At 34.2% G+C, this 72,089-nt stretch overlaps 4 protein-coding genes across 12 annotated transcripts in view; 3 read left to right on the top strand and 1 right to left on the bottom strand.

Annotated features, from left to right (window-relative positions):
• Positions 1-16,906: 16,906 nt before the first annotated feature.
• LOC115991522 (chaperone protein DnaJ) lies at positions 16,907-39,620 on the top strand. Of its 2 annotated transcripts, none has more exons than XM_031115272.1 (11): positions 16,907-17,435; positions 18,321-18,389; positions 20,772-20,864; positions 21,391-21,512; positions 22,520-22,715; positions 26,008-26,183; positions 26,483-26,615; positions 29,319-29,479; positions 33,681-33,772; positions 33,896-33,992; positions 39,186-39,620. In XM_031115272.1, the coding sequence occupies exons 1-11, from the start codon at positions 17,139-17,141 to the stop codon at positions 39,229-39,231; spliced, it is 1,482 nt and encodes a 493-aa protein (XP_030971132.1). In that variant the 5' UTR covers positions 16,907-17,138; the 3' UTR covers positions 39,232-39,620. The 2 variants fall into 2 exon arrangements, with proteins under 2 accessions (XP_030971132.1, XP_030971133.1); XM_031115273.1 differs by having other exon boundaries at positions 16,908-17,435; positions 26,486-26,615.
• A 2,541-nt stretch (positions 39,621-42,161) lies between these two features.
• Positions 42,162-45,462, bottom strand: LOC115993057. Of its 7 annotated transcripts, none has more exons than XM_031117338.1 (4): positions 45,173-45,262; positions 43,564-43,706; positions 43,289-43,412; positions 42,850-43,198 (listed from the first exon to the last, which is right to left on the bottom strand). In XM_031117338.1, the coding sequence occupies exons 2-4, from the start codon at positions 43,635-43,637 to the stop codon at positions 43,007-43,009; spliced, it is 390 nt and encodes a 129-aa protein (XP_030973198.1). In that variant the 5' UTR covers positions 43,638-43,706; positions 45,173-45,262; the 3' UTR covers positions 42,850-43,006. The 7 variants fall into 7 exon arrangements, with proteins under 7 accessions (XP_030973200.1, XP_030973196.1, XP_030973197.1 ...); XM_031117339.1 differs by having other exon boundaries at positions 43,564-43,721; positions 45,173-45,257; XM_031117336.1 differs by lacking the exons at positions 43,289-43,412; positions 43,564-43,706 and adding an exon at positions 42,192-42,490 and having other exon boundaries at positions 42,995-43,198; positions 45,173-45,462.
• A 16,580-nt stretch (positions 45,463-62,042) lies between these two features.
• LOC115989263 (G-type lectin S-receptor-like serine/threonine-protein kinase CES101) lies at positions 62,043-65,944 on the top strand. Of its 2 annotated transcripts, XM_031112932.1 has the most exons (7): positions 62,043-63,200; positions 63,859-64,014; positions 64,110-64,321; positions 64,540-64,750; positions 64,851-65,088; positions 65,202-65,352; positions 65,441-65,944. In XM_031112932.1, exons 1-7 carry the CDS (start codon positions 62,084-62,086, stop codon positions 65,750-65,752), a joined length of 2,397 nt encoding a protein of 798 aa, XP_030968792.1. In that variant the 5' UTR covers positions 62,043-62,083; the 3' UTR covers positions 65,753-65,944. The 2 variants fall into 2 exon arrangements, with proteins under 2 accessions (XP_030968792.1, XP_030968793.1); XM_031112933.1 differs by lacking the exon at positions 65,441-65,944 and having other exon boundaries at positions 65,219-65,311.
• Positions 65,945-67,300: 1,356 nt separating this feature from the next.
• LOC115992304 (signal recognition particle 54 kDa protein 2) overlaps positions 67,301-72,089 on the top strand; it is a 7,867-nt gene continuing 3,078 nt past the window's right edge. The window contains exons 1-7 of the mRNA XM_031116457.1: positions 67,301-67,682; positions 68,521-68,620; positions 68,845-68,998; positions 69,917-70,067; positions 70,150-70,298; positions 71,755-71,855; positions 71,950-72,089. The exon at positions 71,950-72,089 is cut by the window's right edge and continues 18 nt beyond it. Coding sequence (XP_030972317.1) covers positions 67,452-67,682; positions 68,521-68,620; positions 68,845-68,998; positions 69,917-70,067; positions 70,150-70,298; positions 71,755-71,855; positions 71,950-72,089 — 1,026 coding nt within the window. The 5' untranslated portion in view covers positions 67,301-67,451. The remainder of the gene's footprint in view (positions 67,683-68,520; positions 68,621-68,844; positions 68,999-69,916; positions 70,068-70,149; positions 70,299-71,754; positions 71,856-71,949) is intronic.

Here is a 72,089-nt window from a genome sequence, read left to right as displayed (position 1 = left end):
AGTTAGTTACTTTCCTTACTTGCTTAGATTGTATATATAGGAGTAGTTATCTATTTCTCAATTCATTGTATTCATTTTTTCTCAATCAATAAGATCAAAATTTCTATTTAGAGATAGGGTTCTAGAATTTTACACAAACACATCAAAACTCATATCAATAACAGTCAAATAGATAACATTTTATTAACCATTTTCTTGGCAACCAAACACAACACCACCACCTGCAAACCCAAAAAACCCAACCACTTGCGAACCCAGAAAACCCAACCAACACCACCAATGGACCTAGTCGATCCAGACCTAGAAAACTTAGATCTATCCACCACCTACGACCCAGAAAACCCAACCAACACCACTAATGAACCCAGCCGATCCAGCCCCAGAAACCCAGATCTACCCACCACCTGCGACCCAAAAAAACCCAACCAACACCACCAATCTAACCCAGCCACCATGATCTCCACCTCCAGCGATCTAGCACAACCATCAAACCCAACCAACCTAACCCTCTCTCTCCACCTTCATCGTCGATCTCCACTGATATGAGCCCTTCTCTCCACTTCCACCACCGATCTCCACTGAGACTACCTGCACCACCGATTTGAGCCCCTCTATCCAATTCCATTACCAATCTAAGCTCCTCGACTACCTCCACCACCTCCACTACCGATCTGCAACCACCACCTCCACCACCACCAATCTAAGCCCTTCTCTCTCTCTCTCTCTCTCTCTAACCAAAATCAAACCCATATGGAAAATGAGAGAGAGAGAGAGAGAGAGAGAGAGAGAGAGGAAAAAAAGCAAAAAATGAAAATGAAAACTAAATTCATGGATCTAAAAGGAAAGAAGTAAAAGAAGAGAAAGATACAAACACAAACACACATGAGAGAGTGAGGGAAAGATAATAAGTTTTTTTTTTTTTTTGGGGGTTTATTTTAAAAGAAAAAAGAAAAAGAATGGAAAAATGATTTTTTTTAAAAGGAGTTATTTTAATTTTAATTTTTTAATTAAAATGTTGCATGGCATTTAAAAGATATAAAATTATTTTTAATATATATTTTTAATAATCATGTGTCATAGTGCACTCAGTTTGCCACATAAGCAATTTTCGTTAGTGGGCTAACAGTAAGGACCAAAATAATCCGCGTTTTTCATTTTGAGGACTAAAAATGATAAAATAGAAAAGTATGAACCAAAATAGAAATGAGGCCAAAATGTAGGGACCAAAAGTACATTTACGCCTATATTGAGACGCACCATAACTTGAAACATTACGCTAATCGAATACAAAAATTATGTTGTCTCATACTTTGTGTTCCACTTTATACTTAACCAAATATGGTAAATTATGTATTTGATTTTTTCCTATTTTGAATTTTGCTTATTTTATAAGGAAAGTAAAAATATAAAAATAAAAATTACATGATAAGTTATGGTTGGGAGAACATAAAACATCACAAGCAATTTATAGAATTATAGCCAGCTTATATCCAACTCAAATAAACTAGTGGTTGACTGGTATTTTTTTTACTGTAAAGTTAGAGTGGTTGACTGGTATTGGAAATTTAAAGAATCTGAATCTACCACCTAATATGGTTATGGAATTTTAGTGTGCGTTTGGCTTCAAATTACAAAGTCAGCTTATTTAACTATTTAGTTTATTTTTGCTACTATTCATGTCCCCAATGCATTTTTTGGTACTATTCATAGGTCTCATTGTACTATTTCAGCTAATTTTTACTTTTATTTATAGTACTTTCAATAAAAAAAATTTCAGTTTCAACAAAATAAGCAGATCTCAAACGAAACCTTAGCCAAAAAAAAAAAAAAAAACATTTATGAGAGATTTGGCAATGTTCATTCATTTTGATTTGTTTTACCATATACATATATATATATATATGGTACCTAACTACCCAAACAAAAACCATTTCCCTACAAATCCCAAAACCAAAATCTATCCAACAATGCGACCAATTAACCCTAAAGAATCAAATCTTGTCAACGACGTTGAGGTTTTGTTGGGTTGCAAAGTTAGAGTTAATTTTTAATAGATTTATTCGGCCTTTTTCTAGGGCAGCTTTTGATGCTGGTGAGGTTATGGTGGTGGTCTTTGTCAGTGCCGATGATGGAGGTTGATCGTGGTAACGGTGGTGGCCTTGGTGGGGAAAGGAAGCGTTTGTCATTTTTGTTGCTATTTTTTTTTTTTATTTTAGGTAAGAGAAATTATATGCATAAATTTAGGAATTAATGCACACATGGCAGAATTTTATTAATGGTACATAGAGTTGTGCAGAGAAAATGATACAGAAGATTTTGATTCATACCAAATACCCATCAATTTAGTAGTTTTTTTTGTAAAATTTTATAATTAGGCATCTAAGACTCCAAGTATTGTGTATTTTTTTTTTTTTTTGCACATATATTATCAATTAAAGGATTTTCAATAAAATACTTGAATAGTCTTTGGAGTCTTTGGAAAGGAAATGGTTGGTAAAATTAAAAGGTGGATGACAATTTAAGAATTAATGGTAATAAATATGAATAAAAACATGAACATAAATATCATATTAAAAAAAATGTATTTACCTCATTCAAAATTTTTGTTATGACCACCATATTGACATGTACAAATAATCTTTTGACATGTGACGTATTTTTTTTTCCATATAATGTAAGAAGTTGTCACATATCATTATAGTATATATGCTTAAAAAAAAAAACACATGGTATTATAGTGTACATCCACCAATTTTAGGATCCAATTTTTATATTATATTATAGATAAATAGTGAAATGATTTTCATAGTTTCCACACGTCTGATGGGAACCCAAGCATGCGTCCCAATGAATTATTTATAACGTCCAATTAAATTAAAGAGAGGCATCTCTCACCGACATGGCAGTCAGATTGGACCAATCTAATTCTCTGTTCAATGGTTGCATGCTATAAAGCCCAAAATGACTTTGTTTAATTAACATTTGGTTTTCTGATTTAAAAAAATATATATAATTCTAACTTCTAAGTAACAAAAATGATCTGTTTTCCTCTCAAAGAAAAAGAAATTTTAGCAGATCCGTATATGTTCTAATCATACATATTGAGATGGATGAACCCCTATGATCTTTTAACTGTTTTATATTAAAGGAATGCTGCATTGCTAAAATAAATACTGAAAAAAAAAAAAAAAAACGAAAGAAGAGCAAGATTTTGTACACCATTTGATATCTATTTCCCATATGGAAAAAGTATTAAAAAAAAAAAAAAAAAACTTGATTCTATCATCTATAATATAAAGTATATAGTAACACATCAAATGGCATAATAACTATAATATGGGAGAGTATTTATTTAGAGTTCTTCTTATTAATTAAATTCATACTGGAATTTAATTATCATTCAAATAAGAGTAGAGATTAGAGAATATCACATCTTTGTACTATAGGGTACTTATAGTTTAGCTATATAAGTAAAACATAAAAATATATACATTACGTTTTATTGCTTAATAATAATTAATACCCAATTACAAGACAGATAATTTTTTTTTTAAAATTATAAGAGAATTAATATGGGGTTTGGGCTTTTGGTTTTGGACTCAATTGTTGTGCAAATTGAAATGGTTTTTTGGGGATTTTTTTTTAAGAAATATTTTTGGGATATCAAAACTTACAAACTGGAAATGTCTCCACCTTAAACCTAGACAATGGAAATTTTAAGACAAAACATGCCCAAAATCTAAGATTATAAAACCCAGGTTGTCTCCGTCCATTACGATTTCTCCAGAGTCCAAACTAACATAAACTAATAACATACAAAAAAATATAAACGACAAAAGAAATTATGCCAAGCCAATATAAGCCTTTATTATTATAACACATGGAATCGCACATCTACGAACGAAAGTACAAAACACAAACAAATAGAGGAGATTTTATGTTTTAAAATTACAAGATACGAATTATTAAATGTTGAAGTCGCTTCTCGGTGATATACCAAGAACAACCACCTTCAAGCTTGTTACCCATAAATGCAGAATTCCTTGTAAAAGTACACCTTCCAAAGCCACTGACCACCCATGAATGTGAATAAAAGTTCCAGAAATGGTTTATCAATGATCATTTTTTTCTTCTTTGTTAGATGCAAAAGCGGGCTGCACAAATTGGACTTCTTTTCTTTATGAGCTAGGCAAGGTGGGTTGGAGGCTTGGAGCTAGTATTTGTACCGTTGTAGTACTTATATAGGCTTGAGGGAGAGTGACAAACTAAGTCTCCTTAATTTCTCAATATCTCATCAGATTTCCTTCTTAGATTCAGATACCATAATTGGCTAAAGGCTCATTAATATTCTAAGACGCCTTTCCCACGCTAGGAAAATTCATGGAATGTATATGCATTTTTCAGCATTCCAATCAATTTTCCATAACTTCTAATTTTCCAATTAAGTTTCCAAGTTTGAGGGAAAATTTTATCCGAGTCACTTGTTAAACTAAGCTGGGTCTTAATTATGATAATGATGATTAGTATTTCAAATTTGGGTTTGGCTTACCTTCAATACTTTTTTAATTAGAATTTCTTTTTGTTTTAATGAAAAACTGTCACATCACCTATTAACTAAATAAAATGTGAAGATTAAAAACCATTACCACTTGTCATTATATATTTAAAACAAAAGGACATCTCCAGTTAAAAATGTATTAGAGGTAAGTCAAACCCTTCAAATTTCAATTAATATTTCTATTCAATGACCAACAACGTAAGTGCCTTTCCTTATTTAGGGAGATTTTTTGCCCATTTTATTCCATTTATTTCATATTGGGCAAATTCATACTAACCAGGACACGTGATTTAAGAAAAAGAAAAAATTGGAAGAGAAATAAGATTTTATTGAATAATAATCATGTAATGTCAAAATTTCAAACTGTTGTATAAGTCTAGAACCCATGCAGTCATGTTATCCAAGCCAACACATTATCATTATCCACTGTTTTAGCATGTTTAGCCAAACTATGAGATTCTTTATATCTATACTATAGCCTTCCCTCTTCACATGGTACTTGCCATCACATGAAACTCCTTAGCACGATTCTCGCATCCTCTATTGTTTGATTCAAGCTAACTAATAGCACACATTACAGGAAGGGAATGGCCCTCCATAAGGGTTTTTTTTTTTTTAATTATTATTATTTTTAACTTAAAAGAATCTTTTTTTTTTAATTATTATTATTTTTAACTTAAAAGAATCTTTTCCAACTTATTATGTAATAATTTATAAGACTATTTATGTATATTATTTAAATAAGTTATATGACCCATTAAAAAAGTCATGTAATTAAAAGTATATATGAATAGACTTTTCAACTCGGACTGAATCACTTTTTAGACTTGCAATCTAAAATTTTGTTATATGGGAAAATGTAAAAATTTAGACTTTAATTTTAGAAATATTTTCTATTTTACCTCTTTGTTTTAAACCTATGTTTCCCTAAACCCTATACACTAAAACTCAACCCATTAGCCCTAAACCGTAACCCTTGAACAATCAGGAACTACAATTTTTTTTAACTTATTTTACTGGCATGATATATATTGCTTACATAAATATAGATACTAGGAGGGCTTTCTTTCGTAATTTTTCCTTCTACTTCCCTTATTTTTACTATTTGATCCTAGAATTAGACCTTAAACCCTCAATCTTTTATTGTAAACTGTAAATTGCTTTAAAAAAAAGAAATGTGTGGCTCCTATATTAATTAGCTTAGTATAATTTCTCTACATACATACATACATACACACACACACACACACACACATATATATATATATATAGAGAGAGAGAGAGAGAGATTTATTTTAAAAGGCATGTTGGACAATGAGTTTTTTTGTTTTTTGGAAGGGATGATCATGACTCAATATGTTTAGGTTATATGTAAGATCAAAATTTTAAATTAGCAAAGTATTTCATGAAAATAAAAAATATTTATAAAGTAATAGTCTAAATCTTTATATATATACCAGCCTCATCACATGCGCTTTGCATGTGTAATGAGACTCTTTTTTTATTTTGAGTTTAATATAATTTTTCAATTTGAATTTATCTATTGTTAGTGAGTTTACACAGAAAGAAATTTTTATAAAACTAAAATTTATGATTTAAAATGGAGTAAACTGGTGGGTTTAGTGTGTGCTAATTTTTAGAAAAAAAGTTTCTCAGGTAGTTTTTTTTTTTTTTTTTTAATTTTGTTGAATTACAATTTTAACCCTATTTTTTTATTTATTTTTTAAGAATAAAGATTATCTAATTAGATTATAAGTATTTTTAACATTTTTTGAAATCATAACTAATTTTCTGAATCATCTTAATAATAATAATAATAATAATAATAATAATAATAATAATAATAATAATATTATACCATCCAATAACTGGTGTAACTCTAAATCAAGGGTGGACCTAGGATTTCAAGCTAAGGAGGTCGAAGTATAAGAAACAAAAAACCAAAGAGGTATCCATATTGTATTAATAAACTATCAACCAAGATAAATACACAAAATCATTATTTATTAATACATTAAGATGTAATCATCTACCAATAACGAGAAAAAAATACAAAATGATATCATTTCTTAAGAGCATCAGCTATTGCAAAAAAAATTATTTTCACAAACCAAAAATGACTTTTGCTAATATAGCACTTGAAATGTCTCGTACAATAGTGTTTTTGGTTTTTGGTGTTCTAAATACTTAATATTTAGCATTTATTAGAACACCTGATGCTACTACTCTAATACAGGCTGACTAGGATTTTTTATTTTAAAATTTTGTTTTTGTTAAGTTTTTGAGTTGAGTAGTTGCTAGTTAGGTTAGACTAATTAAAAAGGAGGGGATCTAAGTAAGCAACTCTAGAGATAAAAATATATAACCAATAAAAAAATATCTTTTTTTTTCCTTTGGGTGGGGGGACCCAATTTTTTTTTTCTTTTTTTTTTTTTTTGTGGGGGGGGGGGGGGGGGGGGGGGGGGCCTGGCCCCCTTTGGTCCATCCTTGCTCTAAAACTTTATAAAGTAATTGATCAAGTTACACTTGATGTAATTCTAAGCAATATTACACCATCCAATAAGTTGCTATTGAATTCATATTTTAAAAACTTAACCATTGGATTACATGTTTTATATGTTCATAACATGTGTATCAATATTCATGTCAATTAGTTGTTATTTACCATTCAATCCATAAATTATCTTTTATACATTGTTTTAAACTACAAAAACTTGAATTTAAACAATTGATTGATAACATGACTATTAATATTTAATTATCTTCAAATTTTGCAAGTATGGAGAATGCATGAAGATAATATAATCCAATGGTTAATTTGTTAAAATTCACATTCAATTAAAAAATATTGAGTGGTGTAACATTGCTTAACATTACAATCAATGTTACACCACTCAATATTTTTTAATTGAATGCGAATTTTGACAAATCCATTGTTAGATTACATTTTTTCATATATTCTCTATACTTACAAAATTTCAAGGTTATCAAAAATTAATAATTATGTCATCAACAAATTGTTTAAATTCAAGTTTTTGTAGTTTAAAATAAGGGGTAATTACACATAACCCATCTGTGGTTTAGGCAAAAATCACTTTGCCTACCCGTGGTTTGGAAAGTGTCACTTAACCCATCTATGGTATGTTTCCGTCAATCTACGTAACCCACCTCAAGTCCAGCTGTTACAAAAACACATCTTAACCCCAAAATACAACATATTGCGAATCAAAACACCCAAAACTCATAAACTTTTTGAGAGAGAGACCTATGATGAGATCAACGTGTTTTTCGTGGTTTGGAGTGTCTGTAGGGGGAGAAAACACAAGTTTTACAACATCAAAGCTAGGGCAAATATGTGTGACTGCTGTTGATCTGCATTTGGGTTCTTGATGGCATTTTTTTATCGCTACCCACCCACGTAGCTAGGGTTTGTAAAATTTTCTCAAAATTGGTGTATGTTAAATGTGCATTTTGCTATTTATATGTAGAATCGCTTAGGATGTAGCTAATGTACTGCTATGGTTATTTAAATAATGCGTATACCTGAAAGAATCAAGTTTATTTGTCAATGATTACACTTGTTTGTGAACTGTGGGTAGTGTGGTCCCTATGAATTTGTTGGGAATCTAGTTTTGTATGTGCTATATGTGGTTCTTTGTTTGTGTGTTGTCTCTCAACAACAAAACAAATTTTATATGAAAACAAAACGGCACTATGTTTGGCTTGTTGTCTCTTTTGGCTTGTTGTCATTTTCTGCATGTCAGTATGTAAACAAACTACTTATTTTAATTGCAGATAGTTAACTTCACATTTGATATTAAAATTCATGTTGGGAGATGTTTTGTGGAGGACCCAACCTTATGATATGTGGGTGGGCCTGTACATACATTGACAGAGATTGACCTTGACAAGTTGAGTTTCTTTGAAATTCGAGATTTATGCCATCTAGTTGGTGCTCCTAAAGAACACAGTAGATTATGTATTTACTTCCTGAAGGTGATTTAGATGATGATTTAAGGGTCATAGAAACAAATCTAGATGTGATGAACATGACTACCCTTCATATGGCATGGCCAGTTAACAAAATCATAATCTATACTGACATAGATGTGAAGCCACTGGCAGTTGAGCATTTTGATGGAGGGGAAGTGGCAGATGATGGTTTAGGTGGTGATGGAGGGAGAGTGGCTGAAATAGGTAGTGATGTAGGTGGTGATGGAATGGTGGATGAAATAGATTTGGAGAGTGATTATGATGAAGAAGAAGATGTTGAGAATATTGAGGATGTTGAGGTTGGTGCAAGAGTTGAAAAACATGATGCAAGGGTTGAAGAACAGAATGTTGAAGGAGATGATAATGATAATGATTGGCTATATGAAGGCCTAGAAGGTGAGGCTTTGGTAATGACATATTTGCTGCTCCAAACTCAGCTCCATAAGGTTCTACTCTAAAATCAAGTGATGCTCCAAATACAACCCCAAAATTAAGTAATGCACCCCATGCAGTCCCAGAGTCTAGTGGCATGACTGGTTTAAATGGTAGGGATGGAACTGAGTGGGCTGAGCCAGCTCTTGAGGATGACCTGGTAAGCATGGATGGGTCTGATGATGAGCAGGTACCTGAGCAGCTAGAGTTTAATGCTAAGAGTGACATAAGAAATGTTGTACTGAAGAAGGAGATGAAGTTTCCTAATGCAAAGGTGTTTAGAGCTGCTTTAAGGGAGTATGCAGTAAAAAAACCTGTTGACATCAAATTCAAGCTGAATGAGAGGACCAAGATATCAGTTCACTATAAGAATGAGTGTGGGTGGAGATGTTATGCATCTCAAATAAGTGGAGAGCTAACATTTTAGATTAAGACCTTGATTGATGAGTGTACTTGCCCCAAATTTTTTAAAAATAGCCTAGCAACATCAGCTTATGTTGCTAAAAGGTTCATTGAGAATTTTAGCAAAAATCCAAATTGGGAGGTGAGTGGTGTACATAACCATGTGATGCAAAATTTATCTGTTAACCTAAGTGTAAACCAAATGTATAGGTCAAAGAGAAAGGCAAAGGATTTGATCAATGGAGATGAGCAATTGCAATATGGTGTTCTTAGGGACTATGCACAAATGATAAACACTGTAGACAAGGGGAGTAGGGTTATATGGCAGACAAAAATGGCTGATGAGACTTTTCAGCCAAAATTTAAGAGGATATATGTTAGGTTCAATGCTCAGAAGGTAGGATTTTTAGATGAATGTAGGCCATTTATAGGTTTAGATGGTTGTCACATAAAGCACAGATTTGGTGGGCAAATCTTATCTGCCATTGTCAAGGATGCAAATGACAGCATTTTTCCAGTAGCCATGGCTATTATGGAATAAGAAAATAAAGGAGTCTTAGATATGGTTCTTGGAAATATTTGCTGGAAAATAAAGGAGTCTTGGATATGGTTCTTGGAAATATTTGCTGATGATATAGGGAGGCCAGAGGAGTTTCAGTTGGTTTTCATTTCTGATAGGTAGAATGTATGAAAGTTTTGTTCAATTATACTTGAATGGTTTACTTTATTTGTTGAACTAACATGTTTTATTTGTTTGTTTGGTTATTTGTAGGGGCTTATACCTACAATAGAGACACTATTCCCTACTGTAGAGTATAGATACTATATGAAACACATCTACAACAATTTCAAAGTCGATCACAAGGGATTGGAGTTGAAGGATGCACGGTGGAGGTGTGCTGCTGCCACAACAGTAAGGGAGTTTGAGAGAGGCATGCAGTACATAAAGGATTTGGATGAAAGGCATATCAGTATCTTACAAACATTGCACCTGTACAGTGGACAAGGTCACATTTCACTCTTAGGGCCTTAACAGATTGTTTAGTAAATAAATTGAGTGAGTTTTTTAACTCAATGATATTGAAGTCTAGGGACAAGCCTATCTTGGCAATGTTGGAGTGGATTAGGGTTAGACTTATGATTAGGCTTTACACAAAAAGAAAAGGGATAGAGAAGTATGCTGGAAAGTTGTGTCCAAGTATGCAAGATAAGTTGGAGAAATTGAAGCTTGAAAGCAAGCCATTTAGTGCTACCCCAGCTGGCAATTTCCTTTATGAGGTAGTCAGTTAGTATGAGAGGCATGTAGTTGATCTTAGGAACAAGACATGCAGCTGTAGGTCTTGGGATTTAAATGGCATTCCATACAAACATGCCATAACAACCATTTATACAAACATTGAGACACCATAAGACTACACCCACCCATACTACCACAAAGAAACTTACATGGAGATATACAAGGAGGTACTTCCTCCCATGCCTGACCAGTCAGAATGGGCTGAGATTAGACAGCCTGCTCCCCTAGCACTTCATATATACAAACCACCAAGCAGACCACCCAAGCAAAGAAAGAGGGCTCCTGATGAGCCTAGGAACCCTTACAAAGCAAGTAGGCTGTACAGATCTGTAAGGTGTGGGAAATGCAAAAAGGAAGGGCATAACTCAAGAGGATGCAAGGTTGGCATCACTGGAGAGATACAATGGCAGAGGAGACAGAGGCTTCAAAGAGAAAAAGCTGTAAGTAATTGGGATTTAAATGGGGAAAAAAAAAACTTGTTTTTAAACTTACAAAGGTATTCATGTACTAAAAATGGGTTTTGTTGTAGGCAAGAGGAGGGGTGCCTGCACCTAGTACCAAATCTGGATCTGCACCTCAGCTTGCACCCCAGCCACCATCCTAGCAGCCTACCCAGACTTACAACATGAGGTTTGCCACTTAACCTTCATCCTCACAATAAGGAAATCAAGCTAGGCCATCTCACAGGAGAGCAGGATGGTTCTCTTCCTGATAACCAGAGTTTCACACACCTAGGGAGATTTGGGATACCTTACCAAGTTCTTCACAGGTAACTTAGTTGAGTTGCTTCTTTCCTGGATGGTTGTGTAGATTGGGATATTTTTTAACAAGTGGATTTATTTTTTATTTTGTAGCCTTCACATGCAAATAGGAGCACTAGTGGTGTGAGGACTAGAGGACAGCTTGCTGCACAAAGGCCACAAAAAATGAATTCAGTGGGTGGAAAGAGTAAAGGTAAGAAATGAAGCTAGTGGGTACACGCATGCCAACATTGGGAGTAAAGGCAGGGGCAGGAGAACATGTGGGCTTGCAACTAGTGTTTTTTGTGAAGACCACTGTTGACTTTTTGTAATTATCAATTAGTGTAAAAAACAATCACCTTGTTTTAAGCAATTTTATATACCTTGGAATGTGCTTTTTTGTAATTTACTAGAAGTAAAGGTACAATACACTCTAAGTTGGAAATTTTGTGGTTTTATATGGAAGTTGTGGTATTATTTGGAAGTTGTGGTATTTATTCAATTCACTTTGTATGGAACATTATTTGTTCAAAACAGTTTATATGGACCATTATTTGTCCAAACTAGATTATATGGAAATTTATTTATTGCTGCTACAGATTGTGTCCAAGTAGATTTTTCCAATACAGAGTGTATGGAAGTTGTTATTATGGAATGGTTGTTATGGTATAGATCATTGATAATTGGCCAATACTTCTTTCATTGACACATCAAAACATTACATCAGTAGGCTAGTGCTATTATAATGCAAATTCATTAACAACATTGCCATAACTATCTCTACTAACCAATTAACTACTTCAGGGCAACAACTTCGATCTTTTCACTCCAGAGAACTCAATTGAGCCAAAACACAACAACAACATAACAATAACAACAAAAAAGATCCATGCCAAAATGCATGCAAACTTCCACATTCTCTACTTCTCTTCAGCAAACATGGCATTTTCCTTAACTTTTGCACAGACAGCTCAAGCCTTTTTCTACCTCTCCTTGGCTTTGGCTTCCTCTTTAAGAGCCTTTTCTGCCATTTGCCTAACTTCTTTTGCCACCTGGCTTGCTGCATTTTCCTTTTCCAGAGTTGACCTTTCCCTCTCATTGGCAAGTTGGAGGGCACTTTGAAGCCTAGACATCCTCTCTAGAGCCAAAGGTGTAGTTTCATTCCCACGAGGACAGGTTGGGTTATCAAGCTAAACAAAGAAAGGACACTTAGGACCAACCTTATAACAGCTACAACCTAAGAACCTCCTCCCAAAATTATACAAAATCAAACTTGTTCTCAAAACACAAGTCTGCTCGTTGCACATATGCCCACATGAACCCGAGAAATTACCACTTGATGAAGATATATCAACAAAACACGATTCCTGGGAAGTACAAATTTAGAGTTTCACACAGTAAGTTGGCACTTGAACAAAATCTGGAACCCTAAATCGAGAATAGACACAAATACCTTGATTTTCTACCGAAACTACCTTCCCTAGCTTCAATGTTGCGAAACTTGTGTTTTCTCCCCCTCGAGACACTCCAAACCACGAAGAACATGTTGATCTCACCACAGGTCTCTCTCTTGAAAAGTTTCTGAGTTTTGGGTGTTTTGATTCACGTTATGTTGTGTTTTGGGGTTAAGAGGTGTTTTTGTAACGGCTGGGCTTGAGGTAGGTTACGGAGATTGACGGAAACATACCATAGGTGGGTTAAGTGACAATTTTCAAACCACGGGTAGGCAAAGTGATTTTTGCCCAAACCACAAGTAGGTTATGTGTAATTATCCCTTAAAAGAATGAATAAAAGATGAGTTTATAGATTGAATGGTAAGTAGTATCCAATTGACATGAAAATTGGCATGAATGTTAAGAACATATAGAACATGTAATCCAACGGTGAAAATTTTAAAATATGAATTCAATAACAAGTTATTAGATGGTGTAACATTACTTAGAGTTACATTAGGTATAACCATGGGCAGCGCTAGCCATAACCCAGGGGGTTCAAATGAACCCCTTGACTTGGCAAAAAACAATATATAATTTATAATATATAAAATATTTATCTTGTTTTGAGCCTCTAAAATTAAATTTTGAACACACTAACCCTAATTTTTTTTTTAAGCAGAACTAAAATAGCCTTAAATATAATCCTTTTACCAATATCTTGGCATTTTTAAGCAAAAAAAATAAAAAATAAAAAAGCCCAACAAGCCAATTTAATCTAAAACCTTGAAAATAAAAATTAGTTGTTGACTCCGAAGTGCTTTTAATTTGTTATTTGTTGAGTGGGGGACTAGGGGCATGGGACAGGTTAAGAGTGATTGAGTGAAGATAAAAGCAAATGTTAATGCAACAAAAATTTTATGAGTATCTATTTGGGAACAATTTATCTAATTTTTTCTTAACAATAGTAATTAATATGTTTATTATATTATGAAATTATATGCCAAATGAACTAATAGTTTATATTTTATTTTCTTGCAATAAAGAAACATCATAGACCACAAGATTCATTTTCTATTTAAGATTTATCTTCTTATTAACCCCCTAAAAAAAATTCCTAAAGCTGTCACTGGGTATAACTTGAACCCAACCCTATACATATAAAAAACACTTTACAGATCCTTACTCTCTGCAAAGAAAAGGGTTTAGGGTTTAGGATTAAGTGTTTTTTTGAGATTTAGGGTCTAAGGTCTAGGGGTTTAAATCCCCATGCTTACTCTGTACAAAGAAAAATAGGGAAATGAAAATAAAAAGAAGGGGAAAATTTTGTCTTTTTTAATGCAATTAGTGTCTGTATAGGAAAGTGCACCTATTTGACAACCTTCCATATCTCAAGGATGTAGTGGTGTCAAGCAAGATACAATTGCTTTAATTATTCAAACATTCAGGATATTACACCTTTAACTTCACAATTAGTTAGGTCCGACTTATTAAAAATCTTGCACCCATACTGTAGTATAAAGAAGCAAACGATTTTTCATCTGTAAATTTTTTCCCCCCAAATCTTATTCCATTTCAAGGAAAATGTCAAATGAGTCAGACCATGTTTAGATACGTCAGTATTTTAAGACATATTTCAAGGAAAAGGTTCTTTTGCACCCAACGCTACTACTGCATTACTACTCGAATTACACCTTTAACTCCAAGCGTTTTTGTGCATGAGGATGCTATTCTATCGATATTAAATTTAGGCTTAAATATGCCTTTGGTCTCTTAAATCTATTTCATAAATGATTTTAGTATGTGAAATTTAAAATCATAATATTTATCTAAAGGGTTTGGATTGCGTCTAGTGCTCAGAGCACTAGACATGAAACATGTCTTTAAAAATCTGTCACTTTCGTATCTCGTTAGTGAACACAAGCATTGGATGGAAGTTTTACCCCACCTAAAAATTGACATCATCACTTTTTCATCTCTTTTTTATTTTTATTGTTCGAAAGTTAAAATGGGAAATGAGAGATTTGAACCTGGGATGTTTTTGTTGAAAAATACCAAGAAAAGTTAGTTGAGTTATAAGACTTTTGCCGACATGTCATCACTTTATTAAACACATTAGGGTAAAAATGACTACTTTACATTTTTAGAAATTATTAGAATTGGTGGTTGAAGCACGCAATTGGATATGACCCATGCCATTCAAGTACGAAGGGCATTCGTTTATATAAGAACAATTTTTTAGGTAGACATTAAATGACATTAACGGGATCAAGACACGTTGCATCTAAAGGAATAAGTGACCGCACAAATTGGGAGTTTAAGAGTGCGTTTGGATTGGGCGTTTTCGCCCAATCCTGCGTCTGCGTTTTTCATTTTTTTTTTTTTTTTTTTTTTTTTTTCACGCGTTTTGGGTTTGCGGCTACTGTTCATGCACTGTTCAATGAACAGTAGCCGCAAACTTTGACTTTTCAAATTTTTTTGGACCAATCACAGCACATCGTGTACTGTTCACGGACCCACAAATTTCACTTTTCAGCAACTTTTTCATTAAAAATGGGTCCCACGATACTATTCACACATTTAAAAATTATTTCGCTACAGTGTTTTTCAGTTTTCAGTTTCAGTTTTCAGTTTTCAGCTGTATCCAAACGGACCCTAAGTCTTTATCTGGGATCCTTAATTACATTCTAGAGCAATCAATTAAATGGATTCTAAAAAAAAAAAAAAAAAAAAAAAGACTGATAACCGGAACACAAAATCCTCAATTTATACATAAAACCCAAATCCCTAATATGCAATATCTCTAATAATTTGTTAGAATCATTGTTTTGATCAATTAGTGCTTTAAAGATTCAAAATGACCACCGCGCACCCTTGGTGCGGTAGTTACTTCACAAGTATAAGTGTTTATAGAGTGTGGGGGGCAAAGGCCTAGGTTCAAGTCTCTAGGAGAGAACTTTATACACATATATATTTAAATTAGGTTAGAGTAGAATTTCTATCTCGTATAAAAAAAAGATTCAAAATGGATTCTCAATTTTATGATTTCTTAATCAATTGAATGAAAACATAAATAGAACATAAAAATTCCTAATTATGACCTAGACCTAACCCAAACTTTTGAACTTCTCTAATTCCAATCAAAATGATATGATATAAGCAAAATTCATCTAAAATCTAGACATTGTTTGTTTGAGAAAAACTTATTTAGTTTTTTGCTGAAATTTTTTTGTTGAAAGTGTGCTAAAGGATACATATACCTTGAAAAATTTTGAAAAAGTGAAAAAATGCAGAAAAAAGTAAGGTTTTAAAAAACTGTATATAAAAACTAAAAAAAGCTAAAAGCTAAAAGCTGACAATGTGAAGTATTCAAATTGAGTTAAGAATATGAACTTTTTAGATATTTTTGTCAAGTTGGCAAAACATGGATGATGGAAACAAAAAGTAGGGCAGGGGAAGGCTAGGTTGAGGGCAAGAGAGACCAACCAACTCATGCCAATTCTGTTTCTTAAAGGGGGAAAAAAACTCTTGTCAATTCTTGATCATGTGGTCAATAAAGACTTGGTTTGTGGTGTTTCGGTTGCTGAAGAAACTATTTTAAAAGTAAAAATTTGTATTTCTTCATCCGTTATTTGGGGATGACACATTGACACTCTTGACTTGAGACATGAGTGGTTTTAGGTTTTTCTACTAGCATGAAGGATTATGTCTCTAAAGTGCATAGATTTAGGTTGTGAATATATTAGGGAATATAATTATTTTAGATTTGAAAATCTAAACTAAAATTTTATTTTAGTTTTTAGGTTTATTTAAACTTATACATATGAAGAACTAAAGAAGTGGTATCCCAATTCTTGGTCAGTTGTGTTCATGAAACATTTTAAATTGAAAATGATATCTTCAAGTTTACTCATACGGTGAAATGGGGTTTTTCTTTTCACTCAAAAGAGGTTCAGCGGGTAAAAAAACAAGTTACACCTTTAGGAAATGAAAAATAAAGGATAGTAAAACTTAAAAATAGTTTAAACGTGTTGGAACGCGAGTAACACCACACATCTTTTTGGTTGCTACATACAGCCCCACCATCCCCCCCTTTCTTCATCCAACCAAATTTCCTTTTCCTTCTTCCGCATTCCATCATCGTTCATTCATTCATTCATTCCCCAACTATGAACAAACTCAAGATTTCTCACCACTTCTTCCTACTCTTCTTCTTCTCATAGGAATTTCATCAAACACTTTGTTTACACTCTTATCTTCTTCACCACACTCACTTCAATTCAATGGCCACCACTTCTCTCTTACTACCCCAACCTTCTCTCTTCCCGCCTTCTTCTTCATCTTCATCTTCCTCTTCTTCTTTCTTCGGTGGGACCCACCTTCGGTCCCACAAGAACTTTGTCTCTCTTTCTTGTTCATCTTCTTCTTTTTCTTCTTCCAAATTCGATACAAGTAGATTCTCTTCGGGTCGGTTTAGGACAGTGGTTAATGCTTCTGGGGACTACTATACGACTCTTGGGGTCCCCAAGTCTGCTAGTAGCAAAGAAATCAAGGCAGCTTATCGAAAGTTAGCTCGCCAGGTAGTAACTCAATTCTAATTCGGCTTTCTTCATTTTCCATTTTTCTTTATAACATATTGTCTATTTTCAGTTTATTGTGTTTGGTTGGCACGAAGAACATAAAATTAGAGTTGGGTTTCTGAATTATCATAGAAAAGAATTATAATTTGAGTTTCTGGGTTTTTCTCTTTGTTCATTTTTTATTATTTTCTCTGCAACCAAACAGGACTTATAGACTTTTGTGTCTATGTAATGTGTTTCTTTTTTGAAAACCTTGGTGGGTTTTTGATAATTTTGTAAATTGTGAAACTATAGAATGTTTGTGCTTCAAGTATTATAGTCCCTGTGTACTGGAATATTCCTTTCTTTTTTTCTTTTTTTTTTGCCCTTTTAATAAAAAGCTTAGTTACTTCTTAAAAAGATAATGCCAGTGATTGATTTTGGGGTAATTGGTGATTTTCCTATGTTGGCTAAGAAATTTGGTTTCCGATATTTGTTTCGTACCAGAGACTGTCCTGTGCTCACATGTATTGATCCAGTCTGCCAGCAATAACATAAATGATATATTGTTCTTATACTTTATAAGTAGTTTAGTGTGTGTGAAGGTGAATGCCGCTGTTGTATGTGCTCTGGACTGATCAGATTTTCAAATTGCTTCCTTTTGTTAATAAATGTGTTAGCAAATCAGATATGTGTTCTTTTGATTCTTGTTGAGCAGAATTATTTGCTTATCTTAAATTTAATTTTTTCTCTAACATCTTTTTTTCTAGTTATGAGCACTTAAAACGATACATTTGATAAGCCCTCAATACCAGAGGATATTTGAACATTTTTTTGTACATAATTCTTGATCCAATTCCTTTCAATCCTGACTTTTACCATTCGTTTTTTTTTTTTTTTTCCAAGTACCACCCTGATGTCAATAAGCAACCTGGAGCAACGGAAAAGTTTAAAGAGATTAGTGCTGCATATGAGGTATGAATGAGAACAAAAAAGTTGACACTTATTTATTTTTGATTTCATCTTTACTAAAGCAATATATTTGTTGCATCTTTGAAGCTAGTGATGAACTTTGCAGTTCCAATCTAAGCAGTTTTGTCCATCCATAGGTAGCTTTAGTCAGTAATAAATTTCTATGGACCATCCTTCATTATTATGCTTCTTGCAATTTCTACCAGAACATATAAGATGTAAAGATGAACTAGGTGCACCCATTAGTGTTTATATCAGATACGTGGAATGGAATCTTTGGTTAGGCTTTGGTGACTTATCAGAAGACATATAGTGTTTGACCTTGTAAGCTTTATGATGGTTTTGAGAAGTCTTATGTTGAGATCAGATCCGGTTTCTAGAATTTTGTGTGCTTTTCCTGTGTACAGGAAGCATTTCCTCTTATTTAATAAGATCTTATTACTTACAAAAAGAAAACAAGAGATCAAATTTGTTGTCTTGCATTCATTGTACAAAAATACTGTTATGGATGGGGTTTTTGTACATTTTATTGATTTGTGGATGTATTAAACCTTACTGTATTTCTGTAAAGGGCTCTCTTGTATGCTCCTAGTTTACATTAGTTTTTTCCTACTAAAGAAACTTCTTACTTGAGTTTTAAAATATGAGATATTTGGGTTAAAATATGAGAGAGACTTTAGTCCCTCACCTTAGCACCTATTTATATTAGGGTTTATGGTTAATTACTAGAATGTAAAATAACATGCTAATATGTAAAGATAACAAGAATAACTCTTAACAACTTGCATAAAAAATAAGTGAAATAACTCTAATTAGCAAATTGCTTCCTTATGTTAATAAATTAGTCCCTCACCATAGCTCATAATGTAAAATAACATGCTAATATAAATTGGAAAAAAAGTCTAGGTTAGGGAACTTTATAGTGCCTTGTTTCTTAATTTTAATAAAATTTAATTTTATTAGCTTTCCTTAATGTGGCTTTTGGTTTGGGTCATCTTTTAAAATTCCTAAGAATCATTTCCTAAAAGGATTCCTAGGTATTCCCTTGTTTGGTTGTAAGTAGCTCAAGGAATTCAAATGTCCACAGGCATCCCAATACCCACAAAACCTCACATTTAGGAGATTAGATATTTCCTCCAAACTGGCCAGTGACCACATTCCTAAGGTTGAGGAAAGTTATAAATATATTTTTTTTAATAATTGACAATATTAGCCTCACTTTATTAAAAAAACCTAACCTCAATTAGATAGGTAAATGATTATGAAAGTATTCAAATTTTTATAAGCCAAGAAGTATTAAACTTATTTCCTCTGAAAAAATCAATCTAACCACACATCTAATCAATCTTCATTTACAAAAACAGGGCATAAAGAGTTTATTTTTGTTAATGCAAGGTGTTATGCATTGGAATCAGTTTTGGGAATGGTTGATGCTATATCCTAATAACCTTTTCTTTCTTCATTTTTATTTTGGGGAAAAGCTAATCAGTTTGGCAATGGTTATGCAATTTAATGTGTTTATTCTATGCTTTAAATTTCTTTATTTGGATTCATGTGATGCATTTATTATCTTTTTTTATGGCCCTTATTATATATATATATATATATATATTTTTTTTTAAAAGATAACACTATTGGTATTTTCAATAAAAATTATAATGGGGAAAAAATGCAATCCTTTAGAATTCCTAAGAATTAGTCACACTTAAAAATCTCATAATTGCATAAATCTTGTCAAACTAAACATGGGCATCATTACGTTCCTAGGCAATCACATTACTAGGAATTTGGATGCCAAAGGGTATATTGGACTCTTCGATTCAAACACCACATAAATGTGGTTCCATATAAAAGCGTACTTTTTGAATTTTGTGTGTTGAGTTTCCATGGGGTTTTGTTAGTTGGGCCTGGATTATATTTTTTCCCAGAATCCCAGCTCCATCTTTACATTGTTTGAACTCAAGTATTCATATGCATGTAGATCACTGCATCTCTGTGTAAGGTAAATGCTTTCTTGTGTAGATACATGCAAAAAAGTCTCCATAAAATTATTGAAGCTATAGAATATGTTTCACATAAAAGGTTTGTTTATTTCTATGACCATAGCCTTGCCTCTAGCCATAATCTCACCAGTATTGCATCCAATGCATTTCTGGCTGTGTCTTGCCTCTTCAATGCTTTCATCTGAAGCATCCATAAGTTTTTCGTTGTTTACTGTCATTTGAGTCATGGACATGTATAACAATGTTTTGTGGACTTGCTATTTGAGTTTTCAATTTCTGTCTATGACAGCTGTTATCTGACTACTGCAATTTTTTTTTCAATAAAAAAATTTCAATATATTTATGATATTGTCTTTTGAATTCTGAAGTACAATACTGTCAGGTGCTATCAGATGATAAAAAGAGGGCTTTGTATGATCAATATGGTGAAGCTGGAGTTAAGAGCACAGTGGGCGGACCATCAAATGCTTACACGGTACTGCATATATTGTACTTTCATTTTATAATTTTATGTTGCAAATAATGAATTAGGAAGATGGCATACTCTTGAAACATTGACAAGCAAGCATATCATTGACATTGTTGGGTAATATGCAGTACGCACCCTCATTTGTTCATTTTCCATAATTTGAAAATTTGAAGGGGGATGGGGGGTTGATGGATGTCTTACCATGTTTCCAAAGCTTTAACTATAGAAGAGTGTTGCTTACACATCCCGTCTTTATGACATATCTCCTCATTCAATATTACTTGTAAAAAAAAAATAAAAATCTTGTTAGCTTATAGGAGATGAATTTGCTTTAAAGGTTTCATTGTTGTGATGTCTCATATTTTCTCTTGAAAGTTTGTTTTTCCTATTGAAACCTAAGAAAACACGTTTGAATTGTTTTTCCAATTTTATATTTTTATATTCGGATAATAAATTTGTATAAAAACTTATTACAGATTTAACTGTCCTTTTTTTATTTTTTTTATTTTTTTTATTTTTTTATGTTTTGCAGACCAATCCTTTTGATTTATTTGAAACATTTTTTGGTCCAAGCATGGGTGGATTTAGTGGTATGGACCCAGCTGGATTCAGAACACGCCGTCGTAGTACCGTCACTAAGGGTGAAGATATACGGTGAGTAAAAGTTTGAATTTTGTTTGAAAGATTCAAGTTGGTCTTTGATTACCATTCTTACTAGCTCAACAATAATGTTACTTAGTTGCTTGAGAAATAATATGCAAAAGTATTGTTAGTCTCCTCTGATGTAGCCTGTCTATTTTTAGGTCTCAAATCTGTATTTTTTTTTTGGACCGAAGCTTCTTAAGCCACTAGCTTGAGAAATATAACTAATTTACTGACTGGTTCTGTTGCCAATAAACTAATGATTATACGATAGTTGGATTTAAGACCTTTTTATTTTATTTTATTTTTTTATAAAGGAAAAAAAGCTGGGTAAATTAGGTAATTTACTTACAAAACCAAGGGTACCCCCTGCCTCACTCCTCGACTTGATGAACTCTTAGAGGGAGAACACCTTATTTTCATTGTTTTATTTTGTTAAAAAAAATAATTTAGACAAAAGTACAATTGTACCATGAAAAAGATGAGGCTTTAAAAAGCTGTACTTGCTCTTTTTAAGATGAAGAAAAGCTAAATCAAGCAGGCACTATTTGAAATAATGGGTAGGACCTTCTTATCCTGAAAACAGTGACAGCAGGTAGATGTGCTTGAGAAGATCTTTCTCAATTTTAATGTGTATAAGTATCAAATAATTTATTTTCTATCATTGATTGATGGCTTGTAAGAAAGTTTGGGATAGAAAATATCAAGAGCATATTAAGGTCCTTAATAAACCCTACGGGACAACCTTCCACTAAATATTTATGAATGAAGATATCGGATATCTATAGCGCCTCAATGCTACTAAATAGACCATGCTTGAGTTAAGATGCTGATTCATATAAAATCATTTCTTACTATAGCCTGTAATATTCATCTAACATTTTATGGTTAATTGTCTTCTATGTTATGAAATGTACCATTTCCTCTTGTTCTATAGTTGTAATGTCACATTATGAAAATTTACTCTTTTACAGTTTATTGAAGACTTTGATTTGACCTATGGTTCAATTGTATTTCAGTTATGATATCATCTTAGAATTTTCTGAGGCTATTTTTGGTTCGGAAAAAGAATTTGAGCTTTCCCATCTGGAAACATGTGAAGTTTGTACTGGTACTGGAGCAAAGATAGGCTCCAAGAAGAGGATATGCTCAACTTGTGGTGGGAGGGGTCAAGTAATGAGAACTGAGCAAACACCTTTTGGCATGTTTTCACAGGTATCTAAGCACTCTTTGTTTCTGACTGCAGTTTTTTTTTGGGTTGCTTCCTGATCTTCTAATTTCTATAGTGACTTAAATATTGAAAATCACCCATTAATTCACGTGAGAAATAAAAGGCTTGGTGGCTAGTTACATGGGAGGATCAGGTGGTGCGTTGCAATGGAATTTGATGCACTCTTTTCAATTTTATATAATGTCCCAGAATGCAGTACATAGAGGATGTAGTGTTGGAAATTAAGTACGAATCAAATTTTTTTTTGGATAGGTAATCAAAGATTTATTACAAAAAAAAGACATCATGTTCATGATGGTGATCACTTTGAACTTAAAATGGATACAAGTAACTCAAGAAGAGATACAAACAGAAAGGAGAAAATCAGAAATGGAAAAACTAAGTATGAATCATATCTTTGAAGTGAAAAGAATTATGGTGTTTTGTATTTTAGAGTAAGTTTTCTTGGAGAAGAATTTTCTGTGCAGGGATTCCTATTTAAGTGCTTTTCTTTCTGTGGCTTACTGCTTTGAGCAATTGTTTTAGAGCAAATAATTTACTGGTTAAGAGACTAGAAAGTTTGTTATTAGTTGGTGCATGTGTGAAAAGGGATAGAGAATATGTCGATCAACATCTTTGTACAGCTTGATTGTTCACTCTTTTGGTGGTGGTTATTCTCTCTCTTCACTGTTGATTGAATGATGCTGGGAACTGTCGTAGACTTGTCTGTTCCTTAGGATTGGACAGTTTGGACTATTGGTAGTGGGGAAGGTTTAGATTTTTTTGGAAATCAATTCCTCCATGTTAAATGAGGAGAATTTGGTTGGATAGAAACAGTAGGTCTTTTGAGGGCAAGAAGAATCTTTATATGACTCACCAAGAGCCTTTTTGCTTTACTGCCACCTCTTGGTGTTTCCCGCATAGACGTCTAGGGACTAAATCCCTCCTCCCCATTGCAACTATTGAATTATCAATAGAAAGTATCTTTGGATGACTCAAAAGAGGGAATCCTAATGGCTTTATTTTACTAGGTTTTGATGTAATTGTTAGGCTCTTGGTTCTAAATTTCTTGGGTTATTTGTATTTTCCATACAATTTCTCATGCTTTTACATGTTATTTCTATAATGGGTTGGCCTGTTTCTGCACATTATTATTATTATGGATCCAGAACAGATTAGCTGGAAAGCACGGACACAGCATTTGGGATGCCATGTTTGTGTCCAACATGCATGGGACACAAAAAATGCGTTGGACATGGCTGCACACATGTCCCAGCCGTTTTATTTTATTTTTAATTTTTTATTATTTAAATTTTTTGAAAAATGACAGGCACGTTGGGGACACGTGCCCCCCAAAAAAAAAGACTGCTGAAACACATTGTACCTTCACACCAATCTCCTCCCACTTCTTCTTCTCACGTCCCTCTAGCAGCCCAGATTCTTAGATCTATTTATCTTTTACAATTTTCCCCCTCTTTCCCTTTTTCCTTGATTTTTCCGCCTCACATGTGAAGAGCTTATTTCTCTCCACCCACCCACGTGAACAAAAGATGTAAATACTAAATAGGTGCTTTTCAAATATTTGTCTTTTATGAGTTAAAGTCACACCACCCATCAAGCTATGTAGTTAAACTTGCAACTTTTTACAATTCTTTTTTTGTTATTTTGGTAGACAGTAGACACTTTTTTTTGATAAGTGATAAGAGCAATATCAATCAAGATGAAAAAAAAAGGATAAGGAAAATACAAGGTGTTCATGATGGTGAACACGAAAAAAAAAGAAACAATATCAAAGAAAATAGAACTCAAGGGACAATTCTAAGAGAAGAAAGCAACTTTATGATAGAAGAACAATTTGAAGAACCCCAGCAATCAAAAATAGTTCTCTGGCATAAAGCTTGTAATTGAACCAGCGATTTCTCAAAATCTGTTTGGGAACAGCTTATTTAGCTAAAACTGAAAACTTTTTGCTGAAAGTACTGTAAATAAAGCTAAAAAGTAACTGAAATAGTACAGTAAGACCCATGAATAGTACCAAAAAGTGCAATGAGACTCATGAATAGTAGCAAAAATAAACTGAATAGTAAAAAAAGCTGGTTTCTTAAGCTAATGCCAAACGCAACCTCAGTAGCCTCAAAAGATTGCCGATATCTTTTCGTCCAGGCAATCCATATCAAACAACCAGGACCCATATTCCAAATGTCTAAATTAAATTTTCCTAGCTAGTGGCTCCAACAAAACATCAAACTTTCCTTAGAGCTTGGTATGATCCATTGGATCCCAAATACTTGAAGCATATGCACCCAGAGTGAGTGAACTACAGGATAATGAAGGAGGAGATGATCCCTAGATTCCTCATTATAACATCAAATACAAGACCAATTCGCCAAAGAGAGACCCCTAAAGCATGAGACTCCAAGGTAAAGATTTGACAATGAATTGCTGTCCACAAAAAGAAAGCCATCCTTTTTGGAACCTTAACTTTCTAGATGCCCTTCCAAGGAAAACTGGGATTCAAAGCATCCCGAATCTTGGTAGACAGTAGACACATGTATAAATTATTAGTGGCTAGGCATTAAATATGCTTCTAAAAGAATTTTTAACAATTATTTTTAAAAAATTAATATTTTTGTTATAAAAAAAAATTTTTATAAGCTTTGAACTATATATATGGAATTAATTAATTAATTAATATACGTATCCCCACTGTACCTGTGTCCTAATTTTTCAAAAATTTATGTGTCGTACCTGTATCCATGCTTCCTAGTGAGATTAGTTAGGGTTAGTCACATGTATTCATTTCCACAAGAACCTAACTGCAATGATGAAGTTAATGAGATCTTGTATCATTCTAAGGACCATAAAAAAAACACATGGGGTGGCTAGTTGACTTCATATTTCATCTGTTGCATATTCTACAAACTTGCTTTATGGTTTATTGATTCATATATAGAGGAGGTGTTTATTGACACTTTCACAATTCACTGCTTTCCTTTCCTTCTACACTGAATGTACTTATCTTTCTGTTACTATTATTATTATAATTCATTGAAAAAAAAAAAACTCTATTTGTTAGCTTCTAGAAACAAGAACTGATTTGTTTTGCTAAAGTTTATAAGATCTTGTATCATTCAAAGCTCAGAAGACCAAAAAAAATACACTGCGTGTTTTGTCAACTTCATCTTTCATCAGTTTCTTGTTTTGCATACTTTCTTTATGGTTTATTATTACTCTTTCATAATTTGCTACTTACCTTTCCTTCTACACTGAACTTACTTATGTTTCCATTAACACTAGGTTTCTGTATGTCCAAATTGTGGTGGGGAGGGTGAAGTTATTTCTGAATACTGTCGGAAATGCTCGGGTGAAGGACGTATACGTGTTAAGAAAAATATCAAAGTTAAAGTTCCTCCCGGAGTTAGTGTGGGCAGTATCCTTAGAGTCGCTGGAGAGGGTGATGCCGGACCAAGAGGGTATGTGGTTGAATTTTGATTTTAGCATTTGTAATTCTCATTGGGAAGATTCTTTGGTAAATCATTGAAAAGAATCTACAATTCATTGTCTTATTACATGTGAGAGGGTAGATATTTGCCATTGATATGTCTAACAAATTTATATATGACATGACATATGAGCTATGTGTTCCCCTCAACCATTGAGTGGCCTGCTTTGCTATTCAGTTGCATCTTTCCCTTATCTACTCTCTTTTCCTCATCTACTCTCTTTTCCTCCAAAAGAAATATATACTCAGTAATGGATTTTATTGTTTCAGCAGTGGTCCTCCTGGGGATCTTTATGTATACCTTGATGTTGAAGAGATATCAGGAATTCAAAGAGATGGCATAAATCTCTCCTCAACAGTATCTATCAGTTATCTAGATGCCATATTGGGGGCGGTTGTTAAGGTAAAGTAGTATGAGCCCAAAAGTATTACTTTTATTTTGATGAAGCACTTATTTTGAAGTCATATCCACACAAGGGAGGTAGTCTAAGCAGTGAGCTTTTCTTAAGAACATGAAATGAAATTACAATAAAGGTTGAAGTCAATAAAAATATATATATTTTTTTTGAACTGGGATGGGATCTAGCATTCTGTCTGCTGGGCTGATCTTCTGTCCTCATGACCGAATTATCTGGGGATCCTGCCTAGTAAAACGTAGAGTCTGACTATGAAATATGAAGTAAAAGAAGCTTTTTAGCCTTGATATCTATAACACCTGTTTATTCTAAAATGTCAATGAGTTGTTGTTAAAACTACGAATAAGCTCATTCACAAAAAAGAGATCAGTGGCACAAAGCCTTTCAAGTAAACCCTTCACTCTGCTCTGAATTTGTGAATAAGCATGTCCAGTCACATGGTACCCATGACCTACCTTATTATCATTGAAACATAACTTAATGAGGAAGACTGTTTATCAAAAATGGGAAATGGGAAATGGGAAAACAAAACAAAGAAAAGAAGAGGACTGCTTATTCTGAAACAAAAGGGATTCTATGAATTTTTGAGATTTGAGATTGTTGCTGACCAAGTTATTCTTGATTAGTTTGTTAGATATTGCTTTTATTGCACCTTCTACTGTGCTGCCTTTTCCAGTGCTTCCTTAGTCAGCGACTCAGTGCTTTATATGCTCATCACTTTCAATTCAATTAGACTGTTTGACAAATATATACCAAATATTGTATTTTACTGCTTTCTTCATCTAATGATTTTTTTTTGGGATAAATAACGTAAGAGCTTTGTATTAAAAAATAGCCAACTCAAGTACACTAGAAATGTACTACAGTGGCAGAAATTAAGTTTCTTCATCTAATGATTTGATTCAATCCTGCCCAAACCTTGAAGTTTTTCTAATTTCCTTGATGGTAATTGTAAAAAACCAGGGTCCCTTACTGTTTGTCTATTGTTGACCAACTTGTTATAGCAAAAAAATGCATCTTGCATGTATGCTGCTGAACCTTTCAGGTGCTCTTAGATGACAGCCGATTTAGTTTGTTTTTGTTACACAACACTTGGTTCATGTCCAACCAGATTTCCGTAGCAAACTTATTAATATGTGTATTAGCTTAGCCCTTGATGATACCTTTTTGCCTGATTTAACCTACTATTTTCCTACCAGTGCTGCATGGAATCTCCAGCTACTATTTCAGTCAGATGAATCTTGTTCAACTGAGTTCAATGTTGGTAGATATGGATAGGACAGATGAACTTAACCTATTATAGGGAGACATACAATGTTATTTTTTTTAAAGGGTTAATTGCACTTTACCCACTTGTGCCTTGACTTGTTTTAAAAGTGTCTATCCGTGGATTTAAAAGTGTCACTCTACCCACTTGAGGTCACCTCCGTTAGACTTCCGTAACCCACCTCTCTCCTTTCACCGTTAAGAACTTAAAAAATCAAAGAAAGCAAGATCTGAAAGGGGTATTTGAAAAATAATAGAAGTTGCTTATATTTTGGCTCGAGAACACTAAAGAAAAACCCTAGATTTGATATAAATTTACAAAAAAATTACTCTAATTTTGACATCTCCAGAAGATCAAAATCCATATAAACTTATTCATTTTAAAATTCAGTGGATCTAAGTTGACAAATAAATTTGATTAGAGTCCAAGTAAACAAGAAACGAAGAAGGTTGTGGATAGACTGAACCATATACTAGTTTGTCTTCTAACCTGAAATACAGTGCCAATCTGCCTCAGTGCCTCCCCATCAGGAACTAAAGAATCTGAAAAAGCTTTCTTTTTTTTTTTGGGTTGTTGGAAAATTGGTTCAAACCTAATGTCTGGTTCGCAACAAACTTTTCCCAATCATCAAAAACCTAATTAATTCAACCAAATCCCTAAGCAGCACAACTCACAAAATTCATAAACTTTCCCAAGGGCTAATTTAGAGCAAGGGTTTGAAGATGAAGATGTGCTCTATATGTGTGTTGTTTGGGTCGTGATATTGGATTTCTAAGATATATAGAGAAGGAATTCGTGTAGAGTGGCTTAGATCCATTTTCTATTACGTTTTATAACCTAAAAGTGTTTTTCTAATGGAAAGGGACGAGGTGGGTTACAGAAGTTTAACGCAGGTGACCTTTTTTGGGTAAAGTGACGCTTTTTAAATTATGGTAGGCACTTTTATAATGGGCCAAACTACAGGTGGGTAAAGTATAATTAACTATTTTTTTAAATAAGTAGGAATACTAGAACCTGAATCATGCTGTATATGTGATAGCCAGAACAGGACATTGATTTCTAATGTATATCCAACCTGAACATATGTTGGTTGCAATAGCATAAAGTGATTGCAGAATACACACAAATTCATTAGTATTTCAAAGGCCTTTTGAATCTTTCTGAAATGATGTTACATAATCTGAACTACACATCTATCTTATGGTGGATAGTCAGAATGTAGCCAAATGCATCAATACCTTTGTTCTACTATTTGTTATGTCATTCTTTTGTTACTACCTTCTGTGATTTATGGGCCATCGGAGTCTTTCTTTTTTTCCCCTCTCAATTTCTTGTTCGTATTTTTACTTATCAAAAAAATTAAAAAAATTCTTGTTGGTATTTTGTTCACAGTTGATTAACTGAACTTCTAACATCTAAACAGGTAAAGACAGTTGAGGGAATTACTGAATTACAAATTCCACCAGGTACCCAACCTGGGGATGTGCTTGTCTTGGCAAAGAAAGGTGCACCAAAACTGAATAAACCGTCGATCCGTGGTGACCACTTATTTACAGTTAAAGTTACTATACCAAATCGTGTCAGGTATAGAGATATTTTGTTTCTTTAAGGAATTGGCTCTAGGGACCTTCAACTACTTGGGGATTTTAAAGTTTTTGAAAAATCATGGTTTGATACTATGTTTTTAACTTTCAAGGTGTAAATTTTATGTGTTGTTTTAGGTTTTTCACTTTTTCTCTAGTCATAGAAGCAGCTTGGTCTTATGTGTTTTTGATTATAACTGTGTGTGAATTTTATGTGGGTTTAATTTCTATTTATGTAATTTATTTTTTTCACTCCTTTTTCTTTCCAAGTTAAAATACCAATTAACTTAAGACCAAGTACTTCAAAAAATTATTCATATATGCTGTAACTAGGAGCTTAAGCTGTTTCATAGAGAAAATATAATTTCATATTTGATATATTCTTCTTTTTCTTTCTATATATTGCTTAGGGCTTCAAATCTAAACCTCAGCTTGTGAAATCCAACTGACGTAGGACAAGGGGGAACAACAAACTCTGATTTAGAACACCAGGGCAAATCTGGTATAGCTTGGGTTTTGAAGAATTTGGGTTAGGTTTTGGTGGGGAATAAGCTAGAAAATAATAGGGATTCCAAAGGGACAAGGATTAGTAGGGTTTCGGAATGAAAACAAATGTGAAAATCAAACCTATCAAAAAAAACAAATGTGAAAATCAAGGTTTGGGTTGCTGTGAATAGTGATGTGAACAGTGACCGTGAATAGTAAAATTAAAGAAAATAGATAAATTCTAGGAATCACACCTAGACTTCCTAAGCATCACACCTATGAGTTCCTTGGTATCACACCTTGGAGAAGGTTGCATCACACAAACCATAAAAGAAAGCTTCATAACTCTTAAATTTTGAAAATATTCATTATTAATCAACTCAACAAAAAGTACTACAACTCTTTAAATAGAAGACTAATACCTAATCCTAGTTGAACTATCAGGGTGAAAGTGTCTCTATATATCTAAAGGTGGTAGGCTCATGTTACTGAAGAGTACTCTCTCAAGTCTCCCAATGTATTTTTTTTATCTCTTTTTACTATTCCTAAAGCTGTGGTTGCCAGATTGGAAAGTATTCAGAGGAATTTTCTTTCTTTGGGGGTCTTCCGAGGGGAGTTTCAAATACCCTTTGGTGGCTTAGGAAAAGGTGTGTTTACCTATTGAATTGGGTGGTTTGGGGATAAGAAATGTGGTGTCATTTAATCAAGATTTATTAGGGAAATGGTTGTGGAGGTATGGTCATGAAGTTACCCATCTTTGGTGGAGAGTTATCTCCACAAAATATGGTGAGGGTCAAGGGGGGTGGAGTACTAAAGCATGCTGGAGGGCTCATGGATGTGGTCTTTGGCGAAGCATTCATGAAGGGTGGGAGAGCTTTTTTAAGCATTTGTCTTTTGTAGTGCGTGAAGGTACTCGTATTTGCTTCTAGCATGATAGGTGGATTGGTGATAATACCCTAAAATTTCTCTATCCTGAGCTCTACTTGTGTTCAGTTGACAAGGACGCTTGTATTTCTGAGGTGTTGTGGCTTCTGGAGGGGGGTACTGTTAGAGTTTGGGATTTAAGGTTTTATAGAGAATTTGAAGACTGGGAGCTAGCTGCATCTTATTCTCTCCTTGAGTTTATCCAATCTCGTATTCCTCGAGGTGAAATGAGTGATACTCTTTGTTGGTGGCTCAAAGGAGATGGTAAGTTTGACACCCGGTCTTTCTACCATGCGATTCAGGGAACTCATGATTCTTTGTTTCCTTGGAAGGGTGTTTGGAAACCAAAGGTTCCTAAGTGAGTGGCTTTCTTTTTGTGGACAATTGCTCATGGTTGAATTCTTATTTTGGATAATCTCATGCTTAGGAGTTGCTCTTTGGCAAATTGGTGTTGTATGTGTTGTTGTGATGGGAAGTCGGTGGACCACCTTCTTCTTCATTGTCCTGTTACATACCTTATGGACTTTTATGCTTCAGGCCTTCAATATTCATTGGGTTATGCCAAGATTGGTGGCGGGATTGTTATTTTGTTGGCATCAATGGCTTTCATACTTCAAATATTTGGAATTTGATTATAGGTTGCTTGATGTGGATTGCTTGGTTAGAACGAAATCGTCGTTCCTTTGAGGACACTGAGAAGACTTTGGAAGAGTTAAAAGGTTTTATGCTAGCGTAGTCTTTTTGAGTTGTCTCGTTGTTGGGGTTTTAACTAATTGTTCTTCTCTCTTTAAGTTTATGCTTTCTTTTAGATTAGTTTCATGATTTCCCTCTTATTTGTTGTTTGTTTTATCCTTTTCTTGTTGTTCTTCATCATGAACAACTTGTTTTTTTACTTTCTATTTTCATTAATAATATTTCTTTGATTACCTATATAAAAAAAAAGAACTAGGACAGTAGGACTTCTTAAAACCCTTGGACTTGGACTCCTTGGGCTTTATTACTAAACCCAAACAAAATAAGCAAGTTTAAAATAAAACTAAAGTAAGACCCAATAGACTATAAGCACAGCCCATCCTAGAATATTAGGAAATTATAAAATTGCCCTTGATACATAAAATCAAATAAAATATAGGAAATCTGTCTTCTCACTGCCTCTTGCATCATTCTCCCTTGGTGGGAGAAAACTTGACCTCGAGTTTTGAAGTGTTGAAGTAAAAAGAATTTTGGTTTCTTGGAGTGCATCCTCGACATTGAAAAAACACTTTGAATTTGAATTTCTTTTTGTTTCTTCGTTTGTGGCAGCAATGATGATAATGATACACCCACCAATTCAATTTACCCATTAAACTTTTCAGGAATGACAAAATCAATATCTTGAAAAGTTGGTGTAAGCAATAGAACCCTACTGTGGCAAGCAACATGAACTTGGGAATAAGATGCTTTGGGTGTTATAGTCTTCACTTCTGCCTTGTAATTTTGATCTTCCCTTTCAATTTCAACTACTTCATCAACAGTTTCCATCTCTTTCGAGTCTTGTTGCATTACTTCAAGCTTCCCTTGATCACTTGCATCTATCTTCAACTCAGCATCCCCTATGCTGCTAACTAGACAACTTGTACCTTTGACAAAGTCAGTAGAGTACTCATGCATAGGACATAAGGGTTTTGATAAATCTTTCAAAGAAAAGTTAGTGCAATCTTTGGAAAAATCTGCTGCAATTTGAGGCACTTCTATAGGCTGGTCAGGTTTTATTTAGGTAGCTTCTGTTGCTACATCAGAATTTTTAGCTTCTAGATCTTTTCCTTCAATAACTTTTGGCTCTGATACCAAACTGACGTAGGATAAGGGGGAACAACAAACTTTGATTTAGAACACCAGGGCAAATCTGGTATAGCTTGGGTTTTGAAGAATTTGGGTTAGGTTTTGGCGGGGAATAAGCTAGAAAATAATAGGGATTATAGGGATTCCAAAGGGTCAAGGATTAGTAGGGTCTCGGAATGAAAACAAAGGTGAAAATCAAGATTTGGATTGCTGTGAATAGTGACATAAACAGTAACCGTGAATAGTAAAATTAAAGAAAATAGATAAATTTTAGGAATCACACTTAGACTTTCTAAGTGTCACACCTAGGGTTCCTTAGCATCAAGAAAGCTTTATGGCTCTTAAATTCTGAAAACATTCATTATTAATCAATTCAATAGAAAGTACTATAACTCTTTAAATAGAGGACTAATACCTAATCCAGTTGAACTAGGATTTCTTAAAACCCTAATAAGACTTGGACTCGGACTCCTTGGGCTTTATTACTAAACGCAAACAAAATAACCAAGCTTAAAATAAAACTAAAGTAAGACCCAATAGACCATAAGCACAGCCCATCCTAGAATATTAGGAAATTATAAAATTGCCCTTGATATGTAAAATCAAATAAAATATAGGAAATCTTTCTTCTTACTGCCTCCTGCATCACCAAGCCAAGCTTGCTGGAAATTTTAGAATATCATCTGTATCTCTTGGCCGTGGGTCCAAGTATCTTTTGGGCCGTCCATCAATTTGTAGTTGTTTGAACCCCAACCATCTTCGTTATGTTAGACAACCAGAGTGTCTTGACTCAAATTAAGATACATGTTTAGCCTTTCATCATTATGGCTGCTAGTGCCAAGAGTAATTAAAAAAACTAGTATAATCTTTTCCAATTTCTTTTGATAAATTAGAAAAATTCCTCCTTTTCAGTTGACTGAATTTGTGCTCGTTTTCTAAATTTATATTCCACTTTTTGCCCATTTTTGCAGTGCCAAGGAGCGTGAATTGCTTGAAGAACTGGCTTTGATGAAGACCACTACCAGCAGCCGTTCACGAACTCGTCCTAAAACTCAGTCACCACGTAAGTATTTGCATTTGTAATTTGTGAGTGAATATTTTTTTGGTCCCTTTTTTTATCCAGCAGTACTTAAGTGCATATATATGCTTAGCGCCTTAAGTTCAGTATTATATTTTACTTCTGCAGTTAAAAGTAGAGAATATCAGGAGGAAAATGTTGCAGAAAAAAAGGAAGAATCAGTAGACCAAAATGATGTATGGAATAAGTTAAAAGAGTTTGCTGGGTAATAATCCTTTCTCTCTCTCTCTCTCTCTCTCTCACACACACACACACACACACACAGTTTATATACTTAATCTTAATGAGTGTTACCACTACTTGCTATGATCCTATACCGGGAATTAACTTCATCTGTTACCATCCTTGAGCTATTCTATTTTAATATTTGGGACTATGTCCGCAAATTTCATCTGTTACAACTTGGAATCCTTTTTTTTTTTTTTTTTTTTCTTTTTCTTGAAGGGATCGGTTCCAATTTATCTTCCTCCCCACAAAAAATATTTGTAGCATATATGTCATCCAATAATTGAGCCATAATTTCCAATCATGCAATGCTTGATGAATAGAGGATTCCAATAAAGTCAACAATTTCTGTTCTCTAGATAAACCACTACCTGAACATCTCCATTCCTAGCAATGAAGAAAAGATTAGGAAATCTCTCACTGAGAGTAATCTCACCATCCTACAGATAATGTCAAAAAAAAAAAATGTTAGAACCATCGCCTACAACATATATGATAAAGTGCGAGAAGCTGTCACATAGTCTTCTAATCTGTCCTTAATCTCATCAGAACAGCAGCTCTCCAAGTAGTTGATGTAAGACAAATTGGGAAATTTGTTTGTGCAGCTGTAGTGGGTGGGTTTAGGATGACAAGAATTTGTGGATTTGGGTTTAGAACCTTTTTAGAAAATTGGTTAGGGCTTGTTTAGTAGAGTGTTTGGCTTTTTGTTTCCAAAATAATGTGAAAACTGTGATTTAAAAAGTATAACACATTTTTTGAGTACTCATATTACAAAAAAATGTGTTTAGTAATTTGTTTCTATGAAGTTTTTTTAAAACCAAAAACACAAAATTAGGTGTTTGGTATGAGTATGTATTTTTAAGAAAAAGTGTGTAACTTTTATGACATAAACAGCAGATTAACTATTATTTATACAAAGAGAGAGAAAACTCCCTCCCATTTTTTTGATAGGTTAGCAGAAAACTTTTATAAATGATAGAAAAAAGAGAAATACAAGAAGTTCACGATGATGAACAACAAGGGTAATCAGGAAACTAAGCTAAGGGAGGACAAAAACTCAGAGAGAGACGAACAATCAGTAAAACCCCAACAATCAGACCACTCCAAAAGACTACGATGGCATAAAAGCTTTAACTCATCCAACGTCTTCTCTTTGTCCTCAAAGGAACGACGATTTCGTTCCAACCACACAATCCACATTAAGCACCCTAGAACCAAGTTCCAAATGTCCGAGTTATGCTTCCCATGCCACTGATACCAGCAAGATAACAAACCCGCCACTGATCCTGGCATAACCCAAAGAATACCAAAGGCCTGAAGCATAAAAGTCCAAAGGGAATGGGTCACAGGACAATGAAGAAGAAGGTGGTTTACTGACTCCCCATCACAACAACACATACAACACCAATTAGCCAAAGGGCAACCCTTAAGCATTAGATTATCCAAAGTGAGGGTCCGACCTTGTGCAATAGTCCACAAAAAGAACGCCACACGCTTAGGAAACTTTGGTTTCCAAACCCCCTTCCAAGGAAACAAAGAATTTGAAGCACCCTGGATCGCAAGGTAGTAAGACCGAGTGTCAAACTTACCATCCCCTTTAAGCCGCCAGTAAAGGGTATCTCTCGTAGTACCCTGAGGAATACGAGTTTGGATGAGCTGAAGTAGAGAATACGATGCAGCCAACTCCCAATTTTCAAAAGCTCTATAGAACGTTAAATTCCACACTCTTACAGTACCCCCTTCTGGAATCCACAAAACCTCAGAGATACAAGCATCCTTGACCGCTGAACACACATAAAGCTCAGGATAGAGGTCTTTTAGAGTAGTGTCACCAATCCACCTATCATGCCAAAAGCGGATACGAGTACCTTCACCCACTACAAAAGACAGATGCTTAGAAAAAATCTCCCATCCTTCATTAATGCTTCTCCATAGGCCACACCCATGAGACCTCCTGCAAACATTAGCACTCCACCCCCCCTGACCCTCGCCATATTTTGAGGAGATAACACGCTGCCATAGATGGGTAACTTCATGACCATATCTCCACAGCCATTTCCCTAATAGAGTTTGATTAAACGGCACCGCATTTCTTATCCCCAAACCACCCATCTCAACGGGTAAACACACCTTATTCCAAGCTACCAAAGGATATTTGAAGCACCCCTCAGAAGACCCCCAAAGGAAATTCCTCTGAATACTTTCCAATCTAGCCGCTACAGCTTTAAGAATAGTAAAAAGAGAAAAAATACATTGGGAGACTTGAGAGAGTACTCTTTAGTAACATGAGCCTACCACCTTTAGATAAATAGAGACGCTTCTATCCAGAAAGCTTCTTCTCCATTTTCTCCAAAATAGGATTCCAAATCGAGGCTGTCTTAAAAGAAGTTCCCAACGGCATCCCCAAATATTTCATAGGCAAACTGCCCACTCTACAATGCAGAATATTAGCCAAAGCATCTAGATTATTCACCTCCCCAACAGGGACAATCTCGCTTTTCCCTACATTGACCTTCAAACCCGTAAAAGTCTGAAAACAAGACAACACCAACCTTATGGACAGCAGCTGTTCCCTAGAGGCATCACTCCCTCCCATAAAACCAATTTCTCCCTCTAAGCTCTCCACTCTCAAACTCTCTCCCATTCATAGCTCTTTTGCTCTCTATCTCACATCTTTCCTTCTGTCAAAATCCTAACTCCACTTGCTGCCACAAGCAGCCACCTCCGAGGTGGCTCCCCCCTATCTCTACCTGGTTCTCTCAAGCTCGGATGTCCGGATCTCCATGGCTCCACCAATCAGCCACTGTGAGCCACAATGGTGGTGGCTTTACCCAGTGCTCTCTCTACTACTTTCTCTTTTATTTATAGCCAAGAGTTCTTTTCTTTTTGGATTTGATTTCATTTTTGATTGATTAGGGGACTGGACAGTAGGCAGTAGCTGAGAGGAAGCTCTCTATCCTCCTAGTTTTTCCTAGATCTGTGCAATGGGGGCTGGATCAGGGATGTATGAGGCGTGGAGGTTGGATCCATGCAATGGAGGTCACGTAGGTCAATATTTGGCGATGTGGTTGTGTTCCTCTGCCTTTTGTGGAATTTTTGCTGTAAGAGAATGAAATTGAGAAGTGAGAGAGGTCTGTTGCTATGGGATGAGAGTCTGAGAGAAGAGATGAAGAGAGAGAAGGATAGATCATGAATGAAAATGCCAAAAAAAAAAAAAAAAAAAAATCGTTAGGTACTGTCTCAATAACTCAGTTTGTGTGGGTCCCACGGTTTTTACATTATTTACAACAATGCCACCTAAAACTTTTACTTGAAAACTGAAAACTACTCCTTGAGAGTTCTCTAAATAGGTGATTTAGATCACCTAAAGTGAGAACTGTTGAATACTGTTATTTGAGTTCCCTTACCAAACATGTAACTTAAAAATGGAACCCATGTTTTTCAGCATTTGAATCACACAAACCAGTTTTCAAGTGCTGCTACCAAATGGGCCCTTAGGGTTCAAAAGAGGAAGGATTTGATTCGTGAATAAACAAATAAAACATAAAACCTAGTTAACTACTGTGGAACCTTATTCTTGGGCTTTGCCTTAATGTTATACTTTCAAATAGGATATTGCATCTCCAATAACACTTGAAGTGTGTTTGGTTGGGATGATTTGTGGGGGATGATTTTGGTGGAGCATGGGTGTTTTCTTCCTTTGCCCACCATTTGGGGTGATATTGGAGTCTCTCCGAATTGGGGAGAAAATGGGGGAAGAAGAGGGGCTTAGATGAGAATTTACCCATCTGCCTATCTTGTCCTATTAGGCGTTGGTTCCTTTTTCATTGGCTTACAAACTATATTTTTTTCATGTAATAGGTGCATGAGAGTAAACTTATACAAATTACATTTTCTATCCTCTCATTTTCTTTTAAACTAAACAAATAGAGTTTTTCATCTCTCCACTTTTCAATTCTCCCAACCAAACACACTAGGAAAAACTAAATCTTTTCTATCCCTTCACTTTTCCATTCCTCCATCAGGCCACCATTTTCTATCCCTCCAACCAAACAAAGCCTAAATCTAACACCCTCCTCCATAATGCATTTTCTTCTATCCCATAGCGTCACAACCATTTCCTAGCAAAGGTTGATAAAAAAAGCATAGCTATTTAATCCCCAATCCTCCATTGCAAATTGGAGTGCAACAAACATTCCAAGTGGAATTTGAATTCCTCTCCCATTTTACCCTAGATTTTTTTTCCAACCTTTTTGCCACTCCTACAGGCAATTGGAATTAAGATAAGAAATACGTTGAAAGGCTAGAAAATGTGCTTTTAGATTAGAGTGAGTCTACCGACTCTTCCAGCCAGTCAATCTCTTGTGTATGCTCTCTATAATGGAATACCAAATGTGCCATGCCTTGAAGTGAGCTTCCAAAAGAAAATTATTGGAGGAGATAAGACACAGCATCTGAGATTACTTGCCAACTCATCAGCATTCATTACCTCTCCAACTGGAGGAATATGCAGCCATTTTGAGTTCTAATCCTTCAAAAACTTCAAGAAAGAAGGATCTTTCCCATCATGTCTTTCAGACTTACAGGATTTTTATGGGGTTAATCTGAGCCTCTATTTTATGCTGAAAATTGCCAGCAAAGGGCTTGAGTGTGGCACAAGTATTTAGCTCTGTTTTGGGTTTACTTTTTTAGGCTACCTTAGCTACTCTATGAGGCCCATATTTCCCACTATAACTTCGTTTGAGTTTGTGAGCCCCTTTTAACGTTTTGAGCTTTTCAGACTACAATCAATTTTATTTTAATGTTGAGACCATTGAGACTCTACTGCCCAGAGACTCACCAAGACCTAATTGCTGTTTTATGTTACCGAGCTACTGAAATTCAAGAACTTTCTGAAAAAAGTCCTTCCAAACAACCTCCCCATAATTTTCCTCAATGGTCCTTACTGTAGGGACCAGGAAAAGATATTATGTATACCAACATCACTAGATCTTACAAGTGAATCTATACGCTTACATAAGTGTGGCATGCTGTTACCTTGCTGCACTTATCGTTACACTTTTGTCTCTCTCTCATGCTTGTGTTTTTGTATTCAATAGGCTTCTTTCTATGGATTAATTCTGTCTTCATCATTATAGTATATAGTATTAATTAAAAGTTGTGGAACATGCAGGTCTGTTGCAAATGGAGCTCTAAGATGGCTGAAAGACAATCTCTAGTCTTGATACATCTTATTAGGTATGGTCCAAACTCACTGACGCTTGTCTTGTGAACCAACCAAATTGGGCTCATTTTTCTACCTCCCAAAGAACCATCCAGTTATTTGCTCCATATCTTATCAAAACATATCCGCATTGTGCAACAGAGATAAAATTTCACTCTAGTGGATATTCTTTTATTGGTTTTACTTGTAATTTTTTGTTATTTGGAAAATTAATAAGAATTGGATCTGTATCTTATGAGTTGGTTAGGGTAGCAAAATCTAGGAAATGAAGTTCAAAATTGAAAGTACATGTTCAAATTCATTTGGAATTCAGTGTCAATCTAAAGCAAGATCCTCTTGCATCAGTTAAGGTTATTTCTTTTATAATAAATATATTGTTGGAAATGCAGACCATTATATTTAACAAATTGCAGGCTTGATGTCTTATTTCAAATCAATAACTCATAATTTGGATGGATAGGAGTTTGTCTTCTTCCTGTGTAGTAGTTTGCCCTTAATGTTCGAATGATTTTATGGACAGCTCTTCAAAGAAACCTCCATTTACGAAGTTGGGGTTTCTCTTTCTTAAATCAAAGTTTATGGATTATAACTGACCTCTCTCTTGGCTAGATTACAAGTTGAATTTTGGAGGTCTAAAGAGAATGGAAAAAATAGAGCGCATGGAAATTTTTCTAAATGTAAACCGGTCCATCTTCAATATATCTCTGATAAGTGATCTTCTGATTTCTTGAATCTGCAGACTGCACTAGCTGTATTCTAGCACAACTAAAAATTTTAGGGAGGAAGATTTTCCCGACTTGTTTTGTGTGACCTTCGGTGTTATGTTAGGTTTCTGTGAACAGTTTATTATTAGTTGTTTTGTTTCATTAATTCAAGGATTTTTAAAAATAAAATGTATGGTATCCGATAATTAAAAAGAAATAATGATCTATGTGGTGCACCCTGGTCATCACATTTTATAATTCATAGAGTGAAGGAAAATCTTTGGGATTTCTTTCTGGCTGCTAGCAAAATTTAGGGTGATTGTGATTCATAGACGCCAAAACTGTTTTTATTGTTACCAAAGAAAATTTGTTTTTATTGAGGTGGCTCTGTTTGTTTATTACATACGTGTACAATTATCCAGTGAGGAAACACACATCACTGGCCAGAGGCCACCATATGAAATCACAAAGGTAGTTTCAAAATGGGTTTTATACTTACATCCGTTTTTTTACGCCCATTATTTTACTTCCTTATACATTTGGTAAAATGTGGACATTTTTAAAATGCAGAAAATTTTGTATCAATTGTGGATATTAATGTTAAAATAGTGGATGTAAACAAATGTGAAAGGATATTTCCCCATTCAAAATAACAAATCATAACAATTCCTCTACACAATGGAAACCTACCCAAAGAACAAAACAACACTAGCCTATCTATTATGCATTAAATTGTTTTTAAGTTCATGGTCATATCCGAAAGGAACTTATCCTGCAATTTCAAGCTTTAGTTATAGTAAGTACCGCATCAAAGATGTCGAAATGTAAAGATTTTGCAAAGGATGGTTAGTATATCTCTAAATAGATAAAAATATATTACGAGACAGCTATCAGACCTGACTGCATTTTTCTGGCAATCTTATTAGATTTGTGGTTTGCATGACAAATTGTTAGCTTTAACTTACTAAGGAAATATGTACTATTTTGATCCCCCAATCTAAACCAAGAGACCCCTGATTTTTGTTTGAAGAAAGCTTATTCTACTCTACTACTTGATTGATACAAATGGAGTGATTCCCTTTTAGCTACTTGCTGCTCTTCAACCCCAGGATTATTTAATAAATCGACGAGTAGCATCCAATTGGGCCTTAACAGATTTAAACCTTGAGCTAAACCCCAAACTGGAGTGGTTGAACTCTTTGAGCTTGGGTTTCAACAACAATTTTTGATAAAAGAATGAACATGGAAGTGCCAATACCCTTTGATTCCATACCTAAGCCACAACTTGTAGGAAGCCCTCCTGATCGTCCAAAAAATTAAAGAACTTGAATGGATTAGGGTCAAACTTATATTTTTGAGGCAAAAGAAATGGAGAAGGCAGCATGATCCAATACACCAGGAGGAAGAAATTCAACCAAGGTTTTAGGGTGAGCAATGAGCCAATTTAGATCAAACAAAGCTTTATCCATCTTGCTAAAAATGCACCCGCATCTATTATTACTTCCTAGTAAAAGAAGTTTCAACATATGGATTATCAAACATATCATCATCTAGGATCCACTTAGCAAGTTCAGCCTCAAAGCTAGAATTACCATGGCCCTTAAACCTTTCACTGGTCTCCTTTAAAACATTTTATTAAGAAATATCAAACGAAAAAGGGACTTATTCATCGTCCTACTCCATGTCAAGAAGGAAGATGAGAGAGGGAAACAGGATTGGAGGAAGCCCAACAAGCAAAGTTATGACTAACATTGAAACTGATTCAAAACAAACTTGATATCCATCACGATGATGTTCATACTAATTAACCTTTCGGCCTTGTTTTGTAATTGCACGTAGAAAAACTATAGTGACGGGATGCTAGCTACAATGAGCGGCAGTGCTGGCGAGTCATTGAGTCTGCAACTCGTTGAACATGAGAAACTGGGTTAAGATTGATCTTTCTCTCACACCAGTTGTCTCTTCTTCTTCTTCTTCAATAGATTTCATTTATAATGTCTTTATTTATGTCCTTAGATCAAACCAACATCTATCCTATAATTGACTTACATGAATGATCATATAGCTAATTCATATCAATGAAAATGCTGAAAATTTTTAAGTTTTTAACTTGCAAGCTATATAATCATGGTTTTAAAAATAGGATGGTCACTTTAAGCATTGCACATTAAAAAGTATTCAATCAATGCTAGGGTAAAAGTCAAAGTAATAAAGTGTGCGTTTGTTTCGGCTTTTAGAAACCAAAACATGCTTTTTGAGGCCGAAAATACAAAATAAGCGTTTTGGTAACGGTTTCAAAAAGTGCTTTCCTAAAAAAGTTACGTTTTGAAATGCAAAGGATGAGACATCATTGCGTGGACAGCCATGGGCTGCTTTTGCAAAAGCTAAAGCACTTAAATAAATATTATTGTTGAAATGGTCACTTAAAAGTTTTGAGAGGATGACTACCATTAGGGACCCAAGTCTTCAATAGGCAATTGCAAAACCATTATCCAAATAGGAATCTTGTCTAAATGCAAGCTTCCCATTTGCAAATGTAGTCTTCACTTCCTAAGGAAAAAAAGGTTTGATTAGCCATATACCAGAGCCTAGAGTTGAAGCATTGCACATCGAAAAGGTAAATAGTAAATTAAAATATGAATGCATCACCTATAGTCTATATCTAATCCTTTCCAAATTAAAGTAATATATGCAAGCGTGTGCACACACATACTTATATGAAACGTTTAGAAGGAGGGTAGCATCCAAATTTGCTTTCAAAGAACAGGCACATAGGCTACCTACAAGTTGAGAACCTCCAGTGTGTGTGCATATTGGTAACATCACTCTCAACAGGGAATTTGGAATCTAGCATGCATCAATTCAATCCTACGATGACATGATTACTGAACGCAATCACCTCTTGCAAGTTTTAATTTTAGCTAGTCTTGGGTAACTTTCAAGGGCAAAATTGATTGCAGGGACATTTCTTTTTAGACAATTGACATTAGCAAATGGGTCATGTTATTCCACTCTTGCAATAAAGAACGTGTAATAGAAGGATCTGATATATACAAGATTCTGTTCTTAGCTTCCGCTCTCTGCGCGACTTTGTTTGATCAAAAGAAAAACAGCTACAATGACGGGAGTTGATATCATAATCAGAGCCTGTATGATGTTGGGTCTGGTTATCTCTGGAAAAACTACACTTCCATACTTGATTATTGCTGCACCCACAACTGAAACAGCTACCAATTTCCAAAAAAATTCCCAATCTTCCTGCTTACACCAAGGAAAGTAGTAATAATTAGATTATGTGAAAGGGTAAACAATCAAAGAATAAAAGGTATATTATACAGTCTGTTGAACCTGTTTTAAAGCTAGGATGACAGAGCAATCAACCAGTCTTGGCATCGATGGTCCCTTCTTCTGTCTATTTATGCTCAAATCCTTAATTCTTCTTATACATTCTAGACTAGACTTGAAAATTTTACTGCATATGTATATTAACCAAAATTGGTTCATGCAACAAGAGATTCTAGGTTATACTCTTCCTTAAGAGGAGATCACCAAAAAACTTTGGCAAATATTAAAACTACAAATCTTCGATTACTATTTATATCATATTCATTATATTGTAATACCAAGTATTTTTGGCAAGCTCTAATATGATCACTTTATAAGCAAAACCAAACCCCTCCAGAGCCCAAACCTCCATTTCTTCCACTCAATGTCCTTGCTTTGCCCTTCCACGAGAGCTATTTATCAGAACAATACTCCAATCGATCTACAAACAACAAGTCTACATCATAAGAATTAGTAATGTCTCATAAGGGATGCAAGATTTCTTGAGGAGAAAGAATTGTAGCAATTTCCCTTGGAACCGCCTGGATCCCATGATTGAATAAAAAGTTGGATCTACATAGGATTTTCCTTTCAAATGGAGATAGAAGTTGGTCATGCATATGAATGAAACTTTAGCTACCGACATGGTTATATTGTGTAAATACATCCAAAGACTGCATAATTGAATTTACTTGTTCTGTGGGTTTGAGATCCTCAGCCTGTTGTGACTACCTTAATCATGTAAACCCTCCTTTGTGTGGCTATGTTTCTGTTACTGTTTCAGTTTTCCTAATCAATATTAAGTTCTTTAAGAGTATAATTAGCAACTATCACCATAGTTTTCAAAAGGTCACACAGGATCAAAACAAAATTATCTTTCTTGTGTTGCATTCTTAAACATGGATGAAACGCAAAAGCATGCTAGCAAACAAACTGTTGGTTTCCCTACCACCTCCATCTGAACTTAAAATTCCAATCCTCTTGATCTAACCAATGAAAGCCTTGAGGTGTTATTAGTTTGTGAAAGAAACTTGATCAAGGAAAATAATGCATTCAGGCTTTTGGATGATAAATGTAACATTGTTATTCTGCATATTTAAGCAAACCATATATAGCTACCCCATTCTCCAATAAGAGATACTGCTTTCTTTCACCCACCTTTTGGAATGCACTTTTCCCTAATTTCAAAGCAGCCTCACCAAATCCGTTCTAACTTCAAGACATAACTCATTCGCGTGGACTGTGGATGATGAAGAAAAATTTTCAACTCTGGTTAAGACAAGGGAAATGAGCGGTGAAGTTGAACCTGATTGGGGGGAAAAGGTACTTACTATCGTATTCAACAATTCCATCAGATTAGCACTTATCCTATCATCCAATAGAGGAAGCAGTAAACATAGATAACCAGAGTTTTAATAAAACTTTTGGACAATATAGATATCCAAATAAAAGCTAAATGTATCACAAGTTGGGCCACATTTTATGTCTACACATGCTCTTTAACTGGACTCAAACCTCAAAAGTCAAAAGACACGCATCTCTTACGACATGTATCTAAAGTTCATATCTTCTCTAATTCAGTAATTTGCTAACAAAAATTGTAGTACTGACTATGGAATACAAGCGTTTTTCGATATCCAAATCATTAGCTACAATGTACCGAACCGAACAAACTTGGTGACCTTAACACATATCATTCTAATTAACCTCAAATTTGTAGAAATATGTCACAAACCCATTATAAGTAGCATAATATTATGCAAGAATTATTCTTAAAATTCACAAACAAATTAGTAAAAGTATGTGCTATGCAAAAAAAAGATCTTCTGGCCAAATATAAAGTTACCCACAAAAGAAAAATGGTAAATTTGAAATGTATATAGAAAAATATATGAGAGAGAGAGTGACCTGGGATGTGAAAGCACCAGTTTTGTCATTTATGTTTGGGTTCTCTGTTTCTTCATCTCTTTGAGGGTCGAGAGCTCGGATCGGAATCGTGCTTTTGACCCTTGTCCTTGAGAAGTGAACTGGGTTCTCCACGAAGAACTTGATTGTACTGGTTCTCTTTGCTGTTGGGACTAAATGGCGGTATTGGGACATTGAGTAGCAGAGCTTGCGAGCTCCTCCGCTCGCTGTGGCAGATGCTGCCATTATCTACACAATTGTGTGGAACTGTATATCTGAATCAGATAGGTGTAAAAGCAGTTGCATAAATTTATGTTTATTTTAAAACTTACATTTACTATTTTACCTTATTTTTTTCAAAACACCTATCTGATTATCTATTTTACTGGATGATCCTGCTAGAGCTTTTGAGTATGTTAGCAACAGCCACGTCTGATTATCTATTTTAACTTATATATTATTAGAACATCAATTTTTTTTATTTTAATTATTTCCTTTTTTTTTCCGGCACACAACAGCCACGTCCTTCTGTAAACACAAAATTTTCAATAGTAGAAAATCAAACAATTAAAAAAAGTGTTCCACATAAATCTAGTAGTAAGTACAATCTATGTTTTGAATCTTTTGCAAAAGAATATCCTATGATTCTATCTTCTTTGAACTTGATTCGAACAAGAAGTTATTTTTACTCTGATTGGAAGATGGATTGAATGGTCTTCACAACAAATCTTTTACTTTGAGCTAATTAATCTTTAGTTTTGAGATGATTAGAAATTTGTTGTTCTTCAAGTCTTCGAATGTGAAGGCTTTTAGGTTGAAGTTCTTAGAGGCTTGATCCGTTGAGCTTCGAGGATTTGGGATTTGTTAAAGTTTATAGAGGTTTTTTAGCTTGATTCCAATAGAACTTCAAAGAACTCCTTTGACTGTTCTTCGTGTGTTCTTGAGGCAGAATTTTTCCAGAGCTTTGACGTAAAAATTGGTGTTGAAAATGAGAGGAGATGTCCTCTATTTATAGTGGTTTCAGAAGATAAACTCTATTTCGAATTAATATGCTTGAAAATATGTAGTAGACTTTGATTGACCCAAATTTTGTTTAGAGATAATTATCTCTATTTATCTATTTTGATAAAGATCATATTTTGATAAAGATAATACTCAATAAAGATAAATAATTATCTCTATTTTATTTATTTGTTTTAATAAAGATAATTATCCATCAATTTTGAATAGAAAATTCAATTTTATTAATTTATTTCAATAAAGATAATTTCAGCTGGTACCTTAAAAGAGAGTGGACAACTAGGCATATAATTTGTTGGCTTTAAAAGTCTTCTACGTTAGAAATTAAAACAAAAAACAAATTGAGGGAATTATTATTTCTATCATATAAATTGTTTATTTATTTATTTTTAATAGATTCCACCAAATAAAAGAAGATGGTGTAGAAAGAATCAATTTTTGTGCAAAAATACTATCAGCAATAGAAAAGGAAAGAGGAAATTGATGTGGCACTTAATAATAAGAGTTTCATCAGGAAGATTGTAGAGAAAGTCTGTTGATACCCATTTCCATGACACATTTTCTACAAACCTAATTCAACTAAGCCCAACTTCCTTGTGGGTCCAATTCATATATTAAATTATATTCTATTCATTTATGCATAGCCCAAGCCCAGACAACTCATTAGGAAAATTGAGGAAGTGTGGTTTGAAGAGTATGGGTCGGTTCCTTTTAGACCTTTTGCATGAGCCCATCTCATACGTGCTACCAAGCAGGCTAGGGACGCAGGTAGCACCTCAGGCTCATGAAGGAGTTCTTGTACCTAAAATTTCCACCCTAAAAGAGCATTTATACTTTGGTTGTTTGTGGCCCAAAGTTTCTACCTGAACCCATTTTTGCCTTTAAAACATAGTTGGCTCTCATTGGCGAACTCCAGCTTCTAGCCCTCACTTAGGTGAGTATTCCTATAACCTGAAATGGCTAACAAAAGGTAGCCAATTAGAGCAAACTCCTTTATTTCCAAAATTACGTAAAAAGTAACAAACTCATTTCCTAAGCATAAAGCAAACTACACTAAATCATGGAAATAGCACTTAGGAGGTCCAAAGCCTCTCCCTTTGCCCAAAACCAGTCATTAGCAACACCCCAAATTCAATATAAAACTCTCTCTTCAACTCAAAACGGACCAATTACGTTTTCCCCCATAGAGTTGAAACTTTAGAATAAAAACTCATTTAGCTAGTTAACATTCTCACAATTCTGAAACTTTGGGGTGGAAATATGGTACAGGGGAATCTTTTCTCTCTTCCTCACAACCTCTCTCTATTTCCTCTTCTTGTTGACTGTGGGTCTAAGTTTCGAACATGTTGTGTTTCTATGCAATTTTCAGCATTTTTGTTATTGGCATTTTGATTTCTCTCTTGTTAAAGCACCATTAGCCTTTGTTTTCTATACATTGTGAATTTTGAGCTTAATTCTCTACAAATAATCACTTCTAAAAGAACCCAATGGGAGATTTGGGTCTTTCTCTCATTTTTGGCAACATAGTCTTTCCAAAGTATGTGTCCTATTTTATGATGTCAGTCCATATTTTGGAGAATATGAGAAAAAGATAATGTAGAAGGGTCAAGCCTGTGTCATAATATGTAAAATAATAAGTGAGCTTGGGCTTTTCATAAGGTCTGGTCTAATTTTAATTTAATTTTAAACTACAACTTATCCTTTAGATAACAGTTAAAAAAAAGCTTAATGTTATCTTTTGGATAACAATTTTTTTTTTTTTAAAAAAAAAACATTAATGAAAAGAGGTTAAAAATGGTAAATGAAATATTAAAGCACCAAATGACAAGAGCTCATGTACTCTTGCATGAGGTCTTTACTTTTCTATATACAAGTTGAAATTTGGCTATTTAAATCAAGGGTGAAATCCCTTATGTTACCAGCAAGGTTGTCAAAATTGGGATCCTACATAAGATCGTTGAAGGTAGGTAGAATCGTAGATCGTTGGATAGAATCGTGAATCGAACGATCCTATATATTTTTAGATTTAAAGCAAAAAACACATTGATAATGACTTTGTATGTTGAATAATCACGTAAATTATAAATTCATCCATAAAAAAACTAAGATTTGTGTAAAGTTGTGATTTACAACTATGTTTATGTTGGCTTCATTCTATGACAAAAAGTGTTGTAATTGCTTTAATTTATTTCCTTGTATTTTGTGGGATTTTATTGTATTGGGTTTAGTATTAAGCTGGTGAAGACTCAAACTTAATTGAAGATCAGTGCATTTCATGACCAGCTCGCGAGAAGTTCACGATAAGGGTTCCCGCGAAAAGGGCATGTGAGGAGCACATGACTGGAAGCTGAAGAGTCGTGACAGGCTGTCGTTTTCGCGAGTGTCTCGCGAGTAGGGCCTTCCTGCGAGATTGTCGCGAAACATTCTGCCTGGAGGATTTTTATGTGTGACTTTCTTACCCTTTACCCATACTATATATACCCTCACTACCCACAAATGTAAAGGAGGTCATTTTGAGAGAAAAACCTTTGATAGGTTTTCTACAACACACACACCCATCTTTTAGAGAGAGAGAGCTACTCATCCTTAGTGAGAAATTATTGTAGCCTTTTCTCCTTCCCTTTCCCATTATCATACCTTGAGAGGAGATTTGTACCCAAACACAATACACACCCTTTCAGAGTGTAAAGAGTGTTTTAGAGCTTGGGAAGCTTTGGGGAATTGTCAAAAGTAGCTAGTGAGGCTTGGCGAATGCAATCGGGCGTATTGTGGGATCTGGAAAGCTAGACAAGACATGGTTCCGAGAAGCATTGTTGGAGTAGGAGATTGGAGAGCTTAGGTACATCGGATAGATTAGGTTTGGAGGGTCTCTTGCTAACCCATGTATCCCAACTGATTGTCTAGTGGATCGATTACCGCTTGGAGGGCGGCGGAAAAGTTTTTCACCGAGTTCATTGGTTTCCTCTTCGATAATACATCGGCGTGTTATCTTGTGTTTATGTTCTCTCTTCCCTTACTCTTGTGCTTTACTTTTAATGCTTGTTGTTCATGCTTATGCATTAGAGTAGTTTTATTGGTTTATTGCGCTTTATTTACTCTTGTTCCGCACTTAGATAAGTTAGAGTAAAAGCAATCTAGCCGTAATCTTTTAATTAGGGGTCTAAATAGCTCTTGTGTTTTAACACATTTTCGAGCTTTCAATTTGCATTATATGATGTAATTTGCATGTTATACATCGCTAAGTCCATACTAACGAAACAAATATATTTAAGTTTTGACCTAATGTATCTAAAAAGTTCAATAAATGTTTAATTAGCAATCAAATACCAGAATATTTATCAAAACATATGGAAAATATTTTCCAAGTTCTAAGTTCCAAGTTTGAAATCCAAAATAATTTAGCAAATGAAAACTAACTAACTACAATATTAAATCCAAAAGCAAGATGAATATTAAGGTGAAGTAAACATTTAATTATTCTCATTCTAAGTTTCTTACAACCATCGTCCTAAATTCCTAATTATCATCATCCATTTCATCATCTATGTAGGCATTATATATTTGTATACTAGAGCTGCAAAAGACATCAAGATACAATTTCACATTCAACTATTCAAGTTATACCACTCAGCAACAATTAAAGAGCATGCTCAAAAAAATCAATCAATCAATATACAAATACAACTATACAAGCATAACTGATAAAATTATATATAAAAAAATATTTTAGGAATATTAGAACACAAATTAATATATTGATCAAACAAATTTAATAACATTATAGCTTAAAAGGCAGCAAAGCCAACATCAAATTCTTCATTTAGAAATGAAGAAGCATTCTTTCATATTGATTACAAGTGAACTAGAAACTAGAAAATATTTGCTTAGGTTAACATAATTTTATAAAAATAAAATAAAAAGTCATACCATCACAACATGAAAAAATAAAAACCCTTAAAACTTCATTGAAACAAAAAATTTATCCGGGATAAAAAAAAAAATCCAAATTTTTTTGTTTTTGTTAGGATCGGTATGATCCCATACGATCCTACGATCCTATATAATCCTACATGATCCTACCATTTTTATGATCCTAGTGCGATCCTAAATGTTTTGGTGAGATGGGATCGTAAAATCGTGCAATCCTACGATCCAGATCGCAATTTTGACAACCATGGTTACCAGTACTTAAAACCAGAAATTATAATTTTTCTATAGAAAGAGAACAAACTCATCTATATTTCAAAAGGAGTCAAAGAAGAACCCTAGACAATTCGGTAGGGGAAAATTTTGAAATATAGATATACTAAAAAGGGAAGATGGTAATTCCTATGATATAAACATCCGGTTTTAAACTAAAAACATATACATATTGGAGATTTAATATGCTAATTCGAAAAGGAAAAGCAATGGTGAGAAGTTTCAGAAAACCAAAACAGTATTTGAAAAAGAAAAGAGTATGCTCACCTTTAGAAAATAATGTTGCAGAGAAGAGATAAGGCAGAGCAGCAGATTAGATGGCAATTGCAATAACTATTGAAAGGATGAAGTGAAAGGTGTTTTCTTATGTCTTGAACGAATGGGTTTTAATGTTTGGGTTTAAGTTTTTAGTTGCTTGAAATTGTTTCGCACGGTGTATTTATTCACTTTTTATATGTAATGTGGAAGAAGGTTAAAGGGGCATTTTTTCCTACGTGGTAGCACCGTTTTAATTGCAGGAAAAGACTTCTACTTTTATATATAGTATGTTAGATATATTGATGATTGATTATAACAACCATGTAATACTTATTTTATTATATAAGTAGGGTGCTTTAGATGATAAACACAATAATTTTCATAAAATTTTTAACACCGCACAAAATAATAGACGTCAAATTTTTTTTTGGTTCTTATATAGTCCAAAATTTACATTATTTTTTTAACCACGATAACAACTTTATCACTTTGTTTTAATTTTCACTAGTCTTTGGTAACTTTCATAGGCAAATTTGATTGGAGGATCATTTGTTTTGGGACAGTTGACAATAGCAAAATGTGTCATGCTATTCCACTATTGCGAGACGAGCCGGGCTCAAGCATATAGATATAGGCAAGTGAGGCAATGGCCTAAGACCCCAAAATAAAAGAAGGCTTTTACTTTTATCATATATAATATAATATATTTATCTCTATATTCTAATTAAAAAAATTATAAATCTTTTTATTGGTTAATAGAATGTATTGTGTATTAAAAAAGCCTCATTGTATCTCGAAACACAGAAGATTAAGAAGGGGAAGAGACAAAAATAGTCAAAATACGGCTAAGAAAATTAAATCTAAATTAATAGGAGACAAATTCATTAACTCAAAATTAAAATTAATACCAGAAAAATTCATTAATAAATCCAATGTAAATATCTTGAAATAAGCTAAAATAGAGACTATAAATCTCTAATAACAAAAAGACAGAAAAAAAAAAATCTCTCATCTCTTTATCTCTCTGTCTTCCCATCTTAATTCTTGAAGAAATTAAATCCCAAATTTTTTTTTTCCTCTCATTGCTCACCGCGGTATTCTTCATCTTGATTTTTTTTTTAAAGCTTTCTTTGCAACAGTTTCTTGTAGTGGATGGTGTGCCGTGTATGGGCATAGTAGCTTATACTAATCTGGTTAAGGTAACCTCTCTCTTTCTCTCCGAAATGGGAGATATAGGAAGAGTATTGTGATAACTGATAATAACCTATTTACTGTGGAAAGAAAAAGACTTGAGAAAGAGATAAAAAATTTTGAACCCCACAAGGCACAAGCTCTCTTAGGTCTCCCCCACCTTAAGTCCATTTTCAAAACACATCCATGTTCAACTTGAGCCTAAAAAAAATTATCAAACACAAAGCACAGGGATGCCCCCAACAAAACTATCGCCCTTTTTTTTTTCTCCCAAATAAAGCTCCTAAGCTATATATCCACTTTTTTAAAAAAAAAAAATTATATAGAAAGTGTGTGAATCTATGTTATATATATAATTTTTTTTTTTTTTTTTTATATAATGTTGGTGAATCTAATTCTTGTAAGTTTATAAACAAAAATCATTCTACCTATTGAACTTAAATAATATAATTTTAAGCATAATTTAGTGATTTACTATTAAACAATTAATATAGATTTGTGAAGGGATATAGAATTTAGTTTTGGACTTTCGGTTTACTATATATAGGAAAGGATTAAATTACTCAAGTAACTTGTGAAATGAACTTGTGAACCAACTTAACTTGTTTATAACGCCAGTTTACAATTACAAAGGTTAGACCCTTTTATAATTGTACTCTGATTATATAATGTATTATAAACCCGTTTGAAAATACTATTATCACTATTTTCGTGTGTATTCTAATAAGTATTACTATTTACTTAAAAAAAAAAATAGGGATGTTTATCCCATATTGGTTGTACGTGTCCAGTGTCCGCTATTTATAACCCCAATCTATAACTACAAATGTTAGACCCTTTTGTAGTGCCCGTTTGGTTCGGCTTTTTGAGCCCAAAAAGCGCGTTTTGAAAAACGCTCAACCAATTTTTGCGTTTGGTAAACTCAAAACGCAACTTTTTTATAAAAGTTGCGTTTTGAGCATTGAGAAAAAACTGAGGAAAAACGCGGAAGGATTATGGACCCTCAGGGGTCCATAAATGAAAACGCGCATAGCGCGTTTTGTATATTACCGTTGCAAATCCGAAGATTACCGAAATACCCATCAGTCTCTCACGCCCTCATCTCTCATCTGTGTCTTTTTCCTTCGTCTTCTTCCTCTTCATCTTCCTCTGCTTTTTCACCAGTCTACCCCCACAATCAACAAAACCCATTTCACCTTTGATATTCCGAACACAAAATCAACAAAACCAAACCAAAAATAACTCAAAATCAACACAAAAGCAACTTAAAATAAACTCAAATCCGGAAAACCCATCCCAAACCCAACTCAAAATCAACCCAAAATCCATAGAAAAAAAAAACCCAAAATCCCAAAATCCTTATCTTCAGCTTCAATCATCTTCATCTTCATCTTCATCTTCATCATCATCATCATCATCATCATCTTCTTCTCTGAAGTGTGAAAAAAAAAGAATAAAGGATGAGTTCTGACGTTGGTGACGATGGTTCCGATGTGTTCCGATTTGAAGTGCTAAGAGGAAAAAAAAAAAAGAAAAGAAAGAAGAAGCAGATGGTGTTCTGGACCGAAGTGCTAAGAGGCAAAAAAAAAAAAAAAAAAAAGAAGAAAGAAGAAGCAGATGGTGTTCTGGACCGAAGTGCTAAGAGGCCAAAAAAAAAAAAAAAGAAAAAAAAAGAAGAAGAAGCAGAGCTATGTTCTGGACCGAAGTGCTAAGAGGAAAAAAGAAAAAGAAAAGAAGAAGAAGCAGAGCTGTGTTCTGGACCGAAGTGCTAAGAGGCAAAAAAGAAAAAAGAAAAGAAAGAGAGCTGGGAATGTTCTGGACTGAAGATGGTAGAGGAAAGAAGGAAAAAGGAAAAGAAAAGAGTGTGGTTGGTTACGTGGGTGGATGAGAAAAAAAGAGGAGAAAAAAAAAAGGAAGTAGAGCCACGTGTGTGGAGAGAAAAAAAAGGGAGAAAAAAGAAATTATATCATAATATTTTCACAATATTTTTACAATAAATTTTAAGGTAGACTATTATTAGCTAATATTGGTGAGAAAAAAATAATTTTTTTAGAAAGAGAAAAAAATAATTTTAATAGTATGTTAAAATTAAAATTACTATCAATTTTTATCACAATATTTTTACAATACTTTCACAATAAATCTTAAGTGGTAGATTATTATTAGCTAATATTGGTAAGAAAAAAATAATTTTTTTAGAATGAGAAAAATTGATTTAAGTATGATGAAGTAATTGATTTAAGTATGAAACAAACTCACATAAAAAAAATTTTTTGAAATAAATTCCCTTATATATACATTGTCTTTTTTGGTCATTTACCCCTCAAAAAGCCACTTTTATCAGTTTTTACCAAACATTCAGCTTTTTTATTATGCACTTTTTAACAGTTTTTACCAAACACTCAACTTTTTGAAACTCCACTTTTTACATTATGCACTTTTACAAAACTCCACTTTTTCATTATACACTTTTTCTAAAAGCTGAACCAAACTCACCCGTAGTTGTACTCTAGTTATATAATGTATTATAAAACCAGTTTAAAACATTAGAGTTCAATCCCCGCTTACACCTAAAACCAATTGGTGTCTTGGTTTATAAATAAAATCTATCATCAGGAATGGGCGACATAGATTAAAACTTTCTCAAGAAAAAAAAAAAAAATCAAACTAATTTGGGGCTAGACTTTGGTTTTCCTAAAAAAAAAAAAAAAAAAAAAAAAAGAGAACCTCAAATATATGGTCGGGGCTTTAGAAATCCAGCCCATTCCAAACCCATTAATAATTTTTTCTTTTTTTTTGAGAGAAACCCATTAATAATTTCAGTTTCAGTATTATACTATATTTAACTATAATATTAATAACTCACCATCACCACCGCCGCCACCACCACCACCTCCATTTCATTTGGCCCATTGCAAACCCCAATATTTGGTGGGGGAAGACATGCAATGGAAACAACATATGCCAAGGGGAAGACATGCAATGGAAACAGCATGTATTTTCCCCTAGTAGTCTAGGCTTTGAGGTTTGACAAAGTTATCACATATTTAACCCCCCAAAAAAAAATTAATAAAAAAAATAGAACAGGTAGGAAGGTGTATTCGTAATTTCGTAATACATGAAAATGAGTCCAGATGATTTTCTTCTTTTACAAGTTACATTGCCTTGGTTTTGACAGTGTATGTATTCAATATGCTTAATCTCTAGGGAACCAATGGTGGCAGAAAATAAAGAAAATATATTATGAATATGTGATATTTTGGTGTAAGATAATAGTTGAATTTTATTGGATATTTTTAGAAGTTTCTCTTCTGGCCGAGTACAGTTATAAGTTTTTCCTTAATCATTTGATTGTTAAATAAATGGTACCTAAAAAATTGTTTTAGGTGATATCTAAGAATTTAGAGGAAGTGTTAGGGAGAAGTTCTTTTGTGGTGTTCTAATTGAGGTAAGTAACCTTATCCTATATGTATTTGAATAGTGATATATATATATATATATATAAATGATTTTGAACAATCTGACTATGCCCTGATTCTGATACACAACTAATGGGGGTTATTCATTGGTACCGAAACTAGTTTTATTTGGGGCGTCACGAGCCTATCATGTTTCTAGACCCAGCTAATGAGGGATATACATTGGCACAGAACTAATTTCATCTAAATTTGATACCTAGTCACGGGGATATAGCATGACCCTAGTCATATAAGATTTTTAAGAATGTGAATATGTTTGAATATATGAACTATTTTAAGTCTATGAAACTCCTTCTGTTTAGTTTTGAAAGCCATAGTATATTATGACTTTTGACATGTGTGAAATATTTGATCTTATAAACAATGTATTATTTTGTCAAACTACATGATTGGTTAAGCTAATTTAGTATTTGGTTACTTATTGAATTGTCAACTCATCCCCTCTCCCTCTTTCCCCTTTCAGATTCTGATCTTGGAGAGTAACTTGTGTACTGGTTTCCGCTGGGATGTGCGTATGAGTGAAATATAGGAATCATTAGAATAAGATTTGGACTTATATGTTTGGAAATTATCTTTTTTTTAGACTCTTAGTCTAAAGAGATTTAGTGTTTTTTTTTTTTTTTGGGTGATGTTGGAAGATTATTATTACAGTTGGACTTTTATACTTAACTAGTAAGTTACCCGTGTTGTAATATTTTATGTAAGATGGTTTTGGAGAATGTTGTATATGTATTATAACATTATAACAAAATTGTTATAAAACTTTATTAGTAATGAGTTCATCATAAAAAGAAACAATTATAAATTGCACACACATTTCCATTATAATCATTCAATTGAAGGAATAAGGAAAAAAAAAAGTAAAAATACTTTGGAGGAATATTATAGAATAAAAGTTGATATAGAATGCGTCTTTCTTTTTTTCCTTAATTTTGAAACAAAATACACATCTCAAATACACACAGTCAATTACATTATTTACAAAAATCACAAATACACAACGTCCAACCTTAACATGAAAAAGTCAATTTTTTTTTTCTCTTTGCATAGAATACACCACTTGGCAGAACTCCATACTTTCCCATATAAGATTTTTGCTTTTATATATACTAGCTTGTAACAACGGGTATATGCATGGATGCATGGATATATACTTAAAAGATATATATTAAGATGCATATTATAATTCTTACATATATAATTTGAATATTATTGATAGTCATTCTTATTTTTTTTAACTCTTTAAAAGGTCTTGTAAAGATATTAGGTAGAAAATGTAAATTGTCCATTTTTTTTAATTTTTAATTTTTTTCATGTTCATTAATTTTAGACTTTTTGGTTTTTTTATTTTATTTTTATATGTAATAACCCATTTGAATGGATATTTATGATATGGTTCCACATTTGGCTCCAAAATTAAGAAATAAGATTCTCTTTGAAAATAAATAATATAAGACACATGACGCAAAATTGGATTTCAGTTGTAGAATCTAATTGGATTTTCTCTAAGTTTTGCCTATTAATTTATATTTATATATATATATTGATTGGATTTGATTTTTTTTTTTTTTTTTGAAGAGGAAGTTTTATAACATAAAAACCAACAAGGGGTACAGCAAAGGACAAAGACCACAGCAAGCTACAGATATAGCAGGATCTAAACCAATGCCAATATGTCCTTTTGAACTAGCCTAGACACCTCAGATGGGGTAACCCCATTCCACATGCAGGAAGACTCAGTTCTACGTGCAAGTTTAGCCAGCTCATGCGCAACAACATTAAAATCTCTACTCAAATGTTTAAAAATACAGCTTTCAAAGCTCTCACACACAAGAAGAACTCCTTGCAAAATGTGTCCCAAATCGTTACCTGTGATATTGTCATTAATGGCTTGAATCACAGTAAGGGCATCACTTTCCACAATGACTCTTGACAGCTGCAACTCCTGAGCCAATAAGATGCCTTGCTCCACAGCCAGAGCTTCCACTTGATCTGCAGCAAATCTGCCTTGAAGGTATTTACTGAGGGCTGACACAACATGGCCATTGCAGTCCCTAATAATTACTCCAATGCTGGAGTTATTCCCTTGATCTGAGGTAGCCCCGTCAACATTGATTTTGAACACTCCCTGGGGAGGAGTTTCCCATCAGGATGAAGGATGACTTGGAGGGGTGAGAGCCAAAGAGTTGGCCTTTCTGAAATCCTCCAAAGTGCAGGTTGCTAACTACCACACCTGAGATGGGGAAAGGGGGGAATTATTATGCACCAATTTATTTCTATTAGACCAGATAGCCCAAGATAACACAAAAAATAATTCTAACTGTGGGGCATTTGATTGAAGAAGGTGCAAAACCATGTCTAGAAAGGACCACATGAGACACAAGGAACTAGATAGATCAGCCCAGTGATTCCAAACAGGAGAGGCAGCTTCACAATGAAGGAGAGCATGGTTGATATCCTCAATTCCCAAGCCACATATAGGGCAGACATTATTGCTCTGAATCCCTCTTTTGCTCATATTCTCAAAGGTAGGGAGCCCGTTAACACAAGCCCTTCAAGCAAAGATTTTTACTTCTGCAGGAAGGTTTAAATGCCAAAGTTTTCTCCAAAGTAATCTACAAGGGTCCCCAGAGGAACTTTCACCCACCTCCATTGTATTAGCCAGATTATAAGCTATGTGATAGGCGCTTTTCACCGTAAATTCACCTCTCTTATTCCCAATCAAGATAATTTTATCCTCAGCCAGGTTGTGACTCAGTGGTATCTTCAAGATGGTCTCAACCTCAAAGGGAAGAAAAGTAGCACGAAGAACATCAATTCTCCACCATTTGGTTTCCGAATCAATGAGAGAGGAGAATATAGCAATTATTGAGGTTTATTAATGCTCTTTGAAGGCCTTGCATACTTGTAATAATTAAGGTGAAAACCTTTTTAAGTGCGTGGCTATTGTTTTGCCCTGTTGATTGGGTTTGGGGCGTGACAAAGTCAAATGGTCAATATGAAATGATCCAAGTCAATTGTTTCCGGCTTCCAGGATTTATAGTCTAGGCTTATCACCTGCTTCTTGCAAGAGAGCTTCTTCTGCCATATTTGCACCTAAATATGAACTGATCCCTTCATCAACCACAAGATCTCACCAAAAAATCAAAGACTGTTAGTTATGGCAAACAGAATACGAAAGCTTATCCTCGGTCTTTTATGTTTGCTATTCTACTTAGGGCCATCCAGTTCCCAGTCCTCGCATGATACGTTAGTGCAAGGAGAGAAACTCGAATATTTCACAGAAAAATATTCAGCTGGAGGAGGATTTAGAATCGGATTCACCGGCTTTGCAATTAACATGTAAGTAGGAATATGGCACAACAGAAACGCAGCTCGTGAAAGCAATATTGTGTGGGTTGCCAATCGTGACAATCCAATCCTAGGCTCAAACATTAATCCTGAAACTGGAAGTCTCACCATTGATGATAACGGGAATTTGAAAATTACAGACAACAATGGTTCTATTGTACTGTACTCCGGACATGAAGCTAGTAATGTAAGTGCTGTTCTACTTTATACCGGAAATTTTGTACTGAGTGAAATCAGTTCAGGGTGACAATTGTGGCAAAGTTTTGATTATCCTAGTCACGTACTTCTGCCAGGAATGAAACTTGGAGTAGACCAAAAAACGGGGCAGAGACGGCTTCTAACATCATGGAGAAGCCAGGAGGTACCCGACCCAGGAAACTTTACCTTTGGCCTCCGTCCTAATCGTACAGATCAATTGGTCATCTTGTTAAACGGGGACATCTACTGGACAAGTGGGTATGTGAATGTCAACTCATCTTCATTTCGCCTAGCAAATTCCAACTACAGTTTTGAATACACATCGAATGAGAATGAAACATTCTTCAGCTACTCTGCTACGGACATAAATCACCCACCGTTGTCGATAAATTACTTGGGAGTACTTTCTGATGAGAATGGCGCTATGGTTAATTGTACTTCTGCTTCCTCTTATTTAAATGAAGGATGTGTGGCCAAAGAGAATCTTCAATGCAGAAGCCTTAATGAGACATTTTCTGGAGTTTTTGGTTCATGGCATGACATAGATGGATTCAAGTTCAATGAAGGTGACAACCTGACCCTTATGGATTGTAAGGCCAAGTGCTTGAGCAATTGTTCCTGTGTTGCCTATGCATCTACAAATGAAGAGAATCAAACTGGCTGTGAGATTTCTACAATTATCCAGTGAGGAAACACACATCACTGGCCAGAGGCCACCGTATGAAATCACCAAGGTAGTTTCAAAATGGGTTTAGTACTCTCACATCCGCTTTTTCACGCCCATTATTTTACTTCCTTTTACATTTGGTAAAATGTGGACATTTTTAAAATGCGAAAATTTTTGTATCAATCGTGGATATTAATGTTAAAATAGTGGATGTAAACAAATGTGAAAGGATATTTCCCCTTTCAAAATAACAAATCATAACAATTCCTCTACACAATGGAAACCTACCCAAAGAACAAAACATCACTAGCCTATCTATTATGCATTAGATTGTTTTTAAGTTCATGGTCATATCCGAAAGGAACTTATCCTGCAATTTCAAACTTTAGTTACAGTAAGTACCGCATCAAAGATGTTGAAATCTAAAGATTTTGCAAAGGATGGTTAGTATATCTCTAAATAGATAAAAATATATTACGAGACAACTATCAGACCTGTCTGCATTTTTCTGGCAATCTTATTAGATTTGTGGTTTGCATGTCAAATTGTTAGCTTTAACTTACTAAGGAAATATGTACTATTTTGATCCCCCAATCTAAACCAAGAGACCCCTGATTTTTGTTTGAAGAAAGCCCATTCTACTCTACACTACTTGATTGATACAAATGGAGTGATTCACAATTTTTGATAAAAGAATGAACATGAAAGTGCCAATACCCTTTGATTCCATACCTACTAAGCCACAACTTGTAGGAAGCCCTCCTGATCGTCCGAAAAATTAAAGAACTTGAATGGATTAGGGTCAAACTTAAATTTTTGAAGCAAAAGAAATGGAGAAGGCAGCATGATCCAATACAACAGGAGGAAGAAATTCAACCAAGGTTTTAGGGTGAGCAATGAGCCAATTTAGATTAAACAAAGCTTTATCCATCTTGCTAAAAATGCACCCACATCTATTATTTTACTTCTAGTAAAAAAAGTTTCAACATATGGATTATCAAACAAATCGTCATCTAGGATCCACTTAGCAAGTTCAGCCTCAAAGCTAGCATTACCATTTACCATGGCCCTTAAACCTTTCACTGGTCTCCTTTAAAACATTTTATTAAGAAATATCAAACGAAAAAGGGACTTATTCATCGTCCTACTCCATGTCAAGAAGGAAGATGAGAAAGGGAAACAGGATTGGAGGAAGCCCAACAAGCAAAGTTATGACCAAAATTAATGACTTCTTTATGCGCAATAATAATAGACTAACATTGAAACTGATTCAAAACAAACTTGATATCTATCACGATGATGTTCATAGCCCAATTAACCTTTCGGTCTTGTTTTGTAATTGCTCTAATCATGCCCGAAAAATCACCTTTAGAAAGGAAACTTTTGCCTTAGCCTGTAGTGGGTCTCCCTTTGACCTTGAGAACTTGCTACTCCAAGCCTTCAATACACATACTTTGAAGCAAGTACCCTGGTCATTTGATAGTTGATACCCAAAAGAATCTCTTCAGACACGTTTGGTAATTAGGAATGGGAACAAAGTTATGTCTGGAAGCTTGGTATGGACTTTATCAATATTGCTCTTGTTTGGCTTCAGTACTCTCTATGAATAGACAAACATGTGCGTATATCCACTAAAAAGATAATGAATTATTATAGTAATGGAGTGCATGAACAGCTCTGTCCATGAGCTATATTTAATTATTTTATATAAAATAAAATAGAAAAATCATAAAGGAATTTTTTTTAAGTATGACATGGCTGATGAGGTAGCTCAACACAAGTATAGTAACAATAAATTCTACGTATTATTTTTTAGATATTTATATATAGGCTAGCTCGTAACCACATTCATATGCATGAATGCATGGATATATTTAAAAGATATATATTAAGATGCATAGTATAATTCTTACATATATAATTTGAATATTATTGATAATCATTTTTTTTTAACTCTTTAAAAAGTCTTGAAATGATATTATTACTTAGAAAATGTAAATTATCCATTTAATTTTTTTTTTTCATTAATTCTAGACTCTTTGGTTTTTGTACATAATAACTCACTTAGATGAATATTTATGATGTGGTTTCACATTTGACTCCAAAATTAAGAAATAAAACTCATTCTGAAAATAAATAATTTAAGCCACATGGCGCAAAATTGGATTTCAATTGTAAAATCTAATTGGATTTTCTCTAAATGTTGCCAATATATATATATATATTTTTGATTGGATTTGATTTAATATAACAATTGTTGAGGTTTATTAATGCTCTTTGAGGGCTTGCATACTTGTAATTAAGGTGAAAACCTTTTAAGTGTCTGGCTATTGTTGCGTGCCTAACCCTCTTGGTTGGGTTTGTGCGTGACAAAGTCAAATGGTCAATTTGAAATGATCCAAGTCAATTTTTTCTAGCTTTCAGAATTTTTAGTCAAGGCTTATCACCTGCCTCTTTTAAGAGAGCTTCTTCAACCATATTTACACTTAAAATTGACCTAATCCCTTCATCTACCACAAGATCTCACCAAAAAATCAAAGATTGTTAGTTATGGCAAACAGAATACGAAAGCTTATCCTCGGTCTTTTATGTTTGCTGCTATTCTACTTAGGGCCATCCAGTTCCCAGTCCCAGGTGCCTACTACCTTAGTGCAAGGACAGGAACTCGTATTTCTAACAGAATTATATTCAGCTAGTGGAAAATTTAAAATCGGATTCATCGACCTCACAGGTGGTCCCGGCTACATAGGAATATGGTACAACGACAACCGTTTCCGTGAAAACAATACTCTGTGGGTTGCCAATCGCGACAATCCAGTCCAAAATGCTAGAAGTCTCACCATTGATGATAACGGGGATTTGAAAATTACATACAACGGAGATCGTTCTTTTGTACTGTACTCCGGACATGAAGCTAGTAATGTAAGTGCTGTTCTACTTAATACCGGCAATTTTGTACTGAGTGAAATCAGTTCAGGGCGACAATTGTGGCAAAGTTTTGATTATCCTAGTCACGTACTTCTGCCAGGAATGAAACTTGGAGTAAACCGAAAAACGGGGCAGAGATGGTTTCTAACATCATGGAGAAGCCAGGAGGTAACCGCCTCAGGAAACTTTACCTTTGGCCTCCATCCTAATCGTACAGATCAATTGGTCATCTTGTTGCACGGGGACATCTATTGGACAAGTGGGTATGTGAATGTCAACTCATCTTCATTTCGCCTGACAAATTCCAACTACAGTTTTGACTACACATCGAATGAGAATGAAACATACTTCAGCTACTCTGCTGCTGCGGACATATATTCCCCACAGTTATCGATAAATTACTTGGGAGTACTTTCTGATGATAAAGGCGCTATAGTTAATTGTACTTCTGATTCCTCTTATTTAAATGAAGGATGTGTGGCCAAAGTGAATCTTCAATGCAGGAGCCTTAATGAGACATTTTCTCGACTTTTCGGTTCATGGCATGATGATGGATTCAAGTTTAATGAAGGTGACAACCTGACCCTTATGGATTGTAAGACCAAGTGCTTGAACAATTGTTCTTGTGTTGCCTATGCATCTACAAATGAAGAGAATCAAACTGGCTGTGAGATTTGGAGCACAGGGCCTGGAATTGCTTCGACAGATGCTAGTAAGCGACGGACAATATACTTCCTTGGTAAGTCTAATTAATTCATGCTCGAGACTAATCAAATTAATGTGCATATTATTGATGTATTACATGTAGATATAACATATATACTATTAACTTAATTTTTAAAAATTGAAGGAAAAAATAACCTAGATTTTGAATCTAACGCCCCAATCTTCATGTCAACAATATTGTCCACTTTGAAGTCCATACCTCTCATAGCTTTGTTTCTCCCTAGTAAAGGGCAAGAAAAAAAATGTGTTGTTAATATTTTGGTTATTCAACCCACATATAAGGCATTCCCTTTTACCACACCCAAACCATGTGAGATTTCATGGATAGCCCTCACCTCATCACACCGATGACCCTTGCTTTGTGCTTGGAAGAAACAAAGCTGCAAGGGGTATGGACTCCAAAGTGAACAATATTGTTGATATAGGTTTTAGGACTAAAGGGAAACGTTGAGAATGTATAGAATCAAAATTTTGTACAACCACAAAGAGGCTCAATCTCAAATGATTTGAAGCCTCTAGGGGTCAAAGAGAAACAATAAATTTTTTGAGTCTTATTTTGATTTCTAAAGCACAAGCAATCATGCAACTTAAATCATAGTAAATCACAAGAAAAAGAAAACTGAATAGAAATACTATTGGTAGTATTATTGAAAATATGTTTGCCCTTGTAGCAAAAAACGTAGCAAACGGTTATCAAAAAAAGAAAAACATAGCAAACAGGCGGCTGAATAGGTGGTGGATATGGCTAATCATGGCAGTAGGGGCAATTATTTTCTCGTTGTTGTGCCTCTTAGGCAACGCAAAATGGAAAAAATGCAGAGTGGAAGGTAATTGATGCTCCTACTATAGATTTTTAGATATATTACTAATGATCAAGTAGGAAAAAAAAAAAATCAACTAATATTTTATGTATGTTAATTAGGGGAGAGAAAAAAGAAACAAAAATTGCTCATACAAGAAATTGGAGGTAATGCAATACCTTCCACAGTACATGACAAAGTGAAGAAACAAAATAAAGATGGACAAGCTAGCCATGAGTTGCAAATCTTCAGCTTTGAAAGCATTTCTGAAGCTACAAATAATTTCTCAACTGAAAATAAATTAGGAGAGGGTGGCTTTGGACCAGTTTATAAGGTTAATTCTTCTCTCTCTCTCTCTCTCTCTCTCTCTCTCTCTCTCTCTCTCTCTCTCTCTCTCTCTCTCTCTCTCTTAGCCTAGCTAATCCAATTCATCCAGTCGATAACACTTGAGGTGAGCCCAATTGCTAGGAAGAATCTCGATACAAAATTAAATAATGTAACTAGAGATTGAATTAAGATGATATGAGTATGACTAATACAATATACTTTCAGGGTAAATTATTTGATGGACCAGAAATAGCCATAAAAAGACTTTCAAGAAGTTCTGGACAGGGATTAGTAGAGTTCAAGAATGAAGTGATTCTTATTGCCAAGCTCCAACACACTAATCTTGTCAGGCTTTTAGGGTTTTGCATTCAAGAAGAAGAAAAACTACTAATCTATGAGTACATGCCCAACAAAAGCTTAGACTTCTTCCTCTTTGGTAGGATGTGGTTATTGATTATGAAAGTTTACTTATGTGAAGATTTTTTCTTTCTTTTATATAAAGTCAAAACAACACTTAATCATTTGCTTGCTATTAGATTCTACTAAAAAGTATTTATTAAGTTGGAGGACACGCTTCAACATAATTGAAGGCATTGCTCAAGGACTTGTTTATCTCCACAAATATTCAAGACTAAGAGTAATTCATCGGGATTTAAAAGCAAGCAACATTTTGCTTGATGAGGAGATGAATCCAAAAATATCTGACTTTGGCATAGCAAAAATATTTGGGTTGAAAGGATTAGAAGAAAACACAAACAGGGTTGTTGGAACATAGTAAGTATGCATTTCATTTCAAGCAAGCATAATTTAATTATATTTTTTTTGTATGCGCACATGTATATATTTGCTAGTTCATGCTAAAGCTCATTGGTCACTTTTTACTTCAATGGTTATATGTCCCCAGAGTATGCAATGAATGGTGTTGTTTCGATAAAAATCGATGTATTTAGTTTTGGGGTTCTACTATTAGAAATCATGAGTGGCAAGAAAAACAACAGTCGCTATCACTTTGAGTATCCGCTCAACCTTATAGAATATGTAAGTTTCTTAGTTAACCCTTCTTAACCAATACCTGGACTTTTGAACTTAATGGTTAACATTGTATGAACAATTGGACTTGTATCAGGCATGGCAGTTATGGAATAAAGGTAAAAGTTTGGAGCTAATAGACCCAGCAATACTAGAGGAATCACACCCTCCATTTGAAGCATTGAGATGCATTCACATTGGTCTCTTATGCGTACAGGATCAGGCAAAGGATAGACCCACCATGCCAGATGTTGTTTCTATGCTTTCAAATGAAACTCTTAAACTATCTTCTCCAAAACAACCTGCATTTTTTACCAACACAATTGCAGAAGACTTGGGGGTTTCAGAAATTAAGCCAGAAAACAGTTCCGGAAATAGTGTCACAATTTCTGTGATGGAAGCCAGATAAATACTAAAATGCAATAGTTATGTATGAATGTGTGGTATGTACATGCCCATGTTTTTTGAGGACAAACGGCAGAATGTACATGCCCATGTTAATAGGACTATTCCTAAATGTAACTAGACAAACCTGTATCCATAAATGAAACCTAGTTTCATTTATCTTTTGTCTTGTTGTAGCAATTAAAGGAATTATCGATGCTTGTGTGAGTCAACTAATTTAATATTTGTCGTAAGTGTCCTAGCTCAGTTGTTATTGGTAAAGCTAACCATCCGGGTGGTTCAAGGATTCACTGACCTCAATGTTTACCAATCTTGTTGTAGCAATTAAAGGAATTATCGATGCTTGTGTGAGTCAACTAATTTAATATTTGTCGTAAGTGTCCTAGCTCAGTTGTTATTGGTAAAGCTAACCATCCGGGTGGTTCAAGGATTCACTGACCTCAATGTTTACCAAGCACATATAATATAGGGCAAGATTTAGGTACAGTACTTAGGTGCTATTTTTTAGATTCATCTTTTAAGATTTTGCTATGTGAATTTTTTCTCATAAGATAAAACTTTATTTTTTAGTTAAGTATCTACATGTCAGAATTTTAAGAGATGAACCTAGGAACTGCATCTAAGGTATTGTATCTAAATTTTATCCTATAATATAATACCTGCAGTAATGAATATGTCAACTCTCCCACTTCTTTGGTTTCTGGTTGGACTGGTGGCATCTTGTTGGTGTTTTTATACACTAAATATGTCCCTAGGATGGAGTATGATGCAGCAAGAAACATTGAAATGAAACTCTCTAGAGTTTTAAAGGATTACAACTGGTGTTGACCCCTTGCTAGATAAGATGCTCTAGCAGAAATACAATCCGAATTAACCATGTTACAGAAAAAGAACTAGGACAAACCAATTTGGCTTAAATCAATATCTGGAAATCTCTCAAAACTCGAAATGCAGTTGAATCAAGAGGGCTAGAGTAAATTAGTATAATACAATCTGGTTCTCTAAGACAATCCCAACAACAATAGAGTTTATAATTTCATTTGCCATGCTAAATAGATCATCTACAAGAGATACGTTGATTCACTGGGTTACAAAGCTTGTATATTTTGCACAAGGCTTATGGAGAGTAGAAAACAATTGTTTTTTTAATACGCTTTTACTAAATGAATTTTTGGAAAAATTATGGACATGTTTCATTCAAACTATATAACTAAAACTACATATAAACGGTGTTTTTAATTGCTTGCTAGCCAGATAGGTAAAGTCTCTGATGATTGAAAATGAGATCTAGGGTTACGTCAAAAATTGATTATTGGTCTGATAATAAAAAGTTATCATTAAAAACAGATTGAAGTATCATAGAAGTGAAAGCAAAAGTTAAAACTCTCTATAAAATTAATTTAAAAATAAATTAAAAAATACCGGCCTGGAGCCAATTTTTTGGGGTTTTCCCAAAGAAAAAAAAAATGGTCTCATATATGGGCTGGGCTTTAGAAATCTGGCCCATTCCAAACCCATTAATAATTTCAGTTGCAGTATTATACTAGTATACTACAATATTAATAACTCACCATCACCATCGCCATCGCCACCACCAGTAACCACCACCACCACCACCACCACCACCTCCATTTCCTTCGATCCCTCTTCCCCCCAAAAAAGGAAACCTAACCCTAACCCTAATCTCCAATCGTTGAGCAAAAATGGTGTTGGCTCAGTTAGGAGGGAGCATATCGCGTGCTCTTCAGCAGATGAGCAATGCGACCATCATCGACGAGAAGGTCTTGAACGAATGCTTGAACGAGATCACTCGCGCTCTTCTTCAATCCGATGTCCAATTCAAGCTCGTCCGCGACATGCAGAGCAACATCAAGAAGATCGTCAACCTCGACGACCTCGCCGCCGGTCACAACAAGCGCAAGATCATCCAGCAAGTACAACCTTTTATTATTTTCTCACATATTTTTCTTACATTTTATCATTCCTGTTTTGTTTTGTTTTTTTGGTGGTGTTTGTGATTGTTATGATGGAATTCAATTGGCTGCCATGAGTTTAGAGTTTAGGGATTGCTTTGGAAAGCTTAGATAAGGTTTGGAATTCGCATGTGTTAATCGGGTTACGGGTAGGATTGATGTCAATTGTTATAGAAATCAGAGATTGCCCAATATGATGAAAGAGAGCTTTGTTGGTTCCAGTGTCTAGATTTTAATGTTTTGTGAATTGAGGTTTTTTGTACAATAATAATAAGACTTGGGCTATTGGGATTTGGTTTTTGGAATTTTGGATGAATTTTGATAAGGTTTACACCAAAGAGAGAATGCGGATAGTGGAAGCCGGTGCTGCTTGCTCTTGATGTAAAATTCTGTTAGTTGCCATGATTATGTGAGGAGTGCGAAAAAAAAAAAATGTTTAATACTATAATTTGTTTTGTTCTTACTTACTTTTATAATTGTATTTCTCTTTTATATCAAATAAATCTATTCTTGCATGGCTACTTTGCACTTATTGTTAGCAACAAAATTCCGCAACTAAGCTACTTTTTTTGGTGTTGGGGGCTATTTTGTTAAGCCCTTTTTTTTGAAACCCCATTGACATACTCTTTGAAGTAATATTATGTGTCTAGAGCGTTTTCAGTGATGATATGCAACATCAATCTTCATTGTTCATACTTACCAAAACAAAACTAAAAGAAGCGAAAATAAATAAATTCTTTATTGTATATTATGTTTTGGCATCTGCTATGCTCTTATAGAAGGGTGGCTTACAATGTAGGCTATATTTAATGAACTCTGCAAAATGCTGGATCCTGGGAAGCCTTCTTTCACTCCAAAGAAAGGGAAAACAAGTGTTGTTATGTTTGTAGGTTTACAAGGTATGTTTTTGACCAGATCACTTTCATGCATATTGGATATTCAGTAGTTTTCATAGACAACCAATGAGATTGTTTTTTTGGGAAGTTGTGATCTGAACTAGCTATCTGGGCTTTATATATGCCGTGACTGATTCATGGGTCCAAAATATGTTGTACTATTTTTATTTAGAGTGTACTGTTTCCTTTTGTTTATGCACATGTTATTATTTGTTTGACAAATTCAGGGTCGGGAAAAACCACAACATGTACAAAATATGCATACTATCATCAGAAAAAGGGCTGGAGGCCTGCCCTTGTGTGTGCAGATACATTCAGAGCTGGTGCTTTTGATCAGCTGAAGCAGAATGCCACTAAAGCTAAGATTCCATTTTACGGAAGGTACTTCTTTCATATTCTACTGCTTGTTTGTGTGTACAAGTTGTGATGTAATTGAAGCATAAGATTTTCCTTTTTTCTGGTGATTTTTTTTCCTCACTTACCCCCTCACCCCTCTCTCTCTCTGGAAGAAAAAGAAAAGAAAAACAAAAGAGAAAAAAAGATGGAAAGATGATGTCACAAACAACTAGGTCTGTGCTATGATAGCTTATAAACGTTGGTAAATATATCAAAATCTCTTTTATGCCATACACTAGAGATTTTTTTTTTTTTTTTGACAAGTTCACTAGAGATAATTTTCAGTTGCTCAGAAGTCATTTTAGTCATGAATTCCAAAGAAAGAGCTTTAATATTGAATAATTAGTGAACCACTACTGGCTTTCTCCCTCTCCCCCACCCCCCAATTACCTGTTATCAAAATGTAATCTCTAGTTTTAGCAGATAAGCAACAGCAGTTTGACCTAGGGATGGTCAGTGGAGAAGAGAGCTTTAGTGAAATAGATATGGCTGTGCTGGGTCAGAGCTACTACTTTAATTATGAATGGAATATAACACATATACATTGAAGAACTTAGTGAATGGAATGTAATAGATGTAATTTAGTGACTGCTTGTATTATGAATGGGATTTTGTCAGTGATTACACGATGCCCTAATTGTACCTCTAGAGCTTTTTTTTACCCCTTCCCTAAACGAAAGAGAGAGAAGAAACAGTATTTTCAGTTCCATTTTCTGAATATTTCTCTTTTGTGATCTCCCTAAAATTAAATATTCTTTTTGTTTTGTTATTATTATTATTATTACTTCTGTTTATTACTGTTGTCATTATCATTCTCATTAATGCCTTTGCCAATTACATTTTATTAGATAATGCATTCTTCTTTATTTAAGTAATAATTAAGGTAGTTTTCAAATGATACAGCTATACAGAATCAGATCCTGTAAAAATTGCAGTGGAAGGTGTGGAAACATTCAAGAAAGAAAATTGTGATCTGATAATTGTTGACACCAGTGGGCGTCACAAACAAGAAGCTGCTCTTTTTGAAGAAATGCGTCAAGTTTCAGAAGCAACAGTAATTTTCTGGTATTGCTTTGTTCCTATTAATTTGTTGTTGATTGCCTATATTGCTAATATATTTTATTTGCATCTTCCAGAAACCAGATCTTGTTATCTTTGTTATGGATAGCAGCATTGGTCAGGCTGCATTTGACCAAGCTCAAGCTTTCAAGCAAAGTGTTTCAGTTGGAGCTGTAATTGTTACCAAAATGGATGGGCATGCAAAGGGAGGTGGTGCTCTTAGTGCGTAAGTTTTATTGCAAAAATTGTGGCCAAATTTCTTGTTTTTAGTTGGATCTAATGTAATATTAAAGCTTCAATGCATGCCCTTGCTTAAGCTGTGTAGTTGCTTTTCAAAATTGGTGAGTTTAGAACTTATTGACTAGACCCTATATTTCTTTGATGGTGGATGCACATTTTGTGGTGAAGAAAAAAGGATATTCATTATGGGTGGGAGTATCATTTTAGTTATATATAGTAAAGAACACCATTAAGCAGTATGGACTTGCATAGGTGATAGGCCATTAAGTTATTCATTATGAAATGTTATTGTATTGTATATATACATGCATAAATACATACATAATGATTTCATGTTTGAGTTCACAATATGTTGGCTGCAACTTTGCAGTTTGTTATACAAAAGGATAATCATCTAGGGTTGCTTCTTTTTGTTACAAATGTGTTATATAAGTATGCATTTATTTGCTTAATCTAGTACCTCTCACCATTTACATAATACTCATTTCACTCCGTAAAGTATATTACCCCATTTAATAAATGTTTGCAACAGTGAATTGTGTTAGCCAGTAGTCAGAGCATTAGGATTTTAGTTTATGGTAAGTATCCCACACACAAGCCTTCATTTCAATTCTTTAACTAATTCTAAGGTGTCTCTTCCCTTCTCTACTTTCCTGGGATTGTTAATGTACCTAATATTCCAGAATGTACCCATTGAACTACAAATTAGGCAGAAGATTATCATTTTGTTCACTATGACATTGCTAGAGAGTTATGGTTGCTTGTTTTGGGTTTGGAATTTAGTTGGTTATTGTGAGAACAATTTTGTCATTGTCGGAATTCTGGGGATAATGTTTTTGTACACAAAGGAGATATGTGTCATGCATTTGGGGTGAGTCTATAAGTTGGACATTTGAAAGTCGTCCAGCTTCCATGGAAAAGACAAGATGGTGCTTCTGAGATCATGCTTAGAATATGTCTATGTTGCGCTGCTGTTCCTTTTTTTTTTTTTTTTTGGGGGGGGGGGGGGATTTTTAAGATATCTGAAGTTTGGTTCTTCTCTTTTTGTGTTCTCATTTATACTTCCCGTGCCCGTGTATGGTTTTTAATAAAATAATAATACAAAGAAAAGAAAAAATGAAATACTTAAATTATATGCATTGGCATGCATATTTGATATGTTTGAATACTCAACACAAAGCTTGGGGCTTCTTATGGTGTGATTTGTAAATGGCGTAAAATAATTAACTTTAGGTAGACATAAGAACATAAAAAATACAGTTGGTAATGTACTAGACATCTTTTCTAACATACAGGTTCCATAATTTATGGAATTATAAGCTACCTTCATGTTCGGTTCAATTTCCTATGAAATGGAAACTTATTGCTCATTTTGATAGAAGCAATTTTAATTTGTTTTTTTTCTTTTGACAACTAAATTCTCTTCCACTTTATATGTGCAGTGTTGCAGCAACAAAGAGTCCTGTTATATTTATTGGAACTGGAGAGCATATGGATGAGTTTGAAGTTTTTGATGTTAAACCATTTGTCAGCCGTCTGTTAGGTGTGCAACTCTTTTACAGTTTTGACTCTTGATTTTTGTGACTTAAATTTCTTGTGTATGTTTTAAGTACTTGTTGATTATATTTTTAATCTAGGCATGGGTGATTGGTCTGGATTTATGGACAAAATTCATGAAGTTGTTCCTATGGATCAGCAGCCTGAGCTTCTGCAAAAGCTTTCAGAAGGGAACTTTACATTGAGGATTATGTATGAGCAATTTCAGAATATACTTAAA

The sequence above is a fragment of the Quercus lobata genome, chromosome 5 (genome assembly GCF_001633185.2).
Source record: "Quercus lobata isolate SW786 chromosome 5, ValleyOak3.0 Primary Assembly, whole genome shotgun sequence".
NCBI classification, from domain to species: domain Eukaryota; kingdom Viridiplantae; phylum Streptophyta; class Magnoliopsida; order Fagales; family Fagaceae; genus Quercus; species Quercus lobata.
The sequence above is the reverse complement of the archived record's forward strand: the minus strand, read 5'-3'. Positions and strand labels throughout refer to the sequence as shown.

What these genes read in the sequence shown, in the direction of transcription:
- LOC115989263 (XM_031112932.1), top strand. Translation starts at nt 62,084, where the DNA reads ATGGCAAACAGAATACGAAAGCTTATCCTCGGTCTTTTATGTTTGCTG. An exon ending in GAAAAAATGCAGAGTGGAAG is followed by an intron (nt 64,015 to 64,109) that starts GTAATTGATGCT and finishes TATGTTAATTAG; the next exon opens with GGGAGAGAAAAAAGAAACAA. An exon ending in AACAGGGTTGTTGGAACATA is followed by an intron (nt 65,089 to 65,201) that starts GTAAGTATGCAT and finishes TTTTTACTTCAA; the next exon opens with TGGTTATATGTCCCCAGAGT.
- LOC115991522 (XM_031115272.1), top strand. Translation starts at nt 17,139, where the DNA reads ATGGCCACCACTTCTCTCTTACTACCCCAACCTTCTCTCTTCCCGCCT. An exon ending in AGATTAGTGCTGCATATGAG is followed by an intron (nt 18,390 to 20,771) that starts GTATGAATGAGA and finishes CAATACTGTCAG; the next exon opens with GTGCTATCAGATGATAAAAA. An exon ending in TATTGGGGGCGGTTGTTAAG is followed by an intron (nt 26,616 to 29,318) that starts GTAAAGTAGTAT and finishes ACATCTAAACAG; the next exon opens with GTAAAGACAGTTGAGGGAAT.
- LOC115993057 (XM_031117336.1), bottom strand. Translation starts at nt 45,415, where the DNA reads ATGGCAGCATCTGCCACAGCGAGCGGAGGAGCTCGCAAGCTCTGCTAC. An exon ending in CTGGTGCTTTCACATCCCAG is followed by an intron (nt 43,199 to 45,172) that starts GTCACTCTCTCT and finishes TGGTGTAAGCAG; the next exon opens with GAAGATTGGGAATTTTTTTG.